The following is a 64631-nucleotide window of genomic DNA, read 5'->3' on the forward strand; positions in this document are numbered from 1 at the left end:
GGGCTGCCAGCAGCCACCAGAGGCCAGGAAGGAGGAAGGAGGAAGCCCCCCCAGGGGGGTCAGAGAGAGCATGGCCCTGCTGAGACCTTAATTTCAGGCGTTTAACCTCTACAACTATGTGAATAAATTTTTGTTGGTTTAAGTCACCCAATCTGTGGTAATTTGTTGCGGAAGCCCTAGGAGACTAACACACTTCCCATTTTGTTAGTTTTCTTTTTGCTCATCTGAATTTTCTCATTTTTCTCCAATGAGCATGATTATTTGGACAAGAAGAGCTTAAAAATTCCAAACCCTTCCTTGATTTGGCATCCCCTTGCTCCTTCCCTTCCCCGCCAGGCTTCTCTCACAGTCTGTCTACACTCACTGTCTACTCTCCCTCCTCCCAGACCCTCCTCCACCACCCACGGCCTTCTGCGCCCACCACCCCCATGCAAGTGCCCAGCAGAGGGCACCACTGGCCTCCGTGCTGCCACATCCCCCAGACTGTACCCTTTCTTCCTGACTCTCTGCCACATCTGTCAAACTCTCGCCTTCTTAGGAAGCCCTCCCACTAAGAAGCAATTCAACACCATGGGTTAAATGCATGTCCCTCACAACAGATATGGACGGGCCTTCACACTTAATGTTTGGTGAGAAAAGTAAGACACGGAAAGAGGTCTCCAACCCATCATTTACACAAGCTAAAAATAGACACATGACCATCAGTATACATTTTTAAAATATATACAAATGCATTAGAATGGAAGTGGGAGCGGAGGTGGAGACAAAAAAGGAATGAATAAACAAGCAGAGCAACACCTTACTTAGGCTGAAGAACAGTTCATAGTGTGCCCAGAACTGGAGAACATGGTCAGCTCAACCCCCTACACCCGGGCCACCTCTCTGCCCCGAGTGGTGGGGGGGAAACCAGCCCCATTCCCTGGGCTTCTGTGAGTCCACACTCACCCATTTTCTTCTTCCCTTTTTCCTTCCCGTAAATATTGCAGCTCCTCAAGGTTCCTCAGGGTTTCTTCTGTTCTTGCTCGGTCTCCCTGGGTGATATTACCCAAAACCGAGCCAGCAAATATCATCAAAAGATGATGACTGCTATATGTTGCTAAATTCAGTGTTCTCTCCTAAGTTCCAGGCCCATAAATCCAACTTACTTATATGCCAGGAATATATGTTCATTGAAGTATCAGAGCTAGGATAGGCTTCATGATCAAAATGCAGTGGCCTGGATTAGAATCCAGAGTCAGCTTTACAGGGAATTAAGAGTGTGGTGTGATGCAATGATGCAGACTCCTGCCCATGGGGTCCGTGTGTTGACTGTGATGAACAAATTCACACGGAGTGCAGAAGTCCTGTGGAGAAAAAGGAGAGGCATGGCCACTCTCTAAGTGTGAGAGAAGGCCCCAACCCCTGCCTAGACAGGCTTTTATTGCTTTTCTGGGCACATTAGGTTGACGATGGTCCTCATTTACTATGCACAGGTTTGCTTTAGGTGGTTACCTTTTACAGATAACAAAGGAGAGGATGTTGCTGATTACATCACAGAAGAAGGATATTTGCAAATGCAAAAGGAAAAGTGGTTGAACTGATTACACTCATCCTTGGGAGGTTTAGCATAGATTTTAGGAAGTTACTTTAAAGATATGCAGTAAACATTTCCTGCCTCAATTCAGGGTGAGGGAGTTTTAGCAAAAGCAAACCTCAAAGCAGCCTAGGTACCATGCAGGCCTGATTCCCACGGGAAAACCTTTCCATGGGCATGGGTCCTGTGTGCTGACCTTGTTCCCTGTCGGTTTTCTGAATCAGGGATGTGGCCACATTCCCTACTTCCATGCAGAACGGTCCCCTATGATGCAAGACAAGGAGTAATGCTCTCTTTTCCTTTTCCAGCTGGTCTTTAATTGCTTACATACTATCAGGCAAGCAGGTAAGCACTGAGCTTAGTTAACTTAAACAGTAGCTGCTGTAACAGATAAATCCTAAAATCTGAGACATGTTATAATAACAAAGCTAATTTCTAGCCCACATCACATATCGATGCAAGTGTAACTGGTGGGGTAATTATCTTCCATCAGTGATAGGCACTCGAGTTCCTTCCTGTGGCTTCACTATCTTTAGCATATGGCACCCAAGTTCAACCCTAGAAGTTGTTTCCAAGCCAGCCATGAAGAAGGAGAAACTAGCGTTGAAGATTGCCCTGGGGAGGTTTTTATGGAACAGACCTGGAGTGACAATCAACACCCCTGCCCACCTTTCACTAGACAAAACTCGACCATGTGACCACATCTTACTGGAAAATATGGCCCAGGTATATGTGCCCAGAAAGAAGAGGAAATGCTTCAAGCAGTGCATAGAAATCTCTCCCTCGGTGCTTTTCCTGCATCATCTCGTTTAATCTTTCTATAGCCATTGTATTATCCCTATGTTACCAGTGAGAAAACTGAGACATGGAGAAAAGTTAACAACTGGCCCAAAATGCTCAGTACCTTGAGTCATTCTCTCCTGACCAGGCTGACCAGTCAGGCTGCCAGTCAGACCTGCAAGATCTGATTGCCAAAATAAATCCTCTTACGCCGCAACTTGCTGCTAAAATCTCCAAAGATGGCATGAACATCAGTTAGAAGGAAAGAGTGGACAGTACAAGAGACATAGTTACCAATCTCTTTTTCGGAGTTTAGAGTTCGAACACAGTGGCGTACAAGGACATGGTACAGAACTCTCTTCTTGTGTCATAGTGTCTGTGTGCTGTTTCGATGGCCTTAGTCTAGCGGCATAGTCCTTATTCAAGATGTTCAGGTGCCCTTCCTTCCAAACCTATCGAAGAAAGATAAATGATTCACCTAGCCAGCTGAGAGCTGACATCGAAGCACCGCCCTGTGCGCTGACCTTGAATAAGCAGTTCTAGATTTTAAAATAATGTGCCTGATTTGTGACCCTATTTGAACCCTAGCAATGCCAAACTCAATGAAGCTCTTTATCTCCTGCTAGAAGTCTTAGCATTATGTTGGCATCAGTTACATTATCCACAATTCTTCATAAGAGACTTCCCATCAATAATCAATCGTGAGAATAAGCCAGAAAGCCCTTCTAGAGGAAAAGAGAAAAATGTAATATTTGTTTATTCTGTTCTGGTGAGCAGACACTGGAGTTAGTGGGCGTCTGGAGGAGGTGGAAGTAGTCTGCCAAAAAGAAAGCAATTTCCATTTTGAAACTTGAAGAGAAACAAACCACGTGGCCCTGCTCTCTCAGAGCCGTGTAGCCTCTCAGGGTCATGTAGTTGGCACAGCCTCTTTTAGTCAAACTGAAAAAATAGGGTTATAGCTACTCCACTGCGACAACACAGGGGGAAGGAGACAGCCCCTCCCCCCCTGGAAACCAGGGCTCTTGCAGTTAGCAAAGGTATGAGGAACCCCAGTGAGATTTTCCCTCAGGGGCCTGCACCGTAAACAGGACAGTAGACAATTGTCTCATTCACCTTTGTTCTATAATGCTGCATATTTAGGAAGTGCACAAGATTAAAAACAATTGAATTATTTTAATTTTATAACGTTTATTTTGTAATATCCAAACTTTAGAACTCTATACAACTGCAGTACATTTATTCTGAATGCTATTCCTTTATTGCTGAGACAATAAAAATTGGATTGTGTTTTCACAGTTTCAGGAATTTGAGGTGGAAAAAATATTAACTCACTGCTGTGAAATTATCTTAATATAATTTCCTGCAGTTGATTTTTATGATAATAAAAATGATTCAACTTTCCTTGTTATTAAAACTTAAAAAAAAACAATCAGTGAACAGAAAGTTTTGGAAATCAAAATGCTATTTAAGTTTTGTTTAGACAGGCAAGTCTGAAGTTCCTGGAAAAAAAAGTCCTGAATCAACAGATCTATTTAAGAAAAATACATCACTTTTCCTTTTTTCTATTTAAAAGGTGTACTCCTAGATGACTCCCATGGCTAAATCCTGGTGTGGTGCGGCTTTCAGCAATCCGGAAGCCTCCTCTGACCCTCCCTATTTGAGCTTTCCAAGTTTTATGACCGGCTGTAAAACACAAAAGCAAAACCAGGAACACAGATGCACGCACAACACATTCTCCTTTCCCAGAGCTCTCCTAACAATCTCCTTCATTTTCAAGGCAACTAGCACTTCCCCGGGGAGTCTTGGTTTTCTCTCTGTGCTTGGTGGTCCAGGAACGCCAGCCTTCTCTCACAGATGATACTGGACAGGCACGTTGGCCGGCAGCAAGAGCGTGCTCTGGCTGAAGCCGCTGCCAAGAACAACAGACCCCATCTTCCCTGAGCTTGAACCAGACCTGTAATCTGGACTGGGATCCAACCTTCTAGCTGAGAGCAAACCAATCGCTCCAGGTCAGACACCTTGGATTCTTCTGACCAGGGAGTGATTCGGGAGGACGCGAGTTAGGACCCACTGACCTAAAACCTAAACCAGCGCCTGCCTCCAGACTGAACCAGGACTGGCTCCTCCTCCAGTGACTCCCTTAGCCTCTGAAATAATCCATTAACCTGGGTTATAACTCTACTCTTTTAAATGCCCTCCCTAGACATCTTTTTGGCAATAGATACTAATATTCAATTGACTGCTATGGTATTACAGTAGTTAAAATTACACCCTGGGATTATTTGATATCAAAAAATCTGTATTCTATGGCTCAAGAAATTTAATCCTGTAAGTAAATGATACTTCTGTATAATAGGATAAAATTTAGAAACACAGATAAGCAAAAAGAAATGGAAGAACTGCGAATTGTCTTTCAGGTTCTTACTCTTAATCAGGAGCAGACTCCCCAGGATTTCCAGTCATCTGAGAAATGCCCCTAACACAGGCACGGGAAACCAAGCAAATTGCAGGGGGAAAATAAAGCAGCTTGCAGGAAACAGAAGGGAAGGGAAAACTTTGAAAACACTCTCTAAAATATTTTGAAAGAATATTTTGTTTCTATAAAACAAGAACTAAATGCTATTTTTAAAGGACAGTCTGAGTGTAAGAATGAGCACATGACAATTTTAAAATATGCTAACAGAATTAAAAACTCAAAATAAAGGCTGGAAAATACATTTGTAGAAATCTCCCAAAAAATACAACAAAAAGACAAAAGCTATGTAAACTAGCGATTAAAAATTTTTTTAATTAGAGAACTACCCCAGGAAGTCCAACATCCGGATGATAGGAGTTCCAGAAAGATAAAACAAAGAAGAAGAAAAAACAACAAACAGAAGAAAATACTCAGTTTAGAAAAATGTCCTAGAACTGTAGGGCATAAACCACCAACTGAAAGGATGCTCTGGAAACCACACACCAGGAAGGGAAGAACCGTTCACGGCACCTCACTGTGAAATTACAAGACACAGAGGGTCACAGAGATAATTCTACCAGCCCCTCTCAGGAGAGAGGGAAACGGAGTCACGTATAAAGTATTAGGAATCAAAATGGCTTCATATTTCCCAATAGCAATGCTTAAAGCAAAACAACTATAACAGTTGGGGTTTGGCCAAGAAAACAAAAGCCACTCTAGATAGACAAACAGGAAGGGTTTTAACCGAGGGAACCAAAGGCTTCAGCAACTGAAGGTTCAGAGTGTGAAGGTCACCGCAGAAGCCAGTAGAAGCAGTGAATCACAGGACTTCACTTGCCAGTCGCGGAAAGTCTCAGCACTCTAAGGCGAGCCAGTGACTTTAATCCCAGCTGCTGAGCAAGGACCTAAAGGCCACCTGTAAGAGCTGAGAGCCGTCCCCAGTAACAGCCAACAAGACGATGGGGACTTCAGTCCTACAGGGCACAGACATGAATTCTTCTAGGAAGGAGCCTGGAAATGGAGCATTTCCTAGTTGAGCCTCCAGATAAGGCTGCAGCCAGAGGGAACCTTGATTTCAGCATTAGGAGATCTGAGCAGGGGGCCAGCTAAAATACCCCAACCTGTGGACGCTGTGGGACAATACAGCGTGCTGTTTTAAGGTGGTACATTTGTGGAAACCTGTTATGGGGCAACAGAAAACTAACACATGTCCCGGGGTCTGCTGTCTGGGCGAGCTAAAGGAATTCACTCTGTGTCACAGAAGGGGTCGGCTTTGGTTTCCTCCTGAGAGCGGAAGGGAGGCCGTAGAGAGCTTGAAAGCAGTGGGTAGAGAGCAACCCACCCCTTGACGGTACTCCTGCAGATGTACTCCTGTCTTCTGAACCAAACTACAGCTCAACCGCATGTCCTACCTGTGGTATAGCCTGTGTTTCCCAGAAGTCACTCTCCATCTGGACCCCTGACTTCCCAGAAGCAGCTCTTGGATTCTCTCAGGAGCAGAGGAACTAGACGTGGCTCAGAGATCTGTCCCACTTGTCTTTTGAGAGCTTGCCACAGTGGTTGTGTTGGCCACTCAGTTGTCTAGGACATAAACAATATGTTACATAAAGGTACAAATAAATGGTAAAAGTAGGAAGCAAAGCAGGGAATAAAATCAGGAGAGGAGTTACCTCTCGTTGAAGAGGGTAGAAAATATGATTGGGTAGAGTACACAGAGGAATTCCAAGTTTCACTTGTTGACCTGGGAAATAAGCATGAAAGTGTCAGTTCACAATTACTCTTTAAACTCCACATATATGTTTTACGCAGTCTTAAGCATGTTATATTTAACACCTAAGTGCTTAGCACTGGTAGTGTTAGACATAAAACTACAGATACGGTTTTCATCCAGACTGCTTGCCTTTGAATTCCTTTGATTAGAACTTCAACTACAGTGTTAAAGGTACTGGCAAATGGACTCCCTAAAAATCAGGAACACTTTAGAGTTTCTATTAGTGGAGAAAAGGTGAAAAACCTGGGTAAAACCTGGGTGTAAAACCTGGGTAAAACATAGGAGAACTGTTTTGTAATCTGGGAGCAGAGAAAGCTTTTGTGAGCATGGTACAGAACACAGAAGCTATAAAAGGAAAGAAGCTAAATATACATGTTTTTTTTAATTCTGCTTACACAAAATACCATAAACAAACACAAAAGGCAAGAAAACCTGGGTGAAAGTATTTGCATTCCTAGAAGTCAATAAGAAAAAAAACCAATAACTCAATTGAAAATAGGCAAAGGATATGAGCAGACAGTTTTCAGGAAAAACTTCCGAGTGGCTTTTAAACACATGAAAATATGCTCAATCTTCTCCATAATAAGAGAAACACAAATTAAAACTACCATATTGGCAGATAAAAAATTTTGATAACACCATGCGGATGAAGGTTAGAGAAACAGATGCTCTCGCATATTGCTGGTTGGAGCGTGAAGCGGCTCAGACCCTGTGGAGAACACTTTGACAATACCTAGCAGAGACTAAAACGTGTATCCTGGCCGGCACCATTAGTTGTACACCCAGAATTATTCCTCCACTTTCCTTGCTAACAGTTGCTCAGGTGGCCACATGCCAAACTCTTAAGCAATGAGTTTATGTATTGATTCATTTGTATTTATTAAGCATTTACTGTGCAGTAGGCACCGTTCGAGGCTCCGAGGATACAACAGCAAAGGAGGAAGACCAAAGCCTGGTCTTTATGATAATTCTGTGCCAACTGATTGAGATTCCAGAGCAAAATGGCAACTGTAGTATTTTGATGTATAGTTCAAATAATAGATGACCATATAATTTTCATTAAAACTGAGACATTTATGAGAGCGGATGTTAATAAAATACCCTGGAACCACAGGGGCTAACTGGGATCATCACAGACAAACTAAGACATACAGTTGCCCCAGTAATCCTGAGATAATGACGACAGCACCATGGTCTCAGTTGCTGTTCTAAACAGTGCCTTCCATCCTAAAGCCATGCTACCAGGACTCTTCCAGACCACTCTTGGAGGGGAAAAAAAATTAGGACCCAAACTAGCTCTGGAGAAAGTACAAACGACAGATGGATATGGAAAGATACTCAGCCTCTTCATAATGAGGAGTCAAATAGAGAGAGAGAGGCTGTGGTCAGAATACTTTCTAAACACCAGTAACTTTGATGTGAAATTTCAATGCAATCTATAATTTTCTGGGCATAACTCCAGAAATAAAGCCGGTTAAAACAGCATTGTTAAATTAAGGAAAAATAGTATTATTATACTACCCAGAGGTCAGTTTCCAAAAACAGCACAGAACACTAGAATACTAAAAACCAATATTGTAATCACTGCCATTCCCTTTTACCAGATAGTCATTTTACCAGCCTCCTTCCCAACTGAAAGCGGCCAAAGAAACACAGGGATGCGACGGACAGAGTGCTTTTTGGGGAAGGCTTCCTGGCTGATAAAGCATGGATTCAAAAGGAAAGTGTCCTGGCTGGTGTAGCTCAGTGGATTGAGTGCAGGCTGTGAACCAAAGTGTCCAGGTTCGATTCCCAGTCAGGGTACATGCCTGGGTTGCAGGCCATGACCCCCAGCAACCACACATTGATGCTTCTTTCTCTGTCTCTTTCTCCCTCCCTTCCCTCTCTAAAAATAAATAAATAAAATCTTAAAAAAAAAAAAGGAAAGTGTGCTGCAGCTGCCCATTCCCTCATGCTCCAGCATTGAAAGGGGCCACGATGCTTGCACCTGCCGCAGTTATTCTGTAACCATGAAGTGACAGCCGTGAAGCGAAAAGTCAGTTTGCTAAGGGTTGTCGAGAAGAAAGACCCAGAGGAACGAGAAGAAAGAACCCAGGGTTCTAGATGACTTTGGGGAGCTGCTGGACCAGTCTGACAGAGAACTGGAACTATGGGTCAACGATGGGGAAAAAGACTTTCTTCTTTATGCCCTTGGGTACTTTTTCAACTTCATACCATGTGCACGTATGCCCTCTGAGGGGTGGCAGAGTGTGCCACCCTGAAATATGCCACTTTGGCATAGGGTTATGTTAAGCAAAAGGCACTTGGAAAACAGCAAGTGTAGAACAGCTCCCAACCTCGCCTTTTTCTTCCAGAAAGCAGGAGAGAAAACTCCCATGTGAAAGGTGTCCTGCCTGTACCAGGAGGAACAGAACATCCTTAATAGGCAAAACCTCAGGGCCAGGAGAATTTTCCACAAACAGACCTTGTTAAAATAACTCTTGTCTTCTTTAGGTCTTTCCACATATTTTGGTTACCTTTCCATAATTGCCTCTCTTTGTTCAACGGAATACGAAAAAGCATTTAGGTATCGCCAGTTCTTTGGGTCTTCATTTTTCTATGGGGCTCCCATGTACATGTAAAAATCTGCATGCTTTTCTCCTGTTCATCTGTCTTATGTCGATTTAACCTTTTGGCCCAGTAAGAGACCCTCAAAGGGTAGAGATAAAGTTTTGCCTTCCCAACACCTATGTAAATAAAACTGTAATGCCTGGGAACCCATCAATCCTTAAACATTTAAACCAAAAATTTCCTTTGTCTTTATTAGGATGGAGGTTTTTTACTGAAAATGTAATTTCAAAAAAAATGTAGTCTGATGAAAGTGCAATACAAAGAAGTAAATTATAGACATAAAGGGCCTTCAGCATCAGCTCTCACATTACACCTAAAGCTCCAAGTGGCAGAAATTATTATCAACAGACAAGCTAAAGCCTACATAGCCAGATCCTTTCACCTACTTCATCTGCGATTAATCCAAAGTATTGATTTATGTTGAAATTATAGGGCAAAATTTGACCGGAGTTTTACAGTAGAACCCAAAATCCTGTGCCAAGTGCTTTGAGAACTGACTTTGTTTTTAAAGTGTTTGAAAAATCACCACCCGCACCTCTATAATTTCAAAGAGTAAACCTGGCAAGATTGTTAGCGTGTTATTCCTTCCCCTGAAATTCCAGACAGTCTCATCTCCAGGCCTCACCGTGTGGGGAGAGCGCTGTGTGGAAATGGCAGTGATCTTCGTGGGTTATGTCAGGTTATACCTCAGTAGGACACCAGAGGGCGCGCGGAAGGACTGCACTTGTTTTTCTTTAAATCCAGAATCATTCCGTGCTGTGAACAACAAAAGACGCGAAAGCTAGGGGCCGAGAGACAAAGGGACAAGGAGAAAAACGCTGCGTGCACACCCTGTTTCACTGGAGCTGAAATTGCTTCCCCATCCCAACTCCCACCTCCGCGCCTAAGAAAATAGAAATAAACAACTTCAGCTACAAAATAATGAGATGTTTGACCAACAAGCAAAATCAGCGTGGAATAGATTACTTAATAGTCACCATAGGTCTAGGGAAGACTATCACAGGTGTGCATTTGAGCAATTTGCTGGCCTGATATTAATAACTTCAAAAATATTTTAACTGTTTGTTTTTCTAAGTTCAAGAATAACCCATGCACATAAGAAGAAATTTTAGAAAATAAAGGAAAGCAAAAGAACAGAGATTGTCCACATACTCTAACCCAATTAGAACTCTTTTGAATATCTTCCCATATTTCTTTCCAGACTTCTTTCGGTGCTTATAAATCATAGAAAAATGGGGCTTTGCATGCTATTCCATGCTGGTTTTCTTCTCATTTATTGTATCATCTTCATTTTTATCAATAAACTCTGATAACATAACCTTGCTAATCTCGTCAGTGAATCACTGACGTAAAAGAAATCCGAATGTGCTACTGGCAGCTTCCTTCCTAAGACTGCAGCAAGCTGTCAGACCCGAGTCAGTCTTTGAAGCAGGAATGTTTCTGTTGCTATGCATTCAGAAGATGAAACAGATAAAGTACTAAAGAAGTAGAAACTATTTCACCCCACCTCCAAATAAGCGGAAAAAATTTGCCCTTCGAAGGAGCCTGAGGACTGATTGACCCCAAGGGTCCAGGGGAGAGCGGGACCCCAGGGGAGAGGTAGGTCACCGGGACCCAGTGGCCCTCCCAGTGGGGCCAGTGCTTGCCTTTAGGGCCCTTACAGATCATTCTGCACAGTTACTGACACAGGCAGGCCAGCAGGTGGTCAGCAAAACATTTAAAAAAGTCAAAAACAGGAAGGTCACTGACTTTGAAGTTTGCAGAGGAAGCAGAGCCGAGCCCAGAAGCAGATAGCCACAGGGAAGGTGATACCAAGATCTGGTGCCCTGCAGCACCCATGGACACCTAATCGCTAAGTATGCAAAGTTCCTTGCGTTACTGCGGCAAATAAAGGGAAGGGTGGTGATGGTCTCAGCCCTGACAACAGCAGGGAAATCACTGGAGTTCTCTGGGCCTCAGTTTCCTTGTCTGCATGATGAAAGAGCCTGAAAGATCTTTATAAAAGGTTCCTGCCAGCAGCTCAAAGTCTGTGATTTTTCCTTACCCCCAACTGTGCACTATAATGAACGGTGAAGACATTTCCTGCTTCCCGCAATCTTATCCCACACGCTGCAGCACCTCTGCTTGGTGTTGCCAAATCTCCACATGCCCTTTCACAAGCTGTGAGCCCTTATTAGTGCTTCCCTCTCCTGAAAGTGCTGGAGAACAGTTCCCCCTTCTCTTTCAAAGTTTGTCTCATGTTTTGAAGGCCCAGCTGAAAAGTAGGTGTTTTCAACCACCCCCAGCAGAGCTAGTCCTTCCTTCTCTGTAAGCCAATAGTATTTTGCACATACATCCATCACTTTCTACTTGTGTGACCTTAACCTCCCCGTGTGTCAGTTCCATCATCTGTAAATGGGGTGCAACTACAATGTTATACCAAAATCCTAGAACTGTAATACAGATTCAATGGTTAATGTATGTAGCAGGCTCTCAATAAGCATGGACAATACCTTCATCATAGTACTTGACAAACTGTATTACAACTCTCAGTTAAAGGGCCCACCTTCCCCATGAAATCTGACTTCCTTGAATGCAGGAAGTGAGCCTTCTTCATATCTTTGTCCCAAATGCCTAGCTCCATACCTGGCACAATGAATAAGTCAAAAAAATATTTTGGGTTGTTTTGTTTTTGTTTTTTTAATGAGAAGGCAAAGAGTAAAGAGTTGATTGAAGTGGAAGAGGATAGACTTTTGCCTATCCATTTTAACTTAAATAAATTAAAATAGGTGATAGTGAAGTGTGAATACCCTCAATAGATTATTTTCCCCTTAATAATCCAAACATGTACCCATCTAGATCTCTCTTCCACGCCCAAATCATAAATGGTCACATTTGAATTTTAATGTTTATGGAGGCTTAGTTCCAATATTTGCTCAGGGAGTTTTGCATTTTAATAAACATAAGTAATGTTTCTGTGAATGAATGATTATAGAATCCAAACCTACCCAAGAGCAATTTAGCCTCTTCTTTAATTAGGGAGGAGGAGAGAAGGAAGATTGTGTAGTGAGCTGCCCAAGTTCATGTTTACATTATGCTCAAAGGTTGGGTTGAGGAAGTGACACTAATAGAGAAAATAGGGAAGAAACACAACAAATCAGGTCATGTACACTCTGATGGAAAAAAAGTTCTTTTAGAGAGTGAAAAGACAAGACAGAGCTTGGAAGAACATATATCTCCCAAGATATCTATGTGTTGATATATTGTAAGATACATGTCAGATACAGTTTAGAACACATATCTGATTTTTTAAAAGACTAGTAATTAGAATACATAAATAACTTTCAAAACTCGGTAATAAGAAAACAGCTCAATTTTAAAATGGGGAAAAGATCAGGATGCTTAAATAAATCCATGAAAAGATGCTCAACATCTTTAACCATTAGGGAAAGGCATATTAAAACCACGGTGAGATCCCACTGTACATCTACAAAAATGGCTTGAATTAAAAAAAGGTACAGCACAATACCAAGTGCTAGAAAAGATGTGGAACAACCAAAACTGTCATATATTGTTGATGGGAATACAAAATGTTACAGCCACTTACGAACAGTTTCCAGTTTCTTCTAAAAGTAAACATACACTTACCCTAAGACCCAGCAGTTCAACTTCTAGGCATTGACCCAAGAAAAATTAAGATAGATGTCGACACACACAAAAAAACCTGTACAGGTGTCATATATGTGTGTATACATATGTGTGTGTGTGTGTGTGTGTATAGTTGAAAACTGGAAACAACCCAAATGTCTATCAGCTACTGAATGGATAAACATCCATACAACAGAATACTAACCAGCAATCTAATACAGAATCAGCAATATCATATAGAATTATATTCCTAAAATATAAGCTCCACAAGGACAGAATTTATCCATTAAAACCTCCTATACACCTAAAACAATATCTGGCATATTGTATATTCCATAGTGAATGAATAACTACAGCGCCCACTACATATTTGAGATTAGTAAATGATACAGGAACAAGTATGACACATGTGTTGACATTAGTAATAAAGATTTTTTTTCTCCACAGCACATATTTATTTGTTAATATGTACTTGTACGTATGCGGCTTGAGTGATACCTGGTCTCTCACCACTTCGGACCTGTACGACTCTACAAAAGATTGTCTTATCTGCCTGTACAATAGGATTAAAATATTTGCCCTGTTGACCTCACAGGGCTGTTGAGAAAATGAATGTGAATGGTTTCGAAAGCTGAGATAAGCTATGCAAACAGTTATTTAGGTGGAGCAAGATCTGAAACTTTCAATGGCAGTAGCCATCATGCGATTTACATCCAAAGAGAGTTTTGGGCTTTCTGCACTGCCAGTTAGATTTTAACCTTTACTTTCTCCCACTGCTGACAGTGAGGAATCTCTCAGCTCCCTTACCCTGTTCAAGTTAATTACTCTCTTTACCATTCCATTTTAGGAAGATGGACAGCAGGTGCTGAGTTCCCTGCTGACTCAGGCCGCTGATTCATTTCCTTAGGGAAGAATAAAGAAGAGCAGTAACAACACATATATGAACACATATATGAACATAGATGTTCCACATCTAGCTTTACCAAAGTTTAGGTCAAAACGATGGTGAAGGGACAAAGATTAAGACTAAGCTTCTTCTACCAGAGCGAGGAACTGCGGGGGTGGGGCGAGGGTAGGGCAGGAGGACACTGTGCGCACAGGCAGCTCCGGAGACCGGGGTCCCACTGCCCTGTGGCTTTGACAAGTGAGAAACCTGGGGCAAGTCCCTTCAACTCTCTTATCTTACCAGGAAAAGGACATCATGACAGTTATCAGAGTGCCCTTTGGAACTCACAAGGTCCTGGAAGATCAGAAGTAGAGGGAGGCTCCCAGACACTGAGTTTTATTGAGGCTTTGGTGTATTTAAGAGCGAAAAAAATATGCCGAAACAGACTTCAAAAATTGCTCTATTTTAATGTCTGCATTAAACAATCTCATTCATTTGATGGAAAATACAGTGTAACCTATGATCTACAAAAATATATTAGTTCATAGTACACTACAAGGGATGAATTGCTTAGAACACAGGTTTTTCTATAATGAAAACTTCCAGTCACCTCAGCTTATTGCTCTGAATTTGCTTATTTATAAAGACAATGTCAAAAAGTTTATATGTATGTGAGGCCCTCCTGGTCCCTGTGGTAACAGGCTTGATACTGTTATGAAAAGGTCCAAGACAATACAAATTATTCCATTAGTGCACTTTCATAACGCTATGTTTAATCAATGATATGTTGTTTTGAATTATTTAAATGTATTATTATTATTTAACAATTTATGTATTTACTTGTCATTTTCAAGTAACTGTAGATGCCTCCGGAAAAAGACCGTAATATAGGAGAAATCGGCTAATAAAATTTCATTTGGCTTCAAATGCGGGAGCCCCTTCGTGTCACAAAAGCTTACAAATTGTTTGAAGGGGCACTGGACTGTGGGGTCACCCTGACTGCTCGCACATCAGGCAACCATGTGCTATTCTTGAACTTCGACTTCAGAATGAAAATGTAAATTTGTGAAAATCAAGCTCTGCTTCAACTCACACACTCTTGGTCACTATTAAAAACAAATACCTCCAGCCAGAAGCCTCAAGTATCCGGACAACACAAAGAGTCCAGGAAACTATTTTCAACAATACACCATCCCTAAAATTGGACACGTATTTTGTTTCATTTATTCTAACTCATTTACTAACTCTTTTCACCGGAGAGTCCAAGTTACGGAGAGAGGATCATTAGAAGAGCAGAAGACGCAAGTGTCTTGAGTTTTCATACTTCCGGGTGGCGAGCTGAAGGGGAGATAAGCGAGAAGGGTTGGGGGTGGGGGCGGAAATCTTTTCTTCTTTTAAAGAGCGATTTAGGAAGCCGAGGAACAACAGCTCCTCGTTAGTATAGTGGTTAGTATCCCCGCCTGTCACGCGGGAGACCGGGGTTCAATTCCCCGACGGGGAGGTCGTTTCTTTTTTTAATAACACTCTTCCGTTTTCTTTGTAATTCAACTGCGTGATGTTACTGATAAATACAATACTGCTAATTTTTTTGGTATGTCTTTCTGAAACGATAACTCTTAAGCTCAATGTCAAATAAATGTCTGCATACAGAACAAATACTTTATATTGCTGGCAGAGGGAAAAGAGGGGGTAAGACAGGCCTCTGGGCTCGCTTCCAGCCGCTAGCTGACAAAGGCCTGCGCGTGCGCAGTCGCTCCCCGCCAAATTCCATTTGGAGAGGTCACGAACTCGGCGCGCAGAACCTCTGGGGGGAGGGGAGGGAGAGAGTGAAGTCTCCGCCCCTGAGCGGGAGGCAAAGAACGGAAATCGCCTGCTGAAGGACGGATTTCCTCAGAACGCGGGGACTAGACTAAACGGAAACCCTATTCTCTGGCCTCCGGTAGTTTGGTCCGAGCCTAGGTAGAGGACTACCTGTTAGGAAAATCTTGGAAGTAAAGGTATCAGTCTTCACCTGTGACCTATACTTCACGGAGGGGCGAAGAGAAAAAGGAGAGTAATGGTGGTATCCGGAAGAGACGCCATTGTTACCCGAGTCCTAAGAAACTGCGCAGGCCACAGCCCAGCAGGACCTCGTGGCGCAACGGTAGCGCGTCTGACTCCAGATCAGAAGGCTGCGTGTTCGAATCACGTCGGGGTCATAGTTTTCTTTTCGTATTTTTCCCTGTAAACCTGTGTGTATTCCCGCCGTTTTTGAAAATGCGTTTAATTTTAGGATTTATTACTCCTCGTTCAAATATCTCAATAATTCTTAATTTGCAAAAAGACAAGCCTCAATATGTAGTGTATAGCCTTAAAACGGATTTTTTTTGTACTGTTTCCTCTTGGAAAGTGAGTTTTCTGTCATTTAACGTGCATGTGGTGCGTAGAAATAAGGGCTGTTACTGTTGTGCACTAGTGGGCATGTCAGTCCACGGTGGCCCCTACCAGGAATGTATAACCTACCGTGCAAGATATTTTTACAAAAATAGTTTTAGATCCATTTGCGTTTTGCAAACAAGAAAACAATATAATTTCTAACTTTGAGTATTATAATAGTTTAAATGTTTTAGTCTGTGTGCCAGGCATTGTAAGCCACCTTACAACATGCAGTTAATATCCCAGGTGTAAAGGTGAAACTGGCACACAGGAATAGTTACCTCCTGAGGGTCACCCAAGATTACAATTCAGGTGACTGACTCCAGATTCCCCTCTTTACTAAATGTTTTATAGTAAAGGAAATAAACTTGAAAGAACGTGCCAGAAGCCCTTGAATTTCATTGATACACCATTTCATACTAGTGCTGACAAGTCAGACAACCACTTTCAACTACTTTAATAGCATGAAGCAGTTTATTCAGTCACAAAGGTGACTGAATGTACTTTAATGTACTTCAGTTCTTTACAGAACTGAGATCTTACCCTAATATGGTTCTCTATTTTTATCTGTTTTTTTTTACTGATTCCTGTATTGTGAACATTCTTTCACATTATTAAAAAATTTTAAGAGCATGATTTTTATGACCATGTAGTATTTTTTCATCCACTCTGAGGTGACACCCTTAAATTCACAACTAAGTTCTCTGCAAAACAAAAATGTTATTTTTATATGTAATGTTTTGATAATGAACAAAAATGTCAGCTATATGTTATTATAATTAAGAATTCCTTCAGAATTCCTCATGCTACATAGTTCCGTACAGGTATGTGTCAAACAGTTGCTGTACAAAAAATAACAAGACTGAGAAATTAATATTTTTATTTGTATTGGATGTGTTCCATGAAAGTCCCTGAGCTTTCCTGTTCAGCGTTGTGAAAATATCAAATATTAAGTTCTTAGGATTCAACCTAATATAGCAGTACAGCTGGACCTTGTATTTATACTTTGTGTAGTTTGTTCTTCCTTCCTCTCTTTGGTTAGATTGAGATTAGATCATCCATTTCAACAGATATTTATGGACCATCAAGTATGATGAGCTGCATACTGTGCTAAAGCACTGAGGGGAAGGATACACTGAGTAAAAATGGGTTTGTGGTACTGTTGGTTTTTGTTTTCTTTTTAGCATCAGAAAACAGGTTAAGTAACAAATGCCATATGTGATATGTTGGGATAAGTGCCATGAAAACAGCATGAACAGAGCGATGTGATGGTGCTAAAATAGAGACATTAACTCTGCATAGGGTAGTTCAGGAAGGCCTCTTAGGGAGGATCTTGAAAAATAAGTTTGCTATGTAATTTTAAGGCATTTTTTAATCCAATGGATATATGTGAATGCCTTCTATGAATCAAGCACTTGTCACTTATCCCTGGGATCTGATTTCTTCAGCTACAAAAGTAGAGGTTTAAGTTAGTTTGCTAGGGTTGCTACAGCAAAGTACCACACACTGACTGTCTTAAACAACAGAAATATATTATCTTGTAGTTCTGGAGGCTAGAAGTCCAACATCAAGGCGACAGCAGAGTTGGATTCTCCCAAGACCTGTCCTTGACTTAGAGATGGCCACCTTTTCACTGTGTCCTCATGTGGTCTTTTGCTGACTGACACATCCCTGGTATTTCTCTGTGTGTCCTCTTATAAGGACACCAGTTATATTGGATTAGGGTCCACTCTAATGGCCTCATTTTACCTTAATCACCTCTTAAAAGGCCTCATCTCCAAATAAGAGTCCCATTTCAAGGTACTTGGGGGTTAGGGTTGAACATACGGATTTCAGGGGGACACAATTTGGCCTGTAACAATAGTTACGTTATTTCTCCCCCTGGCAACCTTTGCACACACAGCATATATCTGCAACAATACTTACTTGAGCTTAGCTTGGACCAAGCATGGTATCACATTTGTACAAAACCATACTCTTGTGAAGTAGACCCAGTGGGTTGTATTACATTGTGAATCATTTTGTCATAGCAGCCCTAGCAAACTAATACAGCTTTTATTGGAGAAATACTGGTTCTTCAGTATGGCTGAAGAGGAAGAGACAGAAAACTGTAGAGGTAAACAGGAGTTCAGATCACACAGGACCTTTGTGTGCCATTCTAACTAATTTAGCTTTTATTCTAACTCAGAGCTATTATTCAAGAATGTGAAATGATTGACTGTGGCTTTACAAAGAATATAAAAAGTAGCCTAGAGCTGTTGTTTCTAGGTTTACATCCTGGGAACGAGTAAGGAATGCAAATTTCCAGGCTCCACCCTAGACCTACACACTCAGGGAACCCTAGGGATGGGGCTAGCAAGCTGAGTTTTAACCGGGGCTTCCAGGTGATTCTGATGCAAACTAATGTTTGAGAATCACTGGCCTACACAGCAAGGCCAGACTGGAAGTTCAACTTAACTCACAGGGTTGCCAAAAGAATCAAATAAGATAAAACACATAAAGTTGTAAAGCAGTGTATATACATATCATTATTAATACTGCTATAATTCTAAATCTATCACTTTACAGATTCCAGCTTCTTTCCTAAGACTGGGATATCTGTATTTTCTTAGAATGGCTGATTTGCTGACTTGCTATAACTGGGAAACAAACTAAAATCCAACACTTCATTTTAACTTAAACTTCTACAGTCATGCAGAATGGTGTGAGGGAAGATGCTGTGGAATCGACAGATCCATGTTTGAGTTGCCAAATACTGACAATAGCTCTGTGATTTTGTTCTATTTCATGAAAAATTTTCCTGTCTATCATTTTTCCAAGTGGATTTACCCATTAGTACAGAATGCTTTAAGCGTTTATTTCACCAGTTTAATAAACTAGCTTTCTCTTTTGAGGTTATGTTTAATCAGTTACCTAAAACTGATATACTCTGGATGAACTGATAAAATGAAGCCCTTAGAAATGTGAAACTAGCCCTGGCTGGCATAGCTCAGTGGATTGAGCGCGGGCTGTGAACCAAAGCATCGCAGGTTTGATTCCCAGTCAGGGCACATGCCTGGGTTGCAGCCCACGGCCCCCAGGAGCTGCACATTGATGTGTCTGTCTGTCTGTCTGTCTGTCTCTTTCCCCCCCCTTCCCTCTCTAAAAATAAATAAAGAAAATCTTAAAGAAAAAGAAGGCCTGTCATGGCAAAGGCCTCAGCTTTAAAAAAAAAAAGAAAAAGAAATGTAAAACTAGTAAGAGTGAATTCTAAGAAGTCAGGTGATTCCCTGATTTCTCACACCATTTCCAAAAGAAGTTGTGGTTATAAAATCATGTGTTCATTGTAGAAATCTTGGGAAATAAGGAAATATGTAAGAAAGAAAAAATCACCTGTGCCCCAACACCTAGCGGAAATTACTATAGGCATTTTGGTCTATATTCATTTAGTCTTTTTTCCTCATATATATTTTTAAATATACACATAACCAAATGTACTTTAGTTCTTTATAGAACTGAAATCTTACCCTAGTATGGTTCTCTATTTTTATCTATTTGTTTTTTTACCGATTCTTGTATTGTGAACATTCTTTCTTTAAAAATTTTTAAGAGCATGATTTTTATGACCATGTAGTATTTTTTCATCCACTGTTTCAGGTGACACCCTTAAATTCACAACTAAGTTCTCTGCAAAACAAAAATGTTATTTTTATATGTAATGTTTTCATAATGAACAAAAATGTCAGCTGTATGTTATTACAATTAAGGTTGAAAATGGAGGCAGTTATCCAAGTGATTTAGGAAAAAAAAGTTTGAGTTTTCTGACAAAGTAATTACATCAATTTTTTTTAAAGCTGTGTCTTCACATAGAAATATCTTCCCATTGTTTGTTAAAGTTTTAGGTACCAATGATACAACAAGACTTAGCCCTAGCCAGGTAGCTTAGCTGGTCACAGCATTGTTCCAATACACCAAAGTTGTGGGTTCAATCTCTTGTCAGGGCACATATAAGAAGCAACCAGTGAATGCGTAAATAAGTGGAACAACAAATCAATGTTTCTTCCTCTCTCTAACATCAATAAATAAAAAAAATTGTTAAAACCCAATACCTGTTCCAACATAAAAGATAACTTAATTTTTTTTATATTGGATAAGTGTAACACAAATAAAACACCAGCCTTTTTAATTCAGCAACTTCACAGGAGATGACTGAAAGAATCAAATTCTTGAGAAAGAAAAGCATAAGATCCAGAGTACAAGTGGTAGAATTCACTCTGATAGAGGGACACCTCTTCCATTGGAACAAGAAAGATGCAAGGGAAAATGAGCACAGATTTGACCATCTGGAAGTGAAGCATTCTTCACAGATGGTTTCTGTTTTCTCAAGTATGAGGCAAGGTCACCAAGTGAAAATGGGGAGAAGTAGGGGAAAGCGACGTGAGGGAGTGATTTTCCGGGACAAGTGAAGGTGCGAATACTTAATCCAGATGAATAGCTTTTCCAGCCAGTGTTGAATGCTCCTTTGAGATCTGACATCATAAAGTAAAACCAGCCAGCCCTGCTGTACAATTTTTCTTCAGTAATATCTGCTTGATTGCAAGCATTGAGAAAGTTTGTTCCAGTAGGGTTCAGTCCAAGCAAGGTTGAGGTTCTTCCAAGTAAGAAAGATAAAGAGAAATGTTGGGGTAACAGAGTTGAAACCTCGTAAAGGACTGACTATAAGAATTAATAAGGGAATCTAAGTCAGGTGAGTTGGAAATGATTATATGATGGCAGAAGCAGGATAGTAGATTTTTTTAAAGTGTTGGGGTTAATGGACTGGAGGTCTCAATTAGGTCGAGTACAATAAATGAGCCAAGTGGAAAAGGATAGTGACTGACAATTGGGATGCTTGAAATTGAGATTTAGAAGTTAAAACCGTTATTGATGACAAGGTTCAGGCTTTTACCACCGGAGTGGGTGGATGTGATGGAATAGAGGAACAAGTTGTTGGGGATGAAGAGGCCAAACATCTAAGAGGCCAAATGTTGGTGTTGCATTGGACAGCTGTAAGAATATTGAATTTACACAGAATGTAGACAAGAGGGATGATGAGAAAAACCTAGAGCAAGAAGCAACAGTCTATAATTTCTGAGGGAGAGTAGCCAGGAGGTCGATAAATTATAGCAGTAAAGATGGTACAAGGTGATTTAGCCAGATGATAGGAACTTCAAATGTTTTTGAAGGAGGAAAGAGAAGAAATAGTTTGGAAATAGTAATCAGAAACAAAGAGGCCATCCAAACTGTAGACCCAACATAGAGTATGAGAAAAAAATAGCCTTTACTTTAGAACTCTACAGCAGAGTAAAAAACAAAAATTAACTTCACCAGAAGTGGCAGTGCTAAGGATATACCTGGTGCTAGCTAGGATGCTACCAGTCTGCATTTGATAACTCATGAGTTTGTGGATGCAGAAAGGCGATCTGTTTTTATGACATCAACCATGTCTCCTCAGAAGTGTAGAATCTGCAAGTAACCTCCTGCTGATAGTGTCCCTGGAAAAGAAAAGGAGAGATGATCAATGAAAAAGAATGAAAATGTTTTTGCTCAGGGAACATTTACCTCAGGCATCTAGAATGCAGTTCTTTGTGAATTATGTTTCATGTTGGCCTCTAGGGCATAGTACTGTGTCTACTTAATATAATTTTCAGATGCAACAGGTGATTTTTTTTTTTTGCTTGTGGTAAAAGTAGGATGAATTATTGCCCCTAACAGTTACACTGCCTGGAAAATTTCTGGTACAAAGACCCTATGAAAATTACAGTTCCAGTGCAGTGTCCTTGGGTGATTCCGTCACTGTACTCTACCTACATTATACTAAGGTAGAAGAATATTATCCTCATGTGCCAGTAATGGAACCTCCTTTGAGAATACACTTCAGGGACCTAGCTGCCCAGGAATCCCCAGACCACAGGATCCTGGAGGCCCTTCCAGTCAGATCAAATCTAGCTCTGGTATCCTGACCCTTTTCACTTAGAGTAGCAAAACCTGCCTCTTAAGGCTATTAGAACAGTTAAGCAAGCCAAAGCCAAACTCTGCAACTGTCAAGGTAACAATTTAACAGGATAAGTTGTGGCTACTATGCTGAGGACTTGGCTGCTCTTCCCTAATATTTAAGACTATCCTAGAAGTAACTCAGGGGTGTCAAACTCATTTTCACCAGGGGCCACATCAGCTTCGCAGTTGCCTTCAAAGGACCGAATGTAATTTTAGGACTGTTTAAATGTAACTACTCCTTAACTAGGAGCAAGCAGCTCATTGCTGGCTCTGGGTAGAAACAAGGTGCCAGGACGGATAAAACAAGGTGGACGGCGGGATCTGGCCTGCGGGCCTTGGGTTTGCCACCTGTGAAGTAACTGAACTGTGGCAGGCACATTGGGACCATCCCACATGGATTAATTGCATTTGTGGGGTTACAAGTACTGCAAAGGCACGGTCCTTCCCCACTCGGCTCAGTCCTCCCTCTGAAGATAAATACACTCACCTATGTGTTCAGCAAAGCTTGCTAATTAAAACACAATTTTTAATTTGTATTACTGAGCTTAATGCTATTGCTTAAATATATGTAAATCTGAGGTTTTTAGAAAATATAAAATTGCCTCTATGAAAATAATCCACCATTAAAAGAAATGTCCCCTCCATTGGAACAAAATAAAATGGCTTAATTCACAGGAGACATTTTTAGTGAGGACATTTTAAATTTACTGGAACTTAACCATGCAGAAATCAGATGTTTAAAAATCATTTTTAAGCAGCTTTTAAAGTAGTCTGGAGATCAGAACTGGGGGAATGATTAAGACACCTAGGATTCAAGGTCAGCTTCTTTCTTTTCTTGGAAGAAAGCGTAGTAAAACAAATTCCTAAGAAATACAAATATTTGTTATCAATGGCATCTTTCTCTGGAAGACATTGAAGCAAATTTCTGAGATTCTACCAGGTTGTAATATGAATCAATAACGTAGTTAGGATTCCTGGCCTAATTATAGGCCACTAAATTTTCTGTATGGTTGAAATCTACTATGTACTTTCCTCAGTTATCTCAGCTTGCCCATTAAGACATTCCTAAATGTTTCATTTTGTTGTATTAAACATTAGGCTGGGTTCAATGTGGTAACATACAGAGGGAGGGATCTAACTCGGTGAGACAGCTTCCAACAAAAATGCCGTGGAGCCCCAACTAACTAGTCAAATGTAATAATTTAGAAATGCCCAAGCCTGTAGGGTAAAAAGCAAATGGAATATTTAACGATACAGTTTTGTTACAAATTCCAGGACAGTTTGAAGTGCCCAGCAGTCGAGGTCTGGCTTTTCCTGAATCTCGGGAACAAAAGAAGCGTTTCCAAGCCAAGACGTGAAGGCGTTTGTTTTAAAGGCATTCTAAAGTAAATCAAATCAAGGACGATGAGTGTCTGCAAACACGTCTCGCTTCTTTCCTTTCAGATGTAACGGTTGGGGAAGGGAGTGTTGCGGCCGCTCTCCCGTGGATCAGGGTCCTGAGGTTGAGAAAGGCCCAGCCCGGGTCTTCGAAGCCGGTCAGCGACTGACCCGGGGTAGGCTTCCTTCCCAGTAAGAAGCGGGAGAGGAAATCGCACACAAAAGCCGTACGACTTGTCCCTTATCAGCGTCTAAGGGAAAGGGTGGAGAAAAGGGAAATAGAAACGGACCAGGCGCCGCGGATCCCGCCCGAGCGGCTTTTAAACTGCGTTTCCACAACCTCTCGCAGGGCGCCTCGGCTAATGGAACCCGCGCGAGGCAGCGGGCCAATCACCGCCGCGCTTCCTCCGGCCGCCGGCCAATGGCGGAGCGCGTTCTTGGTGCGTGGGCGAAGCAAGCTGCTCTCCTTGGCTGTCGTGTGTGGGCTGGGGTTGGTGCGAGCTCCTATTTGGGCTGCACTTGGTTTACAGTTCTGCTCCGGGGCTTTTGTGTGCAGCTTTTGCGTTCTTTTCCGTGTGCGAGTTTTTCTCTTCTTTTTTTTGTTTTTTTTGCTCCGCGCGCTGATCCAGGTTGGGAGCCTTGCGGCTCGGAGGCGGCAACGCGTACCCCCCCCCTCCTTCCAGGCAAGGAGCGAGCGAGCGCGCCGGCGTGAGCGCGGGTGTGACGGCTGCGGGGAAGGGGATTCGCCGCCGAAATGCCGGAGTTTCTGGAAGACCCCTCGGTCCTGACGAAGGAGAAGTTGAAGAGTGAGTTGGTGGCCAACAACGTGACGCTCCCGCCGGGGGAGCAGCGCAAAGACGTGTACGTGCAGCTGTACCTGCAGCACCTCACGGCGCGCAACCGGCCGCCGCTGGCCGCGGGCGCCAACAGCAAGGGGCCCCCGGACTTCTCCAGCGACGAAGAGCGCGAGCCCACCCCAGTCCTCGGCTCCGGGGCCTCCGCCGCGGGCCGCAGCCGAGCCTCCGTCGGCAGGGTAAGGACGCCCGGCTCCGGCCACAAAGGCGGCTGTTTGGCGGTCGTCGCTCCCCGTGCGCTTGCGGTCCTCCCTCCTAGGCGCCCCTTCGGGCCTCCTTGGCGTGCGGGGCGGGACTCCGGCTCTTCGCCGCGGGCTCGCAGGCCTTGGAAGGGGAGGGCGCTGGAGAGGAGGGTCCGGAGTTGGGGCCGCGGGGCTGGCGTCTAGGCCGAATGTGTCTGGGAGACGTGAAGTTAGCGTGTGCTCAGGTGGCGCGTGGGCGTCGGGCGCGAGGGGCGGTTCGGTGTCCCTTGACCACCGGCCGCCGGGACTGGGTATTCGGACAGGTACTTCGTGCCCTTTTCGGAAGCGCCTTGTTGGGGTCAGCCCGAAACTGCTCTAGGTGACGTTCGAGCGTTTTCCCGCTTTCTTAACTGCAGTGACGAGTAACTGGGTCTCGGAGCGCTCCCTGGAGGGCAATTTGTGCATGCTAATTTCTAATCTGAATTTGAAATAAATTCCCGCCTTTTTATGGGTTGTTTTTTTTTTTTTTTTTTCCTCCTCTGTCATCTGGAGGGCTTTTTGAGCCGTTTATGTTTTTCTTGTTCGTGTTACTGTTTTCCAGCAGCAGGCCATATTTAGGCGGGGGAGCATTACTCTAAATTAAAATGGTCATTTAAAAATACACCACTAAGCGGTTATCATAGACGCTTAAACATTTGAAAATTTCGGGTGATTAAGGGCATAAGTTTTGGGATTTTTTTTCTTTTTGGTATATTTTGCATGAGGAAAGCAAAGAAGTCGGAATCAGGAGAAATGTTTATTTCATGACATTCTGATATGTCACTATCATAGTTTGGAGTATCTAAATCCCGGGTAAATTTCAGACTGGCTCCAGCAAAGGGATATTTTGTTTGAGAACAGTTTGTTTTTTTGTTGAGTGGGTTTCTATACACTGTTTTGCTGGTATGAATCTGTCCACTTACCAAGACTTCATATCCTGACAGAACGTAGTTAAAAGTGTAAGGGACGTTGTAAGACTTGGAGTATGGAGTTTGGACTTGTTGCTACTAATTACTACTAGAACTCGAAAGTAATTTCAAAGTTAAGTTGTTTAATTTTTAAAAGTTTATCTGATGTGCTTTCTGGACTGCGAAAATAGAAATGAAAGAAAAATGTAATAGATACATGTAAATTTAATTGAAAACCTTACCTTGGGCTTTAGAAATTTGAAAATCTTATATTTTAAGTCAATGCCTGGCAAATACTAGTACCAGATAAATACTTGTTCAATAAATATAAAAGACCAGCCGTACCATATTGTTTCTGATGTCTTGTTTTTGTGGATTTGAGGAAAGCCATTGGACTCTTCCATTAAAAAAAAAAAAAAAAAAAAACACACCAGAAATTTACTTTTAAAGGAAAACATTTGCTTTATCTGTTTTTCCCCAGCCCCTCTGAAGAAGAAAGTAATGCTCAAACTATTTCAGTAAAGATTTGGTTGAAAATGAAATATTTCCCCTTTAAAGAAGTACTTTTTAAAAATAACAGGTCTTCTATAGAACCTTATCTTGGTCTCTGCAAACATACTATTCTTGGGCCATGAAAGTAGTTTCTGCCATATGCTCTTAAGTACAGGAGATGGATTTCTGCTGACCCCGCCCACCACCATAATTTAATATTTTGAATTTTTTGTATGGATAATTGATCATGTTTGTTCTCTTCTCAACAGATGTCCCATATTGCTTGTTCAGCATTATGCAAAAAAGTTCTGGGTGAAAGGAATTAACATTTTAAGAGAACCTGTTATGTCCAGTAGCACACTGAGCCCTTTTTATATCATTTAATGTTTTGAGACACACAGAGAAAAAAACTATTTCACAGCCCTAGATTTTGGGGCCTCTGCCTGAGTACTTAAAACTCACAAAATGTGTGCCCTTGGGTAGCCTTAATAGTGTGAACAACCTGAAGAAGTTAGTAATGGTAGTTGGTCAGTAGCATCATCTGTTTTAAAGCACATTCAGTAAAAATGAGTTATAATTTACCTTAGGAGTTTAATAGACAGTTTATCGGGCATAGGAAAAATATCTTGAATAGACAGAACATTCCTTTTACATATACAACATTATATGTTCCAGTCATTGTTAGCCCGTGTATAGTAACAATATAGACTCAATTTCTTAAAGAATATTTCCAATCTAGGAGAAAGCCAAATTATGTTTGAGAGTTGCAGAAAAGGCAAATCTTTTAGGTGGTGAGTTTTTAACATTTTAAAACAAATGAAACAGTAATGTGGATTTGGCTAAAGTCATAGCATATAACTTCTATTTAAACATGGGTTTCTGAGGAATATTTTTGGTTAAAGGAGAAATTGTTTCATTTTAGTCATTGCCGTGGACTCTTAGATATGTTTCACATGACCAAAAGTTGGTTTTGGTTGTTAGTTTTTATATTTCTAAGCTTTCATTTGTGCGTCTTGGTGATACCAGCATTTGTAGATGTCGAGATTATAATCAGGGGTGTCCAGCACATGGGCCTCATGTGGCCCAGGATGACTATGAATGAGGCCCAACACAAAATCGTAAACTTACTTAAAACCTTTTTTTTGCTCATCAGTTTTTGTTAGTATTTGACAACTCATCCATCGTGGCCCAGAGACACCAAAAGGTTGAACACCCATTGTCAACACAAAAATAAACATTTACCAGAGTTGGTGCTTTGCCTTCTCCTTCCAAGATGTGAGGCAGTGTAGTTAATTTCAAATTATTTTTTGAAACTGGGTGAGGTAAGTTTGTAATATGCAGATTGCCTGAGTTATCCAGGCAACTTTGAACTTAAATATACTCTCTTATAAAATGGGGATATTAGTATCTGTCTCATACTAACCCTAGAATTAGTGAACCCTAGGGTTTTTAGGGTTCATTGGTTTCATACATACAAAGTACTTAGAATATAACGTGGTACATAATAAATACTCTCTAAGATCTATTCCATAACAGTAATTGCTATATTTCAGCATGTTTGCTCTACTAATGATAGAAATTTTAAAGTAACTCACTGGTTATACCATACAGCTGTTGAATTTTTTAAATATATTTTTTAAAGATTTTATTTATCTATTTTTAGAGAGGGAAGGGAGGGAGGGAGAGGGGAGAGAGAGAGAAAGAAGGAAACATCAATGTGTGGTTGCTGGGGGCCGTGGCCTGCAACCCAGGCATGTGCCCTGACTGGGAATCGAACCTGCGATGCTTTGGTTCACAGCCCGCGCTCAATCCACTGAGCTACGCCAGCCAGGGCAGCTGTTGAATTTTAAAGTTGAAAAAGATATTAGAGATCACCTGACAGTTGGGAAGAAACTAGAGAACAGTGCCTGGCACATAGTAAGTACTGACTATTTTTACCAAATAAAACTAAGAGATGTGATTTACTTAAAGGAACAGAGCTTTCTAGAGGCAGAAATCAATACAACTAATGGTTCCCTATTGGGACTGCTTGTTTGATAATTATGTATGCCACATTGTCTTTCAATTTTTACTCTTATTAAATTTGATATTTCATAAAATGGCATTACTTTTCTGAAAATTTTATCCCTATAAATTAAAAACCAAACAGCCTTTATGAAACCTTGCTCTGTTTAACTTATTCCAATTTATTGACCTCTTAATATTTCTTTGTACAGCCGTAGTTTTTCATTGTTTCAAGAAAATACATGGTTTCCTGCTTCAATTTGATAAAGATTTATTATTTCTTAACAGGACATGGATTTTTAAAATATAAGTGATTTTTTTGCTCCCCAGATGGTACTTTGACTCATTCATTCATTCAGTCAACAAAACAGCTTATCATTTGCCTATTCCAATGTCAGACACTCTTCGTTAGATGCTTGGGATACAAATGTGATTATGATAAGGCCCTTGCTTTCTGCTACCTTATTAAATGCTGCTTCCAAAATTACCTGAGCTACCCATTAAAATACAAATTCTTGGGCCTAAGATTAGGATTCAAGACTGGATGGAATATAGAGGTTTTGATAACAAACCAGACTTAGAGACTCTTAAGTAGTTCACCATCTGGACAAGATAAAACATTTATACAAATAACTAATAAAAAGTAGGTTGAATGGGGTGAATGCCAAAGAAAGATTTCTTAAAAACCTCAGGCTGTTACAAGAAGTTGAAATTCCTAGATGTTTTTGTTGGTAGTCGTTTTTGTTGGTAGTCGAGTTTGAACGTTCTGATGGTGGGAGGGATTATCTACAAGTAATCTGTACCTGATTGGTTTCCTTTAATTTAAGGTATTTATATTCTACAATGGAGTTTTTCTTTCCAGCCTATCCACACATTTTGGAAAATTCAAGTCGATCACTAACATGAGATTGGGTCTGTTTGATTTTTTTTAAGTAGTTTCTCTAAAGAAGCAAGTCTTTAACATAGAACTCTTAGATTCTAGGCAACTATTTTGATATCAAGGTGTGGGTTGCTTCAAGATTTGAGTCTGAGGATCTTAGATAAGTGCAGTGTTGCAGGGATGGACAAATGTAGGTTTACAGTTATATTATTACTTATTTTTGTATGCATGTATTTATTTATTTATTTTTAAAAGATTTTACTTATTTGCAGACAGAGGAGAAGGGAAGGAGAAAGAGAAAGAAAGAAGCAGTAGCGTGTGGTTGCCTCTTGTATGCACCCTACTGGGGACCTGGCCAGAAACCCAGGCATGTGCCCTGACTGGGCAATGAACTGGTAACCATTTGGTTTGCAGGCCCATGCTCAATCCACTGAGCCACACCAGCCAGGGCATATTTATTATTAATTTGTATTAATATAGTTATAAACCTATTTTTGCCCACTCCTGTATATATGTCTCTATCTTATGAAATACTTAAATTTCTATTTGGTTGAAAACCAAAAATTCTAATCCATGGCCAAATAATGTGACCTTCCCCTTTCCCCCCAGCATCATTGGAATAAAATATAAATATAATTGCATAAAATTTATAATGTATTAACTGTTCTGCCTGAATATTTGGGCCTAAATTGACTGTGGTATTTGTGGTCATGATTGAAACAGCCATTTTTTTCAGTGCTGTAATGCTTCCTAGGATTATTGAGTCATTTGTAGTGTTATCTGCCACAACCCTGAAAGGTACTCATACTTTTGCTCCCTTTTCGTGTTTACCTCGGAAGTTAATGTAGTTTTATCAGTAGATACTGCCATTGCTTAAATTATTTTAAAAACTTCCTTTGTAATTTCTCTGAAAGCTTGTTCCATGTTCTTTCATCTACAGTAGTGCCCCCCACCATATCCACAGTTTCAGTTACCCTTTGTCAACATTCAGTGAAAAATTCTACCCTGGCTGGCGTAGCTCAGTAGCTCAGTGGATTGAGCGCAGGCTGCGAACCAAAGTGTCGCAGGTTCGATTCCCAGCCAGGGTACATGCCTGGGTTGCAGGCCATAACCCCCAGCAACCGTACATTGATGTTTTTCTCTCTCTGTCTCTCTTATCTCCCTCCCTTCCCTCTAAAAATAAATAAATAAAATTTTTAAAAAAATTTTCAGAAGTAAACAAGTCATACATAAGTTTTATATTGTGTGCTGTTTTGAGTCATGTGACAAAATCTTGCACCGTCCCATCCAGGATATGAATCACCCCATTCTTAGTTATTGTTAATCTCTTACTGTGCCTAATTTATAAATAAAACTTTATCATGGGTATGTATGTTTGGGGGAAACATGGTCTATATAGGTAGGATCGATATAGGTAGGGTTCAGTGCTATCTGCAGTTTCAGTCATCCACTGGGGGTCTTGAAACATGGTCCACTGGGGGTCTTGAAACATATCACCTAGGGGTGGACTACCATGTTCTAATGAAATGGTCATATATTGGTTTGGCAAAAAAGTTTGTTACATTTTTCCCCCATAAAAGACACATTTTTTCATTTTTACCAATAACTTTATTGATTATATTTTGAGGATGTCGGTTATCTTCCACTATTGAGTGCCAACCAGTGAACCAAAAGGTTGCCAGTTCGATTCCCAGCCAGGGTACATATCTGGGTTGCAGGCCAGGTCCCCAGTTAGGGACATGCAAGAGACAACCAATCAATGTATCTCTCACACATTGATGTTTCTCTCCCTTTCTCCCTTCCCTTCTCTCTAAAGATAGATAAATAAAGTCTTTAAAAGAAATGTACACTGATAGGACAGCTATCACAGTAAAATCTAACAAAATTGTTCCAAATGAAGTTAAAGACTACTAAGCACTGCTAGAGCCATTGTGCAGAAAAAAACTAAACAGACTTTTTGGCTAACCCAATAGGAGTATCATAGGTGATACATCTGACTTTCTTCATGGGTCAAAGACTGGCTACCAGAGTCCACTATATTACCAAAATATTCATTTGGGCTTTGTAAATTCTGATGTGCTTGTTTAAAGGAATTATACATCTTTGTCATAAAATCTTTAACTCCTAGGTTAATTTAAACTTTTAAATATTATTAAAAGAGGCCAGTAATGAATAGTATTTATAGTTATCTGGATGAAAATATTTAAAACAGTGTATTTGCTCATTTGAAATTTTTGTTCATCACCTCCTCTTTAGACAGGTGAGGCAAAACTGAATATTTTAACAATAATATCTTTTTTTTTTTTTAGATTTTATTTATTTATTTTTAGAGAGAGGGGAAGGGAAGGAGAAAGAAGCAGAGAAACATCAATGTGTGGTTGCCTCTCACATGCCCACTGCTGGGGACCTGGCCTGCAACCCAGGCATGTGACCTAGACTGGGAATCAAACCTGCAACCCTTTGATTTGCAGGCCTGCACTCAATCCACTGAGCAATGGCAGCCAGGGCAACAATAATGTCTTTAAAATTTGAGTTACTTGCTTGGCTATTAAGGTATAATTATAACCAAACTTAGCAAATATCCCCAAACAGTGAGTTACTTTTAATTTAATCAAATTACCAAGGCTTAATATCACTCTAAGTCATCTTGAAGGTGAATTTTTGTGTTTATTGTATACAGTGTTCTTTATATAGTAAAGGAACATTAATTCATGTGGAAATGACTTTGTTTACAGAAAGCTACAAAGAAAACTGATAAACACAGACTGGAAGATAAAGATGATTTAGATGTAACAGAGCTCACTAATGAAGATCTTCAGGATCAGCTTGTGAAATATGGGGTGAATCCTGGCCCTATTGTGGGTAAGGTGATAAAATTTCGAGTGTCTTTTCTATGAAGCAGTGCTCCAAATTGCTTTTCCCTCTTGTTTATCTAGCAGTTGTTTGGGTTCTAAGGGTCAGCCTGTCATTAATCATTTCTATATCCAGGGCCTTAGTTTCCTTAACTATAAATGAGGGAAATAAAATGAAGGAATTGAGCTAGATAATTTTCAAGATTCCCTCTGTTGTCGATATTGCTTCATATGGTGCTCATACTGCACTACGTGATGAGACACATGGATCCTATATGTTAGTTGAAGAAAATCCAAGGTAACATGGCTGGCCAAATTTATTCAAATCAGTAATTTAGTGACAGGCTTGTTAATATAACTCAAGCCTCGATTCCGAACATTTTCAGTTGTCATTATGTGTATATGGGAGAATGATAAAAGATGCTTAGATCATAAAACAAAGCTCCTAAGTACCTTTTTTTATTAAAAGTCTTATTTTTGTTGGAATTCAAGAATGACACCCAGAAGAATAAGCTGAAAAGAGAAACTTGGGACTAAATATGCTGAATTTCATCCTTTGCTTACTTTTGGTGATTTTGCAAGGTCATTGATGTCTTAGTTTTGTAGGGTCTTGGCAACAAATGTCAGGATGAAGAAGGTCTACTATTTTGATCTTCTGAGTTATTTAAAAGTTTGAACACTGGAGAGTTGTGGGTTTGTTTTCTCCCAAGCATAGTTGCAGACAAATTTTGGAATATTGTCTTTTGCGTTATTTAATAACTGCCTCTAAATAGATAGTATTTGTCTATTAATATAATTACCAACACACATTTGATAGCCCTTTATAAATTTAAATATTTAAAATTCCAAAAGGGAGATGTTGAAAAATGTGATATCCATCACTTCACATAGTTTTCTTTTGTGTGGGTGGTGGGAGCGCTTAAGGTCAACCTTCTTACCAAATTTCATGGATTCAAGGCCCGTCCAAAAAGTATCCAGCCACATAATGTGGAAAAATAGAAACATTTATTGATGAAGATATAAGAAACATTGTACACAAGACAATGATGCCTCAGCCCCATTCAAAAATAGGTACCTTAGGACCTCACACAGTTCTCCCAATCGCCATCAGCTGCCCTGTCGTATTTTCCTGAATCTTATTGATGGCCTGAAACCTCTTCCCTTTCAAAGGTGATTTTAGTTTTGGGGTAAGCCAGAAGTTGCAGGATACAAAATCTGGGCTATAGGGGGCCTCAGTCACCTGGGTAATTTGATGTTTCACCAAAAAAACTCTGCATAAGATGGGATGCATGAACGGGCATGTTGTTGTGATGAAACTGCCAGTCTCTGGTTGCCCATAGCTGCAGCCTTCTGTGTCATGGAAGTGGTTTCCTTGGAGGAATGTTCAGGCTTAACACAAAATTTATGCAGATTCTTTGCTCTAACTCAGCCATTTTGAATTTGATGGCCACACAATACACAGGCTCACTCAACAGCCTCTACCGCCCCCACTGAATAACACAGTGAAATTGTCATTATTCGCACATGCACATTCCAGTCCACTCTCCTTGGCTGCCAGGTTACATCCATGTTGCACAAATGTTCTTGTTATATTAACAATGGTTGGACTTTTCTAGGACAGACCTTGTATAGTGCAGTATCATTAACTATGATTCATGTTATACATAGATTTCCAGAACTCACTTATCTCACATAACTGATATTTTGTACCCTTTAACTGACATCTCCCCATACCACCATACCTACCTGTTCATCTTAAGATTACTTACATAAAATTTTGAGTCGTGTTGATTTTTTAAAATATGTTTATTATGTTTTTCATCTTACAGAAATCAGAAGATATGCAGCTAGTATAAAACAAAAGCTGCTTTTTGGTTTTTAAACTGTCGTTGATGTTGAAATGTGTTAAGAAATTTCTGGTTTTTAAAAAGATTTTATTTATTGCGTTTTAGACACGGGATGGGAGGCAGAAAGAAAGGGAGAGAAACATCAATGTGTGGTTGCCTCTCTCATGCCCCCTACTGGGGTCCTGGCCTGAAACTCAGGAGTGTGCCCTGATTGTGAATTGAACCTGTGACCGTTTGGTTCACAGGCCAGTGCTCAGTCCACTGAGACACACCAGCCAGGGCAATTTCCGGTTTTTATACATTTTTTTTTTATAAAAGGTCATTTAGCTGCAAAGTATATATATATTTAAATGTAATTTAACACTTTAAAATGTGCATGATATTTATATATTTGATTTCCAGAACTTACTATCTTGCATGATTGAAGTTTTGTTTCTTCTGACCAACATCATGTTAAATATATTTAAATTGTAAAAATGTGATTTATAGTACTTTTCCCATAACTGGATAAGCTTATTTATTGGTGTATTAATCTCTTAGAGTTGTGAGGTTTTTGGTTCTGTTTTTGTTGTTAGGTTTTTTTGTTTTGGGTTTGTGGGGGTATTTTAGGATTTTATTTATTTTTAGAAAGAGAGGGGAGGGAGGGACAGAAATATCATTGTGTGCTTGCCTCTCATGCATCCCCTGCCTGGTACCTGTCCTCCAACCCAAGCATGTGCCTTGACTGGGAATCAAGCTGGGGATCCTTTGGTTTGCAGGCTGGCACTCATTCCACTGAGCCACATGAGCCAAGGCTCAAGTTATGGGGTTTTAATCACAGTAATTGAGGGGGGTACAGTCTGTTAATAAAAATGGTTGTTTTAACAAAGACTAGTACTGGAGAAAATACATAAAGTCCAGAACTTTTCAGACAAAAATACTCAGTTATACATGGCTCTTCAGTATGTTATCTAATAAGACCTATATCAACCTACTACCTATTTCATGCCATAAAAGAAACATTGTTGTAATGATTGCCCTGGCTTCCTTTTTTTTTTTTTCTCCCCAGTGAAAGTAACATTTTAAAATTGCTAAAGATAATGTCTGAGCTGGATCTTAAATAAGACCAAGTACTAAAGTGAGTTCTGCCTTAAAACAGGAACAACCAGAAAGCTGTATGAGAAAAAGCTGTTGAAACTGAGGGAACAAGGAACAGAATCAAGATCTTCTACTCCTTTGCCAACAATTTCTTCTTCAGCAGAAAATACAAGACAGAATGGAAGTAATGACTCTGACAGATACAGTGACAACGAGGAAGGTAAAAATTTATATGATGTTAATCAAATAGATGTGACTTTTTCCCCAGACTCATAATATACAGTAACCATGGAGAAGATAAAATTAAATATTACCAAGACATATAATTTTTGCTCATATCCTTAATTTTCCAAGTAATTTGATTTAACTAGCTTTTGTTGAGAACTCAAACAGAAAAGTGCAAATGTCTAATATTCTGTCACCTAAAATTGCCAAAGTGCGTGTGTCTTTTTTGCTTCAAGTTCATTTTTCTAAGAAAATAAAATACTACAAATAAAGACATAGTTCTTCCATTTACTCCTTTCCAAGTATCATTTCCATAAAAGCTCATTTTTTAAAATACTTTTTATATGCATCTATTTAATACATGATATTATTTTGTGCTTTGAAAGATCCATATAAGTGATATATTAAATCCTGTCACATCTTTACTTTGTTATGTAATCAAGATCTCATTGATTTATTGCACTTGTTTTATTTCTTGTAGTTCATATACAATGGAGTATTTACATGGGCATATTTTCTATGTTCTCTATTGATAGGCACTTAAATTTACCATTTTTGCTAGATAATCTTATTTTAAGGCAACTTTAAAGGAAATATTTTGACATATTTTAGTAGACTATTGTAAGAAAATTTGACTATATTTAAATATTTTTGAAAATACAGAAAGTGACTTTTTAAAATTTACTGTAAGAGCAGGTTGATATTTAGAAATGTTTAGTTTGTTTATATGACATGTTTATTGATTTCATGATTATTTAATTTGATTTAAATTGCTTATATTTCCATAAGCATCGCCTGCCAGGGCATAGTCTATCAAATTGGTTGTTCAGAATGTGAAATATAGTCTTTTCCTTCAACAGCACTATGTTAGCAAAGAGGCAAAGAATAAAATCAGCTTCAACACAAGTGATGCTTAAACTTCCTGCCTCTTTTGCCTCTACAGGAAAGAAGAAAGAACACAAGAAAGTGAAGTCCACTAGGGATTTTGTTCCTTTTTCTGAACTTCCAACTACTCCCTCTGGTGGATTTTTTCAGGGTATTTCTTTTCCTGAAATCTCCCCCGGTCCTCCTTTGGGCAGGACTGAACTACAGGCAGCTAAGAAAGTACATACTTCTAAGGGAGACCCACCTAGGGACCCTCTTATTGCCACAACCTTGCCTGGCAGGGAACAGTTGCAGAAGTTAGCCTCTGGAGGGAATTTGTATATGTCCTCCATTTCTAGCCATGATAGATGTTTAGAGAAAAGTTCTTCGACATCTTCTCAGCATGAACTCGCTGCCATGTTGGTCTCTGCTGCAGCTTCTCCTTCACTGATTAAAGAAACCACCACCACTTGCTATAAAGACATAGTAAAAAATATTAACTGTGGAGAGAAAAGTGGAGTTCAACCATTATGTACTGAGAGGTCCCATGGTTCAAGTCAGTCGATTCTCTCCAGTTCAAGGAAAATAATAGAAGAGTCTGAGAGATCACAAGTAATTTCTCCACCACTTGCTCAGGCAATCAGAGATTATGTCAATTCTCTGTTGGTCCAGAGTGGGGTAGGTAGTTTGCCTGGGACTTCTAACTCTACACCCTCACTGGATGTAGAAAACATATGGAAGAGAATTGATCAATCTAATATTCAAGAAATTGAATCCCTATCTCCTCCACGAAAATTGCCTAGACTCAGTAAAAAGTCAGAGGAAAAGGATTCAGGTTCCCATGTGGCATTTCAAAATATACATGGATCTGAACTGATGTCATCTTCTGCCAAAACCGTTGTCTCTCACTCACTTGCTACCTTAGGCATAGAAATGTCTAAGCAATCACAGCATGATAAAGTAGATGCCCCAGAGCTGTCTTTTCCTTTCCATGAGTCTATTTTAAAAGTAATTGAAGAGGAGTGGCAGCTAATTGACAGGCAGCCGCCTTCATTGGCATGCAAGTATCCAGTTTCTTCCAAAGAGGCAACCCAGCTATTATCAGTTCCAAAAGTAGATGATGAAATCCTGGGGCTTATTTCTGAAGCCACAGCACCAGCAGGTACTCAGGTAGCTTCAGCTGATAAACAGGTGGACTTAGCACTTCGTAGAGCATATGAAGCTGCAGCATCAGCATTGCAGATTGCAACCCATACTGCCTTTGTAGTTCGGGCTATGCAGGCTGACATTAGTCAGGCTGCACAAATTCTTAGCTCTGATCCTAGTCATACACACCAGGCACTTGGGATTCTGAGCAAAACATATGATGCAGCTTCATTTCTTTGTGAAGCTGCATTTGATGAAGTAAAGATGGCTGCCCATACCATGGGATCTTCCACTTTAGGTCGCCGTTATCTCTGGCTAAAGGATTGCAAAATCAATCCAGCTTCTAAGAATAAACTGGCTGGTACTCCCTTTAAAGGTGGAACATTATTTGGAGGAGAAGTATGCAAAGTAGTTAAAAAGCGTGGAAATAAACACTAACAACATTTAAAATAGAGGTATCCATTTTATCTTTGAAACTGGGAACTTAGCAGATTTTCTAGGAAATTTTAAGTACTACTTTTAAAGCGAAAAAAATCTTAAGGTCTTTTTAGTTTCTAGATGGGGCTAATTTCAAAGCGTCAAACTTCTGCCCATTGAATTATAGTTTAAAAGTAGTTGCCACATAAAACTGCATTTTAAAAAAAGTTGTACAGATAGAAAGCCTCATAAACTTTAAAGCTTTGTAGATCACATTTTTATCTCAAGTAGTCCACTCTTTCCTATTTTACCTAAGATTTTACAGTTCTTCAACACTAAGAAATTCTTTTAACTAGAATATAAAGTCTTCACTGGTCTTAATATCTTTACTTTCTATAACTTGTCTACATTTTTTCTTTTATTTTCTCACTTTTGTTTGTTTTTTACTTATGTCTACAGTATCATTCATAATATTCTAGATCATTGCAACTTAGTGTTCCAGTTTGTAAATTGTTACTGATCCACAGACAAGCATTCACTAGAATTTGAACCTAGAGACACCTTTTAGACTAATGACAGGGGGTTTTTGTTTGTTTTGTTTTGGTAAAAATTTATTGATAGAGAAAACAGTGCTGACTTACATTTTGTTAAGTACCTCTTTGTGGATTGGTGGCAAATAGTTCGTGGACCACACTTTGAGAAATACTGCTCTAGACCATAATTCTCTAGGATAGTGCATTTTCGCCATCACTACTTATTAGATGAACTAGGCACTGGAAAGATGGGGCTTTTCATGTAACACTTTCAAGGTATCTTGTAGTTCATAGGTTTAATCTAAAGTCTAAAAGCAAATTTAAGATTTAAGTTAGTTGGAGGTTTTTTTAAAGTTATAAGAAATAATACTAGATCCTAGTGTTTTTGTATCTATATAAAACAATAAATTCTCTTGTGTTTCCATTTCTATGATTGTAAGATGAGAGAGTCTAACTGTAGAGGCATTTGATAATTGAATTTCTTTGTATTTTTATGGAAATAGTAGTATTAAGTATAAGTAAAGAATGGGCCCTTAGTTACCCCTAGCTATATTCTTAGACTGTGCATGTCCATCTTTGCAGCTTTCTGGGAGTAATTTTATTTGTTATTTGTCTTCAGTAATGTACATGTATACATGTACCTACTAAGTGCTATGTGACTTCAAAAATGTATTACTGTAGAATGCTTCTGCAAATTCAATAAAGTTGTTAATTTTGAACAGTTTTGTGTGGTCTCTAGCAACATGTTTTATGTGTGTTTTATTCTTGGAGTTAAAATAAGTTAGATGTTTGTGGGTAAACATTCCTTTATCATTTCATCATTGAAATTCACTTGACATTACAGTGGTGTAGTTGAAAATATTCTAAATATTGTTTCATTTTATTTGAGGACCATGTTTTTTATTGGCTATTGGAATCTAAAATTTGTAAGAGGAATTAAACTGTAACCAGATACCTTATTTGTTTCAATCATTTTCTGTTCAACTACTATTGGGTTCTTTGGATGCTTTTTAATTCTTAGAATCTGAGTTAACAAAGCTTAAGATTTTATAATACTAAGGATAGTACCAAATATAGATATATTGATAGATCTATTAATAGGAGCCTTGGGAAGGGGGGGATAGAGTTGCTTAATCCTAAATAAGGTAATCCTAAATAGAGTACCTTAATCCTAAATAAAGATCAGACTAATTGACCTATCATGCTAAAGATAAAAATTCACTGTTTATTTTTGGGAAACTTGCAAGGAGGTGCTGGACTGAGTAGTGCTAGGTAACTAGCAAGACACGTGGCTGGCTTTCTTGACTACTTTTCAGTACAACTGCATTGAGTTCATGCAATTTAAGCTTTAACAATTGACTCCATTTCTGTCTCTGGAGAAAATGAAGTTTTTGGTAACAAGTTTTAGAAGTAAAAACTGACATTTTGCAATGTGGTGATAAATGACCACAGAATGTGGAAGTTAGCTAAAATTTTTATCAGCCTTTTAATAAATCTAGCTCTTCAAATGGTGATAATAACCAAGACTAGGGGAATGGAATATTGAAGCCTATAAAAATATATACATATCCGAATTATGTTAATAATTATTATGGTGGTATGCTAAGTAATACATATACCCTAGCTTTTCTTCAAAGAAATGTTATCTGTATTATGGGGAGGAAGAGAAGTAGCTTGTGATTGCTTGTACTTTTCTGTCAACAAGATTCCTCCTCACCTCCTTAACTGTACCTAGATTTTTTTATAATCACATCAGACAAATGGAGGAGAGACTTAAACTGCACTTTCATATGAACATCATTGCACTTATTACTATCAGAAGCTTGGTACCATACATCTTAAAATTCCCTATAGCATTTTTTCATATTCCAAATTCCAATTTAATAAAAAACCTTTGCGCTGTATGGACAAAAGAATGGTAACAACTGTATTTTAATTTTTTTTCCCACGTCTAAATTGTTTTTTAGTGAAAAGCCTCCTTGGGAGCAGTTTGAATTTGCTTTGTTTCAGGCTGTTAGCTTCTGATAAGAAGCCCTGATCAGATTAAGGAATGGGGGAGATAAAACAGAAATGTAATAAAATAAAAATGGCAAAAAAATTGTTTTAAGTTAGAAATTGCAGTTAAACAGTTTTTGGTCTGTTAAGATAATACCAATAGACAACTTGCTTTAAGTAGTAGTATGGCTAAAATCAGCATTCCAAACTGGTGCTAACATGGTTGTAGTTTATTGTACGTTTCAGAGAGTAATGGTTTCTCTAATGTTATTTCCAGACTCTAAAATAGAGCTCAAGCTTGAGAAGAGGGAACCACTAAAGGGCAGAGCAAAGACTACAGTAACACTCAAGCAAAGAAGAGTTGAGCACAATCAGGTACCTTTAGTTTTATGATTGCTATATTCAGATATAAGTAATCTCCAGGCAGCACCCATTTCCTGTGTCCTAAGCCTTTCGATAATAGTTGACACTCAGATTTCAATGCACTAAACAGTGTTCATTCCATCGTTCATTAAATGCCATTAGAAACCTAAATGTTGTGTGTTTTGTCAGTAGTGTGGCCTGTGCTTACTGCAAAAGTGAGGGTTGGATGTCTCATTTGTGTTTGAATCTGTGTGCCAGTAAGCATGGTTCAAAGTCAGTCATACTGCTTTTTAAGATCATTTGTTTTTTAGTTTTGATCTTTAATTTGTGTTTTTCAATAACAGTTGACGTTCAGTGTTCTGTTTCAGGTGTACAGCATAGTGGTTAGACATTATATAATTTACAAAGTGATGCTGTCAACAGGACTACCCACCTGGCACCATACATAGTTATTACAGTATTACTGACTCGAATACCCTATGCTGTACTTCACATCCCCATGACCATTTTGTAACTGCCAATTTGTATTTCTTAATCCCTGCACCTCTTTCACACAGCCCCTGAAGCCTCTCATCTGGCAACCATCAGTGTGTTCTCTGCATCTATGAGTCTGTTTCTGTTTTGTTTGTTTATTTTGTTTTTTAGATCCCACCTAAAAGTGAAATTATATCATGTTTGTCTAAGAGAAATATTTTAACAGGTGGAAATGCCTAAGCAATTGTGAAATAATTTCTTTGAAAGGCAGGGGAATGGTTTTATATTTGCGTGTTTGTCTCTAGATTTCTGGTTTTGCTTTTATTTTTGCCTGTCTTGTGTGACTTTTCCCTCAACTCTGAAGTCTGTCTGGTCATAAGACCACACTATTTTCTTTCCTTGTTCTGGATGAAAATTTACCTTTTTATATTGTGGGTGAGGCAAGATGCATTTAATGCCGATGTAGAAACTAGGAAAATCTGGAGAAGGACACTGAAAATAGGCAAGCATGGAGAGTTGTGGCGCAGAGTATTAAGGCAAGATGGTATAGTGCTATCAAGAACGTGGGACTGGTCAGATAAGTTAAAAGGAGGGAGGAAAGGTGGGATTAAAGATGGTTTAACGGGTAATTGTTTCAGTTGGGGAAGTTAAACTGAAGGACAGTATAAATAGTCTGCAACAGGCAGAAGTAGACAGTGGCCTTTATATACAAAATTTAAAACATAGAAAAGTGGAGGGAAGAATTTAATGACCCTCCAGTCACAGAACCTCAACAGCTGTCAACATTTTACCAGTTTTATTCCATCTTCACCTGCACCATTTAGCCTTTCTAAGTCTTTGGTTTTGAGTTTTGCTGGAGTATACAAAAGCAAATCTCAGGCACAGTAAAATTTTGGTCTATATACATTCAGTGCTATCTCACATGTAATAAAGTTATTCTTCATAATTCTTTAAGTTTCAGAAATGTCTCATAATTAAATTGTTCAAATCAGGATCCAAACACACTCCACATACTATTTGGGGGGGGGGTTTTGTTTGTTTTTGTTGTTGTTTCTTAAATCTGTAGCTATTTCCACTCTATAAGTATTGCCCCCCCCCTCCATTTATTTGGTAAAGAAACCAAGTCGGTTTCCTGCAGATTTTCCCACATTCTGAATTTGGCAGATTGCTCTGGGTGTCATTTAATTTGCTCTTCTATGCCCTGTATTTCCTGTGGTGTGGGAGTTAAGACTTGCAGTAGGGCAGTGTGATAGAACTTTCTGTGGTGATGGAAATGTTTGTATCTGCTGTCTGTTATGGTAGCCTCAAGCCACATTTGTGTATTGAATATTTGGAATGTGACTAGTGTGGCTGAGAAACTAAAATTTTAATTTTAATTTTAATTGCTACATGAGGCTAGTAACCACCATATTGGACACCACAGATTATAGGGTTAATTAGATTCAAGTTCAGTTTCTTTGACAAGAAATGGTGTTGTAGCCTTTGTAGTGGGTTCAAATGTTGAAAGCCTAATCCATCCATTATAAAGTTCCATATCATCTTTTCATTTAATGGTTATGGCAGCCATTTACAATTATAGTCAAATCCATTCATTTGAGGTTGTAAGATGATTTTTCTCATTCTCTCATTCCTTTATATCTATGAGTGAAATATTTTTTATTTAAAGATTTTAATTATTTATTTTTAGAGGGAGGGGGAAAGGGAAGCAAACATAGATGTGGGAGAGAAACATTGATCAGTTGTCTCTCACACACTCCCAAATGGGAACCTGGCCCACAACACAGGCACATTCCCTGACTGCAAATTGAACTGGCAACTTTTCGGTTTGCCAATCCACTAAGCCACACCAGCCAGGGCTACAAGTGGAATTTTTTTAATCAAGAACGTTTTTACCTTGTGAACTGCTTAGTTACCTTACAATAAAACATACAGGAGAGCCAGAAAAATGTTTGCTACTTTTTATTTCCGGTTTTCAAGGCAAAGTGCCCTAGTCACTTTGAAAAGTGATCAGTAAGTTTTTTAATCGTATGTTTTTTTATATATTTTATGACAAGTTGCAGTTCTTTTCTACATATTCAAATTATGCCATCTTTAGCCCATGGCAATTTCTGAGTTAGCCCTTGTTTGTCTATGATAGTTTCTTGGTTTTAGACACATTAAGATGACCCATGCTCGTGTATTTCCTGGCTCCTGTCAGCCGTTTTTCTAAAGAACCCTAATCCTTTTGTTTTTAATCCTCACTCAATATGTTTATTGATTTTAGAGAAAGGAAGTGGGGGGAGAGAAACATTGATGTGAGAAGAGAAGCGTCAATCAGTTGTTCAATGCCCTGACTGGGGATCAAACCCACGACCTTTTCATATAGAGGATGACACTCCAACCAACTGAGCACCCAGCTGGTGCAAACCCTAATCCTTTTAATATAAAATATTACTTGGAGGCTACCTTCAATCTGGGTGCTGATGCGTGTTCATTCCTACTGGTTTGTCATCGCTTCTAGGTGTTTGCAGTGGATAGCGCTAGAAGTACTTATTTTTTAGAAAGAAAATAAATTAAGAATTCATCAAATTAATGAATGCAGGCCTATCTGGTATTGCATTTAATGGACGCACTGTAATTTATTTAGCCACTCTTTCAGTGACTATTTGAATTGTTTTCAGTTATATGCTACTTTAAAAAATGTAAAGAAGAACCATTGAATAGCCTTTTACATGTATCATTTGCTATTTTAGCCAATTTATCTTCTGGAAATCTGAAAGTGAAATTGCTGGGTGATCTACAAGATATTGACAAGTTGCCCTACATAATAGTTAAAGCATTTTGTATTCTTACCATGTATGAGTATATATTTCTTATGGAGAGATATGCTGCTGCTTTATATGCTACTGCTTTTTTAAACAGTGAATACGATAACCTTACTGATCATGATTTACTTAAATCATTGTTTAGAGAAAGATAGCTTTTAATTAACCTGATTATTTCTTTTCTCTTTTTTTTTTTTGCTTTTTATTTATTGTTCAAGTACAGTTGTCTCCATTTTCCTGCCATGATTATTTCTTTTTATAATCTAATTTTGTGTAAATTTTGTATAGCTTTTTACTCAGAGATTTATAGTCTTTAATTGCCCAGCTTCCTCTTTATCGTATGATTCAATTGCCTAATGTCTTCTAAATAACTTTTTACCTGATAGCTTATTGCATGGCACTGTGAGAAGGTTTTTATTTCTTCTCTATGTTGTCTCCTTGGTAAATTCATTCAGGGCTTTTATAGAATATCTTGCTGATAAATAGATGACAGCACAATTCTTATTTTGGCCACAGAGCATATAGCAAGCACATTAATAACTAATTTTACATAGCAGTTTCTTTTCAATCAGTAATTTTTTAGTCCATTTTCTAAGTAGTTATAACACTGAATTATAATTTTATTACTTTTTAATTCTATTTTCTTTTCTTTTTTTTTTTAATTTTCCTAAAGTTACTAGTTTATACTGGGTTCTGGTAGAGAAAAATTCTTTTTAATTTTCAGAATATCTTTTCTGCTTGTGTGAAGGGTTTTCAGTCATTTTTCTGTGAAGATGATCAATTCTGAATTAGATAATAATGGTCAAGAATAAAATTGATTGATAGTCTTCACCTAAAGAATTCAACAAACCTGAACAAAGGAAAGCATAAATATCTTATTGGGGAAAGTGTCTGTCCCACCCCTCTTCCCACCTCTTCCCACAGGTGACCAATAAGTTTCTTGTGGTTCCTTCTACAGAAGAAAAGAATCATTAAATGGAACTTGGCTTTTTTTTTTTTAATTAACCACAGTAGTTTTAATAGGTATGTGACAAAATTTTTAATGAAGGGATTATTTCAGCTTATTTGATTCAAAATAAAACAATATGGAAAGTCCTGGAATTTGGTAGATAACTAATTTTAAAGGAAAAAGTTGTCTCCCCAACAAGCCTTCCCTCATGGACATAGGTAAAAATATCTGGTGTCTATACTGTATCAGTTGCATAAATGGAAACTTTATTAGAGCTTTCAAGCAATGTAGTTTTAAATTCTTTACAGATTTTTAAGATACTGAACATATAGCAAGTATATAGCAGTACTGAGTATATCACATTGATAATGCCAGGTACACTATTTTAAGCTACAGTCTTTTAAAAATACTTCTAATTATTTTTATTGGCATTAAGAAGTTGATTATTAAAGAGAAAACAGTGTTGAAAGTAGTTTTTCAAAAATGCTTGGCTTTGAGATGCATCATAAGTCAGTTATATTATCTTAAACTAGTAGTTCTCAACTCTGACTACACATTAGAATCCCTTCAGGAGCTATAAAAATTAACTATGTACAGGCCTTTGTCAATTCTGACTTGATTGGTCTATCTTGGGTTGGGATTTATTTATTTATTTATTTATTTGAAATTTTATTTTTATATTTTTATTTTTTAATTTTTATTTTAATTGTACAAATACAGTTTTCTGTCTTTTACTCCCATCCCAGCCCCACTGCCACCAATTTTATTTATTTTTAGACGGGAAGGAGGGAGAGAGGGAGAAAAACCTAGCTCCATTGCTTCTCAGTTGTCCCCAACCCGGGACCCAGTCCTCAGGCCTGCGCTTAATCCACTGAGCCACACCAGCCAGGGCTTGGTATTTTTTTAGAGCTCCCAAATGGTGCTGTGCTGCAGGATTAAGATTAAACCTATTGTTTCCTTCTAGTCAAATAATCAAGACTTAACTGTTAATAAGCGTTTATTGTGTGTGTGTGTGTGTGTGTGTAATTTGTTCACAGATTTGTCTTTTGACCAACTTTAAGTTTTCATTCAGCAAAAATTTCCTAACTGACAGCAGGAAAAGGAACTCAGTGGTTCGGATTGTGAGTCAGGGAAACTACAAATCCTATGAGACTTGTGTCTGTACCTTCTGGGGTTTGGTACTGATACTTCCAGCCAAATAGGCATACATATTGGGTGACCAGTCTTATCCCACGATACGAGTAAAATATATCTGTCTTTAAAATTAATAAACACTGACTTGGATATAAAAACATCTGCTATCTAGATAAAATAATAGCTTGAAAGCAAAAGTGACAGCATAAGTGCGCTCTGATATACTAATACTAGGATCTCTGTTTTCTAGTTAAAATAATTTTAAAGGATCCTCTGGTAATAGTGGCTCCAAAGTTGAATAATTTGTTACTTGGAATGCAGAATCTCAGGCCTCACCTTTTTTTTTTTTTTTTTTTTTTTTTTTTTAAGAGAGGGGAAAGGGAGGAGAGGGAGAGAAACATCAGTGTGTGGTTGCCTCTCACATGCCCCCTATTGGGGACCCGGCCCATAACCCAGGCAGGTGCCCTGACTGGGAATCAAACCAGCAACCCTTTGGTTCACAGGCCCATGCTCAATCCATTAAACTACACCAGTCAGCACAGAATCTACATTTTAATAAAAGCTTCAGTTGATTGATACACACATTATAGTTTGAGAAGCACTAGTCTAATGGTTTTCAAGCTATTTTATAAGGACTGCTCATTTATTTTTCAAATAAGGGAGAAATAAATGGTGGACTGGAAGGTAACAATAGGCTATCACTATTACCTTTCTGTCTTTCTGTAGTGAGGAGTGGGTAGCACTGAGTGAGGTTTGACAGTGACACTAGGTGTGCGTGTTCATGAAAGAGGTGACACCAGGTTTTTGTTGCTGTTGTATTTTATTGTCTATTTCTAAGAAGAGTTTGATACCTGGGAAGTATGGATTATAATTTAGATAGATTCTATTTAAATAATCTTAACCACACAACAAGAATGATGATTATTTTAACAGTTATAAAATTTGTATTTTGTTTTAAAAGGAAGCTGACTTGTAACAAATGACTTTTTTATAAGTCAAATAAAGTCAGTCATGCTCAGCCTGAGCTTGCTTATTTGTTTTGACAGAGATGCAACTGCAATACTAGAGCCAAATAGCAAACAACAGTCACAGAAAGAGTCAGTGATAAATTGATGTCCTTTTTCTCCCCTCATTTTTATTATATTTATGAGCTCCTATGGTTGGACTCTTGAGTGTATTTTTACCATATGTTAAGTGTTTTCTGATACCTACATATTAGTTCAATCAGTATATATAGAAATGTATTGAGGGCATAGCATTGTTTAGTACCTGCCGGCATTTGGAGACTTCATGGCTTCTTAGTGTGCTAATATGGCCATTATTAAGGTGTTTGATGTTAGAATATGACTTTTTAATGTGTCAATGCTTGATTAGAGCTATTCTCAAGCTGGAATAACTGAAACTGAATGGACAAGTGGATCATCAAAAGGCGGACCTCTGCAGGCATTAACTAGGGAATCCACGAGAGGGTCGAGAAGAACTCCGAGGAAAAGGGTGATGCAAGGCTTATTGCTTAGAATTGGGTTTTCAGATTGGTAGGGTTTTAGTCATTATTTTATATTTATTGTCTTTGTTTTGTTTTCAAACTAACAGGTGGATACTTCAGAACATTTTCGTATAGATGGTGCAATAATTTCAGAGAGTACTCCCATAGCTGAAACTATAATGGCTTCAAGCAACGAAACCTTAGTAAATATGTTTCATAAACTATACAAGTGGTATTCTTTGTAAATTACACTTTAATTAGAATTGGGGAGGTGGTGAATTTTAGCAAATCTCAAACTTACATTTTTAAACATTGTATGTTAATCTTATTTTCCCCATATAATTCTGAATTTTAGTTTTTTTCAATATAGCCAATTTATATATACACATTTAATTCATTGTGCAAGAATCTGAAATATTATAAGGATACTTTTTTGCTAAAGTATGTAAAGCATGATAAGGCTTCACACATGAGAACCACTGAATATGTACATTTCTGGGTCCTTTTGTCTAAATTTTTATTAAGGGAAAGTTCATATATTGCAGAAATAAAATTTCTTTTTTTTTTTTTCTTTTTTTTTTTTTTTTTTTTACATGTCTTTGTTATGTTTGGATAATTCTGAGTCTGAATAATTTGAATCTTGGCAGGTTGTCAATAGGGTGACTGGAAATTTCAAGCATGCAGCTCCCATTCTGCCAATCACTGAATTCTCAGACATACCCAGAAGAACACCAAAGAAACCATTGACAAGAGCTGAAGTAAATGAATAAAATTTAGATCGATGTTATCATTGATCTTTTAAAGAGGAAATATTTCTATTTGTTTTTTGGAGTGGGTGGGAGGAGCAGAGCTTTATTGGGTGGTATGGGTGTGTGGGTGTGTGTTCATGCATATTAATTTAAAGACATACTTTATTAGTGACAATATAAAGTAACCAACATAATATGCCATGCTAATACCTATCCTCTTGCTACTGTGCCTCTTAAGTTCCACTTTACAAGGGAGTGGTCATTGGTGTGCTGCTTATAACTTGTTCTCTTTGTTATAGATGTGAGTTGTAAGTGTAACTGGGCAATAGGGGAGGCTATACTGTCTTTCACTGAAAGTTCAAATAATGGGACTTTAAAGGGACTTTGTATGATGCTTCATTTGATTGACTCTCTTCTATAATTAAGCTTTAAAGTACTAACTGCATGATGCATTATAGTTTCAATGAATTTTTACTAAAGGTTTTTTGATTGGGGCGTAAAGTTAAACATAGCAAGACAATCAGGTTTAAAAATAACGTGTTTTATGTTTTTTTAAGTTCAGGAGATTATATAGACTCTGTACTTAAAAACATATACTAAAATTTGTTAAAGATCCACGTTAATTTGATATCTTCTGTATTCGATAATTTATTACAACATTTTTAATGGCGTAAGAAACAGTATACTCTCGATAAGCATGAGAAATCCAGGGTAGCAGGGGGAGTTGGAAGGAGACTTACTCTGCTCTGTTAGCTGCACTGAATGTCTAGGGTTTTGACTTTAGTTTTATTTTTAATGTGAGGCGATTTTATTCTCTACCATTGTCATGTTAACTTCACTTTGAAGAGAGCCTTGGAAATGTGTGGATACTTAGGTGGTGATGAATTTAGAAATGGCAGTTAAAAGCTAGGATAGATTTAAGTGCACTTTCTTCTCTGAAATGTCTATTTAAAGTATATTTTAATTGTTGCACATTTACACGAAATTTTTAACTGCGGTTGTTTGTTTTTTATTAGGTGGGAGAAAAAACAGAGGAAAGAAGAATAGACAGGGATATTCTTAAGGAAATGTTTCCCTTTGAAGCATCTACACCAACAGGAATTAGGTATTCTGATACATTGAAACAAGTATTTGTATATTCTACTGGGGCATTTTTATTTATTCACTTATTTTCACCTTTTTTGAGGTATAATGGACACAGTTGTATGTATTTAGGGTATACAGCATGATTATATGGTATATATAAATGGAAATTTTAATTTGTAATTCTTCACAAAGTTATTATGCCTGTGTTCTTAGGATTAAACTGTTCTTCTGGGAGCCGTTTAATTCTTCTAAGCTACCAGTCCATATTCTGGAAAGTTGAGTCAGTTTAAAAATCAACTTGATTACACTGAAAGGTTATAAATAAATCATTTACCTGCTATTTCATTTCTATTTTTAAATCTAAATGGAAACCTGATAAGAAGGAAGTCATTGTTTTTCCTGAAGGTTTCTATATATTTAGGTATCTTTTTCATTGTTTTCTGACTAAAGGAATCACAACCAAATTACCCTTATTTCTTTCCTCTTATCTCCTAATAATATTGTCTCTGAAAAGCCTTTAAGGCAAGTTGAGTGAATATTTATCATTTATCACTTATGAATATTTTCTAATAAAATATAAGTATTTATCTTTTTAAATGGAAACTATATAGATGTTTTAAATAGCTTGACTGACCTTACTCTTACCTCAAAGAATGTGTTTGGAATTAGGAGTGGTAATGACATTTTATATTATTTCTTTAACTCATGGTTTTATTTAAAATTGATTTTTCTCTTTGTCCTTTCATTCCCAACAGTGCAAGTTGCCGCAGACCAATCAAAGGGGCTGCAGGCCGGCCATTAGAACTCAGTGATTTCAGGATGGAGGAATCTTTTTCATCTAAATATATTCCTAAGTATGTTCCCTTGGCAGATGTCAAGTCAGAAAAGACAAAAAAGGGACGCTCCATTCCCATGTGGATAAAAATTTTGCTCTTTGTTATTGTGGTCATTTTTATGTTTTTGGTCTACCAAGCTATGGAAACCAACCAAGTAAATCCGTTCTCTCCACCTGTTGGTGACTCTGGAAATTCCAACTGAATGATATCTCTTTGGCACACTCACCTTGGTCTCCTGTTTTTAATAACTGTAAAAAAACCATTTGTGTATACTTGTTGACTCAAGAGCTAAAATAATGTGATTTCACCTCAATAAATGTAGTGTTCATTGAAAAGCAAACAAGATACTATATAAATGGACTTCATTTAAATGTTTTGGACTTTGGACTAATAGGAGATCACTCCGTGCCATATGAATAATCTTTTTTAGCTCTGGAACTTTTTTGTAGGCTTTATTTTTTTAATGTGGACATCTTATTTCATTTTTGAGAAAAAATGTATATTGTTTCTGTGTATTTGGGAAACAAGAAGGGCAAAATGCATAATGTGAACCTACACATTTAAATACTTTCAATTCTTACAGAAAAGATTTAAGAATTATTCTCTGCTGGATAAAAACTTAAGAGATACATGAAACATGAAATTGTGAGAAAAAGTAACTTGGGTTGTACTTTTTGTAAGAGCAAAAATTTCATGATGTTTATGGGGGAAAGTACAGCAATAATCTCTTCTGTAACTTTTATTAATTGTAATGGTATTGTAGCCCTACTGTACTCACTTTTTAAAAGATTTCTAGTATCATGAATGTCTTATTCCAGTAAGGCCCATTTAAATACAGCTGAATTTTAGCAGGGATCTTAGAGTGTAACATATGTACATGTTTTAGAGGACTGTTAGCTGGCTATACATGTTTTAAAAGCTGTTTAGCTAGCTATAAGGCTGTAATTTGAAAACTGTACTTTTTATTTACAGCAAAAAATATTGTCAATTCAATTAGCTACCAAAATATTTTTTAGATAAATAGGTGTGTGTCTGTTTAGAAGTTAGAAACTTTACACACTGGTCTTAGCTTCCATTTGGAGTCCTTATTCCATTGTCTTCTGTTACAAAAAACAAATTTTGCCAAGTTTTTATGCCCCCTATTCTCAACATAATTTGATTTAAAAGTGCAGAAGGTGTTTGCTTTTAAATTACATAGTAAACTTTTCTTGGATCTACAGTAGTTAATACATGAATTTATAAACTCTGAATATGAGGCGGGCATTATTTTTGTGCATTCTTAAAGTCGGTTAACTTTATTTTTTGTGGGTTGTTTTTTTTTTTTTTCTTTTGCTAAAACTTACCTCATGTATAACTTGGTTAAGTAATTGAAATTTCAACAGAATCAAGTAAAACAAATTTTAAACTTACTCGTTTGAGTTATTGATTTTACAGTCTGTGACCAGAAAGCACACTAAAAATGTAAGTTATTTTTAAGAGTCATCTGAAATAGATACTTTGAAAAGGGGGAAAGGCAGAAAGTGTGTATTTAGATCACAAAACTTTTATTTGAATTAACCCCATTCTGATACTTACATTTTAGAAATTTTGTAGACATTTTTCACTTGGCAATTTACCAGAAATGTTCATAGGCCCGGTACTGCAGAGGGAGTGAGAAACATACTCCTCTATCAGAAAAGCTTGCCTCTCTGAGTAAAAGTGTTTCTTTGAGATGAGCCACACAGAGGGCACGTTTTACTCAACTTTTCTGCTGTAAGGTAATGGAGGTCTACTTTCACTTGCTTTGTTTTTAAACTGTTTCCCATTTTGTTTTCAATCTTTTGTTTATAAATAGAAATTGTGAGAAGCTGCATTTAATGTTTAAAAATGTGGGACGATAAATCAGACTTAATATGTATGTAAGATCAATTTTCTAATAGGAAAGGTATGGTCCAAAATAGCAAAAGTAGGACCAGATAAAACATGTAGTCTTTTTTTTTTTTTTTTAATGTGTATCTGGTCTTTTGTCTGTCTGTTTTATTCCACTAGAATGTGTCCTTGATGTAAATGCGAAGCATTTTTTCCTGATTAAACTGTAGATGTAGATTTGACAATATAATTCAACAATAAAAAGTAATTAACCTCTAGTTTTGTCATTGCAATAAATGCTTTTCAGGTAGCACAAACAATAAGATATCCCAATAACATTTGTTACGTGATATTTATGAATTGTTGAGTTTTAGTTCTCATTTCAGTCAACTCCTTTATGTTTTGCGTCTATTCATTGTAGTACTCAAGTCCTTGTTTATTCATAATAAGTAATATATAACCCTTATGCTTGGAGGATGATACAGGGAAGCTTACAGAAGTACCTCTCCCACTCTACAATATATATAGTAATGGCTTTCAGTCACCTCCCCTCCACCACCACCCCTGTTTTACTGCCTTTGTACTTTTCTGTGGCACTCATGATTGTTAGTCTTGCTTTGAGACTAAACAAAGATGTTGCTGTGTATATTTATTGTGGAGCTGTGTTCACAAGGATCAAAGTGCCTTTATCTCTTCATCGTTCATGAGTCCCCCAAAGGTGATTTTATTTAAGTTAGTCATTCTCACAGTAATAGATACACTGTAATTAATTAGAAAGAAAACACCATCAAAGGCTTAAAAAATAACAAAGCGTGCATTATTGCATGCTTACCGTGTGCAAATAACTGTTATGTGTGCTTGATGTGTTGACTGGCATAATGCTCATGATAATCCTATGAAGTTGGTGTTTTGTTGTTCTCTTATTACAAATGAGGAAAACGATGCTCAGAGCGGGTTATGAAACTTGCCCAAGTTTACACAGCTGGGAATTAAGGGGACCTAAACCAGTGCAGTGTTCATGCTCAACACCAACTCTGCTCAGCCTTGCTCTCTGCATCACTTTGGGAGCGCCTCTAAGTTCCAAACCTAGAGGTACTTTAAAGTTCACTTCCAGCTTTAATCTTTCTCCGTGGCCATTTAAGTTTGAGCCTTCTTTAGCTTTGTTAATTCATTTTCTATTTTGTAATCCATTTTTCATTATCATACAGTTTTTTGAAATATATTGTCTTTGGATGTCTCACTTCCATTCTGTGTCGTCACGTTAAACATTTTTTTTAATTTTTAAATTTATTTTTAGAAAGGGAAGGGAGGGAGGGGGAAAGAGAGAAACATCAATGTGCGGTTGCTGGGGGCCATGGCCTGCAACCCAGGCATGTGCCCTGACTGGGAATCGAACCTGCGATCCTTTGGTTTGCAGCCTGCGCTCAATCCACTGAGCTACGTCAGCCAGGGCACATTAAACATTTTAAAAGTCCCATTTTAATTAAAGTCCCATTTTATAACAGGAAGAGGTTATAAACATGTAATCTGTCACCTTGAATTAGCAGTTGCTAAAGAGCTTTTCAGAGTTCACATACCAATCTCCCCCTATGATTTGGGAAGAAAGTAGAAGAGGTGGCACAGAGTTTTGAGTGCAAGGGGACTCAAAACATCAGTTTTATATTCTGGCATAGTTGAACTGGCATTTGATGACATTCCAGTCAGAAGAGTGCACAATTCAAAACTTGGAATTGTTTATTCCTGAACTTTCCCATTTAATATTTTTAAACTGTTGTCGACTTTGGGTAACTGAAAAACTACAGATGTGGATGGTAGGGGGCGCTCCTATATTTAATTTGATCATGCTATATAACATTTGAAAACAGTATTGTTTTTGGAATTCATATGGACCTTTGGATGTTAGCTTTGATTTGTTCATTTCAAAAATGACTATATATGAAATTAAGTATGGGTGAATAGTGATGAAACAACAGGCTTGAGTTATTCTTCACAAGCAAATTCAACCAACTTGCTTATTAATACGGTACAGTCGGAGAAGAATAAGTAAAAAAAATTATCTAGAGGTATTTTGCTGGGCCTAGTGGAAGTTGGTGGCAGTCACCAAAAGAATTTTAAAGGAAAAGTAAATATGGAGGAAAGGTAATCTTTGGGTTTGAATACACTGAATGTGATATCCCTATGAAAAATTTGAGCACCAAATGATACTTGACAAGTAGCACTTAGATACTATATGAATAAGTCATTTAGGTAACACTGAAGGTTAGGAAAGGAACTAGAAAGTTGAGAGCCCATAGCAAATAGATATTCCAAATGATGGGAAGATGTAAGAATATCCACAGATTTGGAAATGAGAAGGCCTAAAATGTCAATAGTGTTGAAGTTGAGAGATTTGACTTAGCATAAGGTTTCTAAAAATGTCAACATTTATCTGCAAATCGTTCCTTTTACTTTTTTAAATTATATTTATGCTATTATGCTATTAGAGTTGTCTTGATTTTTTTTCCCCCTTAACCCCCTCCATCCAGTACTCCCCACTCCCTCAGGCAGTCCTCCCACCATTGTGCATGTCCATGGGCCACAGGTATAAGTTCTTCAGCTACTCCATTTCCTATACTGTACTTTACATCCCCATGGCTGTTCTGTAATTATCTATTTGTACTTAATCCTCTCTCCTCTTCACCCATTCTCCCCCTCCCCCACCCCATCTGGCAACCATCCAAATGCTCTATGTATCCTTGATTCTGTCTCTGTTCTAAGTCCCTTTAACATTTCATATAATAATGATTGGGTGATGATGAACTCCTTTACTTTTTTTCTTGTCTGGGAACCTCTTTATCTGCCCTTTGATTCTGAATGATATCTTTGCTGGATAGAGCAATCTTGGCTGTAGGTCCCTGCTTTTCATTACTTTGAATATTTCCTGCCAATCCTTCTAGCCTGCAAAGTTGTTTTTTTGTTTTTTGCTTTGAGAAATCAGCTGACAGTTTTATGGGAACTCCCTGTAGGCAACTAACTTCTTTTCTCTTGCTGTTTTTAAGATTTTTCTCTTTTACTTTAACCCTTGGTATTTTAATTAGAATGTGCCTTGATGTGGGTCTCTTTGAATCCGTCAATTGGATTGGTCTCTTGAGAATCTCTGTGCTTCCTGGAATTGCATGTCTATTTCCTTCACCAAACTAGGGAAGTTTTCTGTCATTTTTTCAAATAGAGTTCCAATTACCTGCTTTTTTCCTCTGGCACCCTTATCATTTGGATGTTGGACCTCTTGAAGTTGTCCCAGAAACTGCTTATACTATCCTCATTTTTTTTTTTTTTTGCATTCTTTTTTCTTGTTCTGATTGGTTGATTTTTGCTTCCTTATGTTCCAAATCATTGGATTCTCAGCTTCATCCCTTCTACTGTTGTTTCCCTGTCAATTGTTCTTTATTTCAATTAGTGCATCCTTTGTTTCTGACTGGGTCTTCTTTATGCTGCTAAGGTCCTCACCAAGTTCTTTGAGCATCCTTACAACTAATGTTTTGAATTCTGCATCTGATAGATTGCTTATTGCCATTTTGTTTAGCTCTCTGGAGTTTTGATCTGTTCTTTCATTTGAGCCATGTTTCTTTGTCTCCTTATTTTGGCAGCCTCTCTGAGTTTATTTCTATTTATTAGGCAGATCTGCTTTCACTCAGTGTCTTGGTAGTGTTGCCTAAGGTAGTAGGTTTCTTGTAGGGTTCAGTGGCACAGCCTTCCCTATCACCCAAGCTGGGTACTGGAGGTACACCCTTCATATAGGCTGAGTACACCCTCCTCTTGTAGTTGAGCCTTGATTGCTGTTGGCATGTCAATGGGAAGGATTTACCCAGGCCAGTCAGCTGCTAGAACTGACCACTGCCCTTCATGGAAGATCAGCTGCACTGGGGCAGGGTGGTGGTGCGCCAGTGTGGTCTGTAGCTGTCCACTGGGTGTGCAGGCTCTGGTTTCCCAGGTGGTGCAGACCAAGGTGAGCCTCCACCTATGTTTTGCCCAGGGCCACCCTAACTGATGGCTGCTCCTTGTGCTGGGCTTGGAGATTTCCCAGGAGAAGATAAGCTGTGAATCGAGGCTGCCTGCTGCTGGTGCTGGTACTGGGGCTCACTGAGGCCAGTCGTTGCTTGTTTAATATGATTTAGGAAGTTGTGAAGTATGAGCCAAGACCAACCATTCTTATGGAAAAGCAGCTTGGGTGGGCCCATAAATTGGGTGAGACGGAGTCTCTGGGGATCTCCAAAGCAGGGCAGCATTAGCCAGGTTGATGGAGTCTCAGATATGGCACTGCTTGCCAGCTCTGGGAGGAAGGTTTAGAAAAGGGAAATGGCCTCTGCTTACCTTGATGCTAGATACTTTCAGTTTCTCCCTTTATGCCAGTGGTGTCTGTCAATCTGCTACCCTGGTGCTGAAGCTCAGAGGGAATGAGTCTGATAGGTGAGTCTGTGTGTGGGTTAAGAGGAACTGCTAGGGGCGCTAGTGGTTTCTTTGCAGCCAGGAGTTGTGGGGACTTACTTCCCTGGCACTGGAACCCTGGGCTGGGGGCCTGGTATGGGGCTGGGAGTGCTTGATCCTGAGCTATCCCTCTCGAATTTTTATCCACCACATGTGGGTGTGGGACCAGCCTGTTCCCTATCTGCACTCCTCCTATCAGTCTGGATGGATGTGGTTTCTTTAATTTGGTAGTTGTCAGACTTCCATTCAAATCAATTTTTGATAGTTCTGAGTGATGGTGGTTTTGTATTTAGTTGTAATTTTGATGTGGCTGTGTGAAGGATGAGCCGTGTCTGCCTATGCCTCCATCTTGACCAGAAGTCTTCCTTTTATTTTGGAATAGGATTTTTAAGTGCTATTTTCTATTTGTATATATTATTTGCTCAAGTGTTCAAATCTTTTGACCAATTTCAAAAGTAGTTGACTGTAACTGTCAAAGTTAAAAGAACTCTACAACTTAAAAGGGTGAAGTTTCCTTTTATCTAAATTGTACATCAATACCTGGCTTTTTAAAAAATGCCAAACTGTCTGCAAGGCACAATTATCTCCATCCTTAATGAACCTAACTTCATGGGAATGTACCTTATAGTGTATGCAATTTATGTAGTATATATAATTTATATAGTATATCAAGGTTTGTTGACTTTTCCCAATCTTGCTTTTAATATTGATTAGAAAATTAGAATTGTTTCAAAAAATATATAATCTTAAAATTAAAACAAAATACTGAGAAGCCAATATGGACTGGAGTCAAAAGAAAGATTGGGTGGGAAAAATCAAGAAATCTTTCCAACATAAGTAACCTTAGGAGTTACTGAAAATGAGTAAAAGATATTGTACATATCATTCCATCACTCTCCTAAGAGCTTGGATTCTGCTACGGAAAAGGCATCCCATTCACAGTCAAGATAGGTTTGGGGCTACCAGGTAGAGATGAGTTTGGGAATGTTCAATGGTTCTGTGTAAGGAAAGGACATCGATATAAAACGCTAGGGGAGAGAGGAGGCCTGGGAGGGAGAGGTGGGAGCGACCAGCAGAGTGGGGCCTGGCATGCAAAGAAAAAGAGCTGGGAGTTCCCAGGGACAGAGCAGCTCGAAAGGCGCTTTGACGGAGAAAGATTGATAGGACATTTTTACTTTATTTTCTCTGGAAAGTGCTCTGCAGCAAGTTCATTGTCACACTAAAAAGATTTTCAGTAAAGGCTTCATTGCTTACCACTTCTTTGTGAAAGGAGATTATTTTGAGAGAAGTTGAAATAGGAGGTGAGTTCTCTGTGGAGTGAGGAAGGAAAAAGCGTGACACACAGAAGCTGGGATGGAGGACAGAAGAGACTAAGAGAGTGCAAGTCTTTGGGATTTTGCAAACAATTCCTAGGGGAACTTCAGACTATGGAATTGGTGGGGTCCAAGCTGAGATCTCCAAAAAGTAAATAATCCAGCAGATATCTGGTTTATAGCTGGAATAAATGGAAATTATCATATGATGTTAGGAAGACCCAGAAAAGGATAGAGGGATTTGCTAGGCTGGATGGTGGGCCAGGATTGTGCGCTCACCCTCCTCTCTCTGTCCCTTCCCCTACCCTCAGGACCCCTTTGTGACTATTCCATAGTTCTATGATAGGGGCCTGGAACCCTAGTCTAGAGCACACATTCCCAGTGCCCAGTTGCCTGAGGCAGCAGGTAACTTAGGTCATGGAGAACTCTTTTGGGGCAGCCTTAAGTGCTCAAGCTGAACTCAAGCTGGATATGGGCCTTTGGTGCCACCTCCCCTTTGCTGAAGAGTATGTGACCAAAATTTGTTGGGTAGGCAGGGCAGGGGTAGGAGTGGGGACTAGGGCCTGAAACACAGAACATCGATGTGACTGGCAGATAGCTCCAGGTTAAACTACCACAGTGATTCACCGGTCATGGACTGGGTAATTGAGAGCACTCAGGGTCCCAGCAGAACAGAGTCCCTCATATCCCTCATACACGTCCATCAGCTACCTCCCATCAGGTGTCTCTGGGCCAAGCGTTTCCTTTGTGTTAGGTCTGGTCTCCAGAGCAAGGCTCAGTTGGTTGGATGTCATTCCACAAACAGAAGGGCACATGCCTAGGTCTTAGGTTTGGTCCTTGGGCAGGTGTGTACGAAAAGCAAAGGCAGCCAGTTGATCTTTCTCTCTTGCATCAGTGTTTCTCTCCCTTTCTTCCTCCCTCCCTCTCCCTTTCTCTAAAATCAATAAGCATGTCCTCAGGTGAGGATTAAAAAAAGAAAAAAGTGAATAAAAGAGGAAGTAACACAGATATCCTTTAATCCAATTGTCAGTGATACCTCCCCGTATTGTTGTTTATCTTTAATACCTACCTCCAGCCATACAATTTTTAAATTTTCTGTTTCTCTAAATTTCTCGAAACATCCCACAAATAATTGCACTTGCTGTACAGATATTAACAGATTAGGTATAAGCTTCCACTGACAAGTATTTGGGTAGGCACATTTTCATTTCTTGGGTAAATACTGAGAAGTGTAATGACTGAGTGTATGTTTAACTTTATAAGACATTGCCCTAGTCTTTTAAAATGGCTGAAAACATTTGCAATTCTACCAGAAAATACTGCCATTAGTATTGTCAGTCTATTTAATTTTGGCTACTAGGTGAGTAGCAATATCTCATTGTGGTTTTAATTTGTATTCCTCCTGATGACTAGTGATGTTGAACATCTTTTCATGTTCTTATTGGACATTTGCATACTGTCTTTATGAACTGTTTGCTTAAATATTTTGCCTTTCTGCAGAAAGAAAGAAGGAGCTCCTACCCTTTGCAACAGCTTGGATGGAGCTGGAAAACATTATGCTAAGCAAAACAAGCCAGGCAGTGAAAGACAAATACCATATGATCTCACCTTTAACAGGAACCTAAGCAACAAAACAAAGAAACAAGCAAAATATAACCAAAGACACTGAAATAGAGGACAGACTGAAAGTGACCACAGGGGAGATAAGAGGGAATTTCAGGGGACAATGGGAAGGGTTTACAGGAACAAATTTAAAGGATGCATGGACAAAAACTAGGGAGAGGGTGGAAATGGGAGGGAAGAGGGGTGGGTTGGGTGGGTGGGCTGGATTGGGAGTAAAAGGGAGAAAACTGTACTTGAACAATGATTAAAATTTTTTAAAAAGTTCTTTATTCTGGATGCATCCCTATGTTGTTTTAGGCACCAAGGTTTTGTATATTTTGTTGTTGTTATTGTATATTGTAACTGATATAACAAATATAGAATGCCTTATATGACAAAGACAGAAAGCATGTTGTTTGAACTTTTGATTATTACCGTAACAAATTTAGCAACAAAACTCATTTATTGTCTCACAGTTTCAGTGAGTCAGAAGTTCAGGCATAGTGGCCCAGCCAAGTTCTCCACTTATGGCTTCACAGCATCAGAATCAAGGATTTGGCCCGGTTGTATTCCTTACTGAAGACCACAAGGAAGAAGATGCATCCAAACTTGGGGTTGTGACAGAATTCACTTCCTTCTCGTGTTTTGCAGCTGGCCCACTCCAACTCCAAGCCAGCAAAGACAGGCCCAGTCCTTCTGTTTTGAATCTCTGCCTCCTTCTTCTGTGTGTAACAGCTCACATGATTATCGTGGGCCCATCTGGGTAATCCAGGATAATCTGTTCTAATCATTACATCTGCAAAGTCCTAAAGAAATGTCTTTCTATGCTCTGTTGGCCATTTCAGAACTTAGGAAATGTAATGGTCAACTCATTAGAAACAAACATCTGAGAAAAGAGAAAAAAAATGAAAAAACTAGGGAAAAATACCAAAAGAAAAAATGACAGCCTTGAAAAGAGGTCAGTGGCCCTGACTAAATAGTCAGATATTGCATGTTTTAAAAATTCTTGTAGCTGAATGGATAAAAAAATCAAGAGATATATATGTGATGTCTACAAAGGACCCACCTCAGAATGAAAGATACACACAGACTTAAAAAGATGAAAAATATATTTCATGCAAATGGAAATTTTTAAAAACTGTGGTAGCAATACCTACATCTGACAAAATAGACTTTAAAACAAAGGATGTAGTAAGAGACAAAGAAGGACACTACGTAATGATAAAGGAAACAATCCAAAAGAGGACCTAACCCTTATAAACACTTATGCATCCAACATAGGAACAACTAAATATATAAAGCAAATGTGGATGGATGTAAAGGAAGAGGTTGACAGCAATACAGCCATAGCAGGACATTTTAACAGCCATTACCATCAACAGACCCAAAATTTATGGGACACAGCAAAAGCAGTTCCAAGAGTACAATTCATAGCATTACAGGCTTACCACAGAAAACAAGAAAAATGTTAAATAAACAATCTAACTTTACACTTAAAGGAACTAGAAAAAGAACAAACAAAGCCCAAAGAATAAACAAAATGGAGTCTTAAAAAAATAATACAAAAGATCAATGAAACCAAGAGCTGGTTCTTTGAAAAGATAAACAAGATTGACAAACCTTTATCCAGATTCATCAAGAAAAAAAGAGAGAGGACCCAAATAAATAAAATCAGAAATGAAAGAAGAGAAGCAACAACTGACTCCACAGAAATATAAAGGATTGTAAGAAAATATTATAAACAACTATATGCCAACAAATTAGAAAATCTGGACAAAATGGATAAATTCCTAGAAACGTACAATCTTCCAGCACTCAATCAGGAAGAAGAAAATCTGAATAGACTGATTACAAATAATGAAATTGAAGTAATAATCAAAAAGCTCCCAATAAACAAAAGTCCTGGACTGAATGGCTTCACAGGTAAATTTTTACCAAACATCTAAAGAAGAACAAACACCTGTCCTTCTCAAAATATTCCAGAAAATTCAAGAGGTGGGAAGACTCCTGTGCTGATTTTACAAGGCTAGTATTATCCTCATTCCAAAACCAGGTAAAGATACCACAAAGAAAAAAATTATAGGCCAACATCCTGATGAACATAGATGGTAAAAATCCTCAACAAAATATTACCAAACTGAATATAGCAATACATCAAAAAGATCATACACCAGGATCAAGTGGGATTTATTCTGGGGATGCAAGGTTGGTACAATGTTTGCAAATCAATTAACATTATACAGCATATAAAAAAATGAAGGATAAAAATCACATGATCATATCAATAGATGCAAAAAAAGCATTTGATAAAAACCATCACCGATTTATGATAAAATTCTCACAAAGTGGCAACATACCTCAACATAATAAAGGCCATATATGGCAAACCCACAGACAACATTATTATCAAATGGTAAAAACTCAAAGTGTTTCCCATAAGACCCGGAACAAGACAGGGATATCCACTTTTACCACTCTTATTCAACATAGTACTGGAAGTCCTAGCCATAGCAATCAGACACAAAGAAGAAATAAAAGGCATCCAAATCGGAAAGAAGTAAAACTGTCATTGTTTGCAAATGACATGATACTTTATATTGAGAACCCTAAAGACTTCAAAAAGCTACTAGGACTGACACATACATTCAGTAAATAGCTGGATACAAAATAAATGTTCAGAAATAAGTTTCATTTTTATACACCAATAATGAACCATCAGAAAAGGAAACTAAGAGAACTTATGAGAAACTAAGAGAACTATGATATGCCTTGGTATGTTCCTCTTTGGGTCCAACTTCTTTGGGGCTCTCTGAGCTTCTTGCATTTCCCGGAAGTTTATTTCCTTTGCGAGATTGGGGAAGTTCTCCTTTATTATTTGTTCAAATAAGTTTTCAATTTGTTGCTCTTCCTCTTCTCCTTCTGGTACCCCTATAATTCAGATGTTGGAATGTTTAAAGATGTCCTGGAGGTTCCTAAGCCTCTCCTCATTTTTTTGAATTCTTGTTTCTTCATTCTTTTCTGATTGAATGTTTCTTTCTTCCTTCTGGTTCACACCGTTGATTAGAGTCCCAGTTTCCATTCCATCACTATTGGTTCCCTGTACATTTTCCTTTATTTCACTTAGCATTGCCTTCATTTTTTTCATCTAATTTGTGACCAAAGTCAACCAATTCTGTGAGCATCCTGATCACCAGTGTTTTGAACTGTGCGTCTGATAGGCTGGCTTTCTCTTCATCGCTTGTATTTTTTCTGGAGCTTTGATCTGTTCTTTTGTTTGGGCCTGTTTGTTTGTTTGTTTGTTTGTTTTGTTTCAGCAGGCTTGTTACATATAAGGGGCGGAGCCGTAGTTGTTCACCAGGGCAGGACAACCCAGTTGCTGGGTTGTGGTGCTGTATGTGGGGCAGGGGTTGAGAGGGAACAATGGCACTTGCTCCACTCTCTGTCAGATTTCAGTCACTTCCCTCACTACCCACAAGCAAAGTGGGCCCTTCTAGTGCTGATTCCTGAGTGGGTGGGCTTGTGTACATTCTAGGGCTCTGTGGGCCTCTCCAATGAACTCTCCTGTGAGGCTGGGAGTATCTCCCAGCCCCTCAATGCCCACAGGTGTTTTCAATCGGTGTTTTGAGGCTTTCTTTATTTTCCCAAGCTGGGGCCCTGAGTTGTGTGGTCTGTCTTGCTCTCCAAGTGTTCCTCCCAGTTTATCCTCACATGAATGTGGGACTGCCTGGTCTGCCAGCTGCTGCCTTGTCCATCCTGCTCCACAATCTGCTGTCTCAGTGGGTCCTCCAGCCACCATCTTGCTGAGAGTCCTCTCGGCCCAGCTGCCCATCTCTGCCCCTCCTACTGGTCTGGATGGATGTTTCTTCTTTAATTCCTTGGTGGTTGGACTTCCCTACAGTTCAATTTCCTGTCAGTTCTGGTTGTTTTTTATTTTTAAATTGTTGTCCTTCTTTTGGTTGTGCAAGGAGGCACAGTGTGTCTACCTACACCTCCATCTTGGCCGAAAGTGAGTGTTAGAGATTTTCTTTCTTACGCTTTCCCAAGTGTTCAAACCAACCCTTGTTTCATGGGACCATAGTGGGTGGTACATTTATTATGGACTGTTTCCCTGCAATTTCTAGTTGACTTTCCTTGTTCAGAGAGAAGAAATCCCAACTCTCATCACCACAATGCTGTGCCCTCCAGAGCCTGCTCAGACCCATGGTTTCCTCTGTGGTGGGTGTGTTCTCACGCTGCTTCTTGTTGAACCAGCGGCCTCATACTTGCATCATAACTTCCTGTCCCATTTGAAGCGGCTGGTGCTTTTTTTCTTCATTCTCTGCCTTTCATGGCCCCCATTTCCCACCCTCTCAAGCTCACTACCGAGTTTGTGGGCATCTCCCACCTGGGAATGACTGACCTGGGTCCCCGAGCAGCGTGTTCTCGTGTAACTCGCTGCACACCAGCCACCCAGATGTCCCCTGGTGCCACAGTACTGGACTCCTGGCACCTTGGACTCTGTTGTCTCATGCTTGGTACAAAGCAACACGAGTCTTGTGTGATTGCCTGTGCCTCTCACAAGTGTCCCAAAAAGTGGTATCCCGAGACTAAATCCTACAGAGTGCCTACAACATGTACTGTGAGAACACTTCTGGCAACTGTCCCCGCTCTTCAGAGCTATGCAACAAGAAAAGCCCATTTAGAGCTGCAGGTGGACACCTAAAGATGATCTGAATACAGTGTAATGTTTAGTGGCAGACACACCTGTACCTGTTTCACTTTCCCCAGCAGAACACTCAGGGGAGAACAACCACGTTCTACCTTGCTTACTGCATCTCACTTCCAAGTTCTGGGCCTGATTTGACATCTGCAGTGTCTTTGATATTTTGACAAATGCTTCCTTATCACTTCTCTGATTTGGCACCAAAGTCCAATAGGCCTCTGCAGGGTGGGGGCGGGGCCAGCTGAACAGTTCATTCAACAGACTTCTGGAGTCCTGACCCCATGCCTGGCACTGTCCTGGGTGCTGGAGAACCAGTGGAGCTGTTCTCTTTCTGCACCACATGGCGGATGCATGTGATGAAAGTGCACAGAAGTAAATACTCACACGTGCAAATGAGTACAAAGAGAACCAGGAAACCTGCCCAACATCAGTGGTTCATGCCAATGCCGATATTCTGGTTGTGAGATTTTTAGAAGATGTTATTATTGAGGGAACCTGGGTCAGAGTATGTGGACCCTCTCTGTATTGTGTTTTACAATGTGAATCTACAATTACATATATTTAAAAAAGGTTAAAAAACACAGGGGAGATCCAGATTTCCTTGTCTATCCCAATGATTCTGGCCCTGTAGGCCCAGCTGGGGCCTGAGCTGGATATAAGGAAGCACCTGGGGGCCTGGTGTTCGGTGGGACTGAGGGCCACCACCCAGGGCACCAACCTCCGCAGCTCTTGTCTCTTCCCATCACAGGAGGTTCCAATGCCTTTAACAAAGCTGTGTGTTTCTGCCACTTCTTTTTATTTTTTAAATGACTTTATTTATTTTTTTTTTAGAGAGAAGGGAAGGGAGGGAGAAAGGGAGGGAGAGAAACATCAGTGTGAGAGAGAAACATTTATCAGCTGTCCTGACCAGGGACCAAACCAGCGACCATTCACTTTGCAGAACAATGCCCAACCAACTGAGACGTACTAGTCAGGGCTCAGCCACTTCTAATGGAAC

The 64631-nt window shown here is 38.9% G+C and overlaps 1 protein-coding gene, 1 long non-coding RNA gene, 2 other non-coding genes and 1 pseudogene across 12 annotated transcripts; 4 read left to right on the top strand and 1 right to left on the bottom strand.

Annotated features, from left to right (window-relative positions):
* Window positions 1–15131: 15131 nt before the first annotated feature.
* TRNAD-GUC lies at window positions 15132–15203 on the top strand. Its single transcript has one exon. It is a non-coding gene; the product is annotated as a tRNA-Asp (tRNA).
* A 625-nt stretch (window positions 15204–15828) lies between these two features.
* On the top strand, window positions 15829–15900 carry TRNAW-CCA. The gene has a single exon. It is a non-coding gene; the product is annotated as a tRNA-Trp (tRNA).
* Window positions 15901–23594: 7694 nt separating this feature from the next.
* On the top strand, window positions 23595–51831 carry TMPO (thymopoietin). Of its 9 annotated transcripts, XM_028532952.2 has the most exons (10): window positions 23624–24542; window positions 31604–31730; window positions 34706–34864; window positions 35813–35905; window positions 40102–40199; window positions 46923–47042; window positions 47142–47237; window positions 47682–47792; window positions 48800–48888; window positions 49625–51831. In XM_028532952.2, the coding sequence occupies exons 1-10, from the start codon at window positions 24264–24266 to the stop codon at window positions 49905–49907; spliced, it is 1455 nt and encodes a 484-aa protein (XP_028388753.1). In that variant the 5' UTR covers window positions 23624–24263; the 3' UTR covers window positions 49908–51831. The 9 variants fall into 9 exon arrangements, with proteins under 9 accessions (XP_028388752.1, XP_028388755.1, XP_028388753.1 ...); XM_028532954.2 differs by lacking the exon at window positions 46923–47042 and having other exon boundaries at window positions 23623–24542; XM_028532953.2 differs by lacking the exon at window positions 35813–35905 and having other exon boundaries at window positions 23886–24542.
* Window positions 51832–58763: 6932 nt separating this feature from the next.
* LOC118499164 lies at window positions 58764–59505 on the bottom strand. Its single transcript, XR_004901686.1, has 2 exons — window positions 59187–59505; window positions 58764–58824 (listed from the first exon to the last, which is right to left on the bottom strand). It is a non-coding gene; the product is annotated as an uncharacterized LOC118499164 (long non-coding RNA).
* A 186-nt stretch (window positions 59506–59691) lies between these two features.
* Window positions 59692–59820, top strand: LOC114514268 (annotated as a pseudogene).
* Window positions 59821–64631: the final 4811 nt, after the last annotated feature.

This window comes from Phyllostomus discolor, chromosome 2 (assembly GCF_004126475.2).
Source record: "Phyllostomus discolor isolate MPI-MPIP mPhyDis1 chromosome 2, mPhyDis1.pri.v3, whole genome shotgun sequence".
NCBI lineage: Eukaryota > Metazoa > Chordata > Mammalia > Chiroptera > Phyllostomidae > Phyllostomus > Phyllostomus discolor.

Excerpts from the sequence above, each read along its gene's own strand:
- TMPO (XM_028532951.2), top strand. The coding sequence starts at position 24,264 with ATGCCGGAGTTTCTGGAAGACCCCTCGGTCCTGACGAAGGAGAAGTTG. Across the intron at positions 24,543-31,603 it reads GCCGAGCCTCCGTCGGCAGG|AAAGCTACAAAGAAAACTGA; the intron begins GTAAGGACGCCC and ends CTTTGTTTACAG. Across the intron at positions 31,731-34,705 it reads GAATCCTGGCCCTATTGTGG|GAACAACCAGAAAGCTGTAT; the intron begins GTAAGGTGATAA and ends GCCTTAAAACAG.